We start from the raw sequence: 72089 nt of genomic DNA, 5'->3' as shown, positions 1-72089 counted from the left end.
CCTGTTTACACACATTGCTGAATGCAGAGCATCGATTGCACATTTGATGGAGAAGAAATTAAAGCTCTGGTCTCATTAGATAAACCGGTTCTGGTGAAAGACCACAGGGAGACTCTCTCCCTTTGTATGACACCGAACGGTCCCAGCAGGCGGCTCCTTCTGCACAATTGATTTCAAGCAGAGTTTTGTCTGAAAGATGCTTCTAGATTATGGCAAGAAAGCATTCTATAATCCTTCTGCCAATGCAGTTATGTTTAACAGACATGCAGCTCTTATCGCTGATTGATAACACTTAACTCAAAACATATTTCAGCTTTAGGAATGTCAATACGCCGCCTCGGAGAGAAGGTGACCCTGGCCGGCTGTTTGCTAAGTGGGAGCCATGGTTTGCTGGTGAATCCGTAAGGGTGGGCATGTGGGCAGGCTGTTATGGATTTGCTATCTTAGCCTGAAGTGTTTGCTGCTGATTATGTGATTAAATCAATAATAATTTCTGCTGGGCTCCCGTGCCGTCTCAGCCAGGCTGGGGACAGAACGATGAGCCCAGCACTTGAGCTCGAGTGCTCTGTGCTGAGAGCAATGCCAAGGTATGGCAGGTGACTTCCAACCTTCCTTAGAAAGCAAAATATTATAACAGCTCTCCAGGTAAACACGCAGCGGGTCTTTGCTGCCAGGGAGGTGGACGTGACAGGCGCCGAGAGCGGCTGGTGGAATCGATGCGGCTGATTTTCCTCTGGCTTCACCTGGAGCCGCCCAGCCCCTGCCTAGCTGCCCCCTTCCATGCTAAGTGGACACCCTTCACCCCGGCCCCGGGCGGTCACGTCTCAGCAGGCGGTTGCGATCACCCGGAGTCCCAGGTCAGCAGGAGGTGTAGGCGGGGTCACCCTGCAAGCAGAGGCCCCCCAGCCACCACAGGCTCCCCAGCACACTTATTCACACACTCATGTGCTCACACTCATTCACACACACTCCACACTTTCACAGTCACACACTCACAACCTAAGACCTATACTCTCACACACTCACACTCACAGACTGACATTCCCACACTCACACACACACCCTCACACATACGTGTTTCTTTATACTCACCTTCATAGTTTCACATTTACACATACACTCACTTTCACCTTCACACACACATTTAGTCACACTCACACTCATAGTTACACACATACACTCACACAAGTCTCACACATTAGTCATGTCACACACTCTCACACTCACACATTCACACACTCCCACATTCTCACACTGACACACACTCATACTCTCACACTAACACACTCTCATACACATACACTGTCACACACATTCATGTTCACACACCCACATAACACATTCACACAATGTCACACCGACACACTGTCACATTGACAGACTCACAAACACTCACACACAGTGACAGTGGTGGGGCAGAGCCGAGGACACACTGCCAGCATTCTGCACACACCCAGGACTTGGGGGGAGCCCCAGTGCCCGCAGAGCCGACACCCTTCCCTCTGGGACTCATTGCTGCGTGTCCCCGCATGCTCGGCCTTGCACAGCCGCTGGTGCTGCAATTCCTGCACCCGTCCGCCTGCAGGGGGAGGAGCCCCCGCCCTGGGAGGGACCCCCGCGTCTCCCCTTCCCCACTCCCAGTGTAGGGGGAGGAGCGGCTCCCCCAGCAACTGCGGCATGAAGGCAGCTCCGAGCTGGGAGCCTGGGCAGCTCTCTCCAGGGAGTCCCTGGGGCAGCCAGGGCTCTCGACAGGGGACAGCCGGTCACTCACCTCCTCCCACACGCGCAGACAGAGCCTCGCTGGTGAGTCCAGGAGAGGCAGCCGGCTGAGAGTGAAGGCGGTTGCAGGTTCCCGCCAGCCCCAGGCACGGCCCTCGCTCACGGCCACCAGCAGCAACTGCACTGCTGGGCTCCTTCCCCCAGCAAATGCCAGCTCTGGGAAGCTGTAGAGGGGCAGCCCAGGGTCATCGTCTTCAGTCTGTCTGAGGAAGGTGTCCTGAGGTTGGGGCACTGAAGGCCAATTCAGTATTTATTAAGTGCTGCAGCTGTCACTGTAATGACTAATTATCTATTGGAAATTAGGTTTTAAAGAATATTATTTGCTAGAAGAGTGGGGCCTGGGAGAGAGAAAGCTTCAGGCATTTCCAGAGCCGAGCAACGTGTCCCCGCGTGGGCAGGGATGCCTGGGGAGGAGGCACCGCAATCTGCCTTTCTGAGGTGGCCGGGCAATCACTGCTGTCCAAAGTGCAAGAGGCCTCTGGCCCCTTCACGTCCAGATGCGGGCGCACTTCCACAAGACCAAGCGGTGCGCGGCCAGCCGACAGCACCACCGCACGTGGTCAAGCGGTTGGCACGGCTGCACCCCATAACGACAGCCCCAGCGCACACCACTGGCCCTCATCTCATCTCACACCTTCTTCTACTGAGAGCAGTTGAGAGAAAGATTGCTTTGATAAGAATAAAAATAGGAAAAACTCATGGACAGCTGTGAGGTGTCACCGTCACATGCTGAACCAAACTCAAAACCCCCAATGGACCCTCAGAGCCCACCCCAACCCCAGACAGACCCTCAGAGCCAATCCTGACCCCAGATGACCTCAGAGTCGATCCTGACCCCAGATGACCTCAGAGCCCATCCCGACCCCAGATGACCTCAGAGCCCATCCCGACCCCAGATGACCTCAGAGTCCATTCCAACCCCAGATGACCTCAGAGTCCATCCCGAACCCAGATGACCTCAGAGTCCATCCCGACCCCAGACAGACCCTCAGAGCTGATCCTGACCCCAGATGACCTCAGAGCTCAACTTGACCCCAGATGACCCTCAGAACCCATCCTGACCCCAGATGACCTCAGAGCCCATCCTGACCCCAGATGACCTCAGAGCCCATCCTGACCCCAGATGACCTCAGAGCCCATCTTGAACCCAGATGACCTCAGAGCCCATCCTGACCCCAGATGACCTCAGAGTCCATCCCGACCCCAGACAGACCCTCAGAGCCCATCCTGACCCCAGATGACCTCAGAGCCCATCCTGACCCCAGATGACCGCAGAGCCCATCCTGACCCCAGATGACCTCAGAGCCCATCTTGAACCCAGATGACCTCAGAGCCCATCCTGACCCCAGATGACCTCAGAGTCCATCCCGACCCCAGACAGACCCTCAGAGCCCATCCCGACCCAAATGACCTCAGAGCCCATCCTGACCCCAGATGACTCTCAGAGCCCATCCTGACCCCAGATGACCTCAGAGTTCAACTTGACCCCAGATGACCTCAGAGTCCATCCCGACCTCAGATGACCTCAGAGCCCATCCCGACCCCAGATGACCTCAGAGCTCAACTTGACCCCAGATGACCTCAGAGCCCATCCTGACCCCAGATGACCCTCAGAGCCCATCCCAACCCCACATGACCTCAGAGCCTGTCCTGACCTGCTTCTCAGCCACTCCCTGGAAAGTGCGTCATCCATTTCTATAAAAGCTTGGCCAACTCCTAAGTAAATCAACTTGCATAAGCTAGCCTCCTGTTCCAGTAGACTTTCTGGGAGGCTTCTGATGGAAAAACTGACTCCACAGGCACTAAGCTTTTGGAAATCTATGATTTCAGTGCAGAAAACAACACGGAATCAAGCAAACAAAAGCCAGGCCCTTCTCTGGACACACACCTGGGGAACAGCACAGCTGGCGGATCAGGCGGCACGTGTGACTGACAGCAGCCCCTCCTTCTCAGAGCCCTTCACAGTGAGCGCGAGAGGGTGCACAGAGTTTTGGAAATTTTATGATAAAATCAATTGTTAGAAATGCATTGAGGCTGGGTCTGGGACATTTTTAATCCGCTCCTTAACATTTTCCATGCTTGCCACTCAAGCATTTTGACAGAGACGGGAACAAATTTGTTGTTCCAAACCAGAAAGGGCCCCGGAAAGAACCCCAGGATGGTCTTCCCCGTTGGGCCTGTTTCCTTGTCAGAAGGGAGTGAGCCTGCTGACCTCTCGGGATTTGGGGTGCAAGTGAGTGGATGTGTGAGCATGTCCAGAAAGCACCAGCTAAGTTCTGTCAACACAGTGGACCTAAAACTTTTCATCATTTGGATTCGCTGTGGTAGAATAAGAAAACTCCAATCTGAATCTCAAAACATTTTCAAAGAAAAGTTGCTCATTGTCACTGATTTTGCTGGAATTCCATCCTCTGTGCAAGTTTCCCTGCATTTCAGAACAGCTTTCTCTGCCTGCCTCACCTCTTCTGGGATGATGCTGGGCTGCGCTGTGCTTTCTCAGCACACTATTCTGTTTCTGTCCCTGTGAGGAAGTTCAAGGTATGAGGATCCAGGGCCAGACATCTAGAGCAATCGAGGAAATGGGCATAATTCTTTTTCTTAATCCAATGTAAGCTGGACTCTCCCCGCAATCCACCCTTGCTGCTGGTAAGCCAATAGTGGGTTTACTGTGTAAATGATAAGGAATGCCTTCGCTCCAAAGGGGGAGAAACATCTCTTTAAAGGCTTTGGTGTCACCTTCTCAAATGTTCCCAACGTCGCCAGAACCTTTCCCGATACCCTGTGACGTATGCAAACTCCAAGCCTGTGAGGGAAATTCAATGCCCTGAGGCTTGAGAGTGAAAGCCGGGCATCCGCTCTCATGCCTCCCTTTTGTTTACAGGAGCTTGAACTCAGCCAGGGCTGGGGATGTCAAATTACTTCCACTGTGAACTTAAGGATAACAGCTCCTCTCCGGGTTCGTATAGCCTCTAGCAGCAAAGCAGAGGGAGAGATAAGGCACAGGGTGTGAGCCCCAAAGGGACCATTTGATGTAGGTGAGTGATCCTGACAAGCCCCCCCAGAGCTGGCAGCGGGATGAAGACACTTCTTCTCCTTGAACTTTCCCTTCTGTCCATGCCTGTAACTGCGAATCCCCATGCGTACTCCACAGGGACCTGAGAGGCGGGTGCCACTCACAGCTGCCCAGGCCCTGGACCCGTCCTTGCCATCTCTCCCCGTGACCACTGCTGCTCCGAAAGAGCACCTACAAAATGAGCCAGTCTGCATACACATCTGGCACACACGAGTGCATGCACACACACACACACACTCAGCCCCATCTTTTTCTAATGTAACATTATTGAGATGTCTTCACACCGTATGATCCATCAAAAGCATACAATCGATGGTTCACAGCACCATGACATATTTACGCCTTCATCCCATGATCATTTTTAGAATATATGCATTACTCAAGAAAAAGAAATAAAAAGAAAAAAGAAAATGCCAAATATCCCATACCACTTACCCCCCATCTTTTGGCCGCTAGTCTTGCAGTCTGCCCAATTTTAAGACTTACAATAGAGGGAGGTTAACTAAGACAGTGCGGTTTTGACAGACACAGAGGGAGAGATCAGTGGAACAGATTAAAACACCCAGAAGTACATCCAGACAAACAGGGCACCCGACTTTTTGTTTTGCAATTTAGTTAGACCATCATTATCAGAGCTCAGTTCACCAACTCACGTATTCCTTCTGCCTCTTCTAGAGCACGAGACACTAAAAAGAAATATCTATGCGTGAGTCAATCTCACTCGTCACAGCTGTTTGTTAAACCCTAATTTTCTCAGCGACACCTCCTCCCTCTCCTTTGATCTTTCTCTCATGCCTCAGGGATATCTGGGAAACGACCATTTTAACTTCTTTGCGCCGGAAAGGGGTGTCAACCTTCCACGGCAGAGGAATGAACCTGGCTGGAGAGAATGGTACCTCTGGGTTTCAGGGCTTACCTGGACTCAGATCCATCTGGAGGCCTCAAGTTTCTGAAAAATAACCGAGAAAAACTTTCATAAGGAATTAGAGAGAACCCAAGGCACTCAGTAGGGTTTGTAGGAAAACTGTTGGTTGGGCCCTGGCATATTGTGTGGTAGTTTGAACTATCCGGCTAACTCTTGCGTAAGAGTAACCTCCAAAACGACCTCGTGACTCTATTTGAAATCTCTTAGTCACTGAAACCTAGCTTTGCTCCATTTCTTTTCCCCCTTTTAGTCAAGAAGCCATTCTCAATCCCACAATGCCAGGACCAGGCTCATCACTGGAAGTCCTGTCCCACGTTGCCAAGGAGATTCACACACCTGGGAGTCATGTCTCACACAGAGGGGAGGAGAGTGCGTTTATTTGCAGAGTTGGCTTAGAGACAGGCTACGTATGAGCAACAAAAGAGATTCTCTGTGGGTGACTCAGGCATAATTAGGTAAAGCAGGCTTAGCTTTGCCATTGCAGATGTAAGTTTCATAAGGACAACCTCAAAATGAGGGCTTGGTTTATTAAATTGGGAGTCCCCAGTGCCTGAGAGAATATCAGAATTCCCCAGGTGGGGAAGTTAAATATTTGTCATTTGTTTCTGACTTATTCCACTCAACATACTGTCTTATGAATACTGCCGCCACAAACACCAGTGTGCAAACATGTATTTGTGTCCCTGCTGTCAGTTCCTCCAGTATATACCTAATAACAGGGTTACAGAATCATGTCAGCCCTATACTTAACCTCCTGTGGAACCACCACGCTGCCCTCCAAAGGGGCTGCTCCACTCTGCTTCCCCACCAGCAGTGAGCAAGGACCTCTCTCTCTCTCCACATTTCCTCCAGCACTTGTAACCAGGAGCGCGCAGCCACCGGGAACCTGGGGGCCCGCTGGGCCCTCCCCCCGCCCAGAGAGCGAGACTTGGGTGCCCCTCATCTGAAGCATGGCGCAAAGCAGGGAGAGAGGCCCTGAGCCCAGAAGGGAGGCCAGTGTCTCTCCAGGCCAGCACGTGGGGAAGCCCAGTGCGCACGTGGTCAAGACTGGTACGTCCAAGTGTGCAAAGGCACCAGTGGGCACCTCTGGGGGGTGCGTCCACCCCTGCAGAGGACACGGACAGGAGTGTGTGGGCAGGGGGTACGGGGGCCGACCCTGGTGGGGCTCCCCAGGGAGCTGCAGCCAACAGCTCAGGCCCAGGGCGGCTGTGGGTAGGGAATCAGCGCCCGGATGGGCGTGGGCAGGACCCAATCCCTGGGGAGGTGGGCCGGGCGCCCGCAGGTGGGGTGAGCTCTAGGCAGGGCTTCTGCTCTCTCAGGCATCATCTGCAAGGTGGCCCCACAGCAGCTCCACAGCCGGGCTTGACCACAGCACTGGACGCTGTGCTAGCCGGGCTGCCCAGGCGTGGCCGCCCCACCGGCAAACTTGTGCAAGCCCTGGGCCTGAGCTCCGGGGACCGGGGTGCCATGGGGGGCCCCGCCCACGGTCCTCCAGCCCCAGGTTCGGTCAGGGCCCGGTGGGGGAGCCCCCTCGGGATGCCTCGCTCTGCAGAGCAGTTGCCCTTTCCTCCCGAGGACCACGAGAGACTGCCTGTGGGTGGGAGACCCTGCCACGGACAGCTGGGTCTGCACTGCCGTCCCTCCCCTCCCCATCGGGCTGTGCTGGGAGGAGCCGGGCACGCAGGCCTTCGCGGGCGGGTCGAGCAGGCCCCACAGTGCTGCCCAGAACGTGCCGTGGAGCCGAGGGCAAGAGAAGTCACGGCACATGAGGGAAAACCTGCTCGGGAAACCTGACTTCCCCTCCCATCCAGCAGGGCCCCCTGGCAGAAGCCCCCAGGCCTGGAGCCACGGCACCTCCTGCCCCAAACCCACCCCCATGCTGGCGAACCCCCCTTCCTCCGCCCTTGGGCCTCTACCCGTGCTGGCGACCCCGTCCCCCTCGAGCAGGCTGGCGTGGCAATAACTATCCTTCTCAATTCTCAGCTGCCAGATCTACGCAGCACCCAGGGATGCAGGGGCAGGCGGGCTGCAGGGGTCAGGTTCCCACAGGCATCCAGGGACACACCCCCCAGCCTCCCACCAGCTCACACTGGAGACGAGCATCTTATCCGTCTGAGTGTTAGACAAGGTACTTTCACACACACACACACACACACACACGCACATACCCAAAGGCCATCACCCAGAGGTCGGGCTAGGAACACAAAAGCAGGAGAAGGGGCCCCTGCTTGCCCGCCGCCCTCGCATGGCCGCCGTCCAGCGCGCTGACGTGTACGGGACAGAGCCCTTACCTGCAAGCACATATAAGAGCGATTGCACATGCAAGAACATGCACACACTAAAAATTGTGCTAGAATTAGAAGTACCACCTCAGTAAGTGTGTCCTCATCCCTCGTGCAATGACAAGCACAGGCTGCCCTAATTAGTCACTATCAACCACAACCTAATAAGGACTATGGATGATACCTTTACTCTCCTAAGGAATTAGAACAATTAAACCTGCCGTTAGAGACCCACACGCTCACTCTGGAAAAACTGACAAAATGTCTCTGAAGAAACAGGCAAGCACAGGAGGGCCCCTTGTGTCCATCGCTGTCCCCCAGCCTGGGCCACTTGGTAGAAAAGCACAGGGGGGGCGGGAAGCTCGCCCCCAGACCCCAAGTTCATGTGTCCACATGACCAGCAGGCATCCAGGGGCCCCGGCCACCTCTCTGACAAGGGCCACTGTGGGTGATCAGCTGCCAATGGCAAATCAATAATCAATGATCAGCTCCCCAGCTGAAGGCACCACATGGAAACAACTCCTGCAGTGCCACATGGCACCCCCTGCTTTAGATTTCCCCAGCGTGTAGATTCTGGGGTCATTTTTTAAAACGCCAGTAAATACAGCATTTGGCAATTTTATCACTCCAGGTATAATTTTTAAAATTCCATTACTGGATGTTGTTTGGTTAAGTCTCTGTCAAACTCCATTCAAATTCAAAGCAGCCAGTTCCACAATAAGAAACGGCAGCCCAGAATTAGCGATTGGAATTTTTTTTTCTTAGAATTAATTGAAACTGATGTGTTTTGAAATCATGGTGGGGGTTTTTCAAGAAAAGTGCTACGTGTTATTCAATGGGCGAGCATAAAACAGGCTGCAGTCAGCAAGAAACCGCGCCCCAGGATTAAGGCGTGGGGTGCCGGGAGCCGCGCGCCGTCGGCGCTCGGTGGTGGGTAAAGATTTAAATTATATGTATGTCAACGCACAGAGCAACTTGAAGGAAACCTGCTTTTTCTTTCTGTCATCCGGCTGTGAATTCTGAATAAAATTCTAGATCAGGGCAGCCACCCTTTTTCAAGTCTCAAAACCATCTGACCCATTGGGCGGCGCCTCCCTCACCTCCCCTCCCCAAGGCTGGCTTTCCCTGGCCTAGTAAGGTATTTTCAGCTAATAAGAACATAGTTTGGGATCAGAGTTTTACAAAAGATTCAACGCTAAGGAGTAAACATTGGGAGACTCAGTAACAATGACTTGGGGGGGGGCAGGAAGGTAAGGGCCCGCCTTTCTCGTTGGGCTGGTTGGAGCCAGTTCCTTTTTACAGAATTCATGCCAGCCGCACTCCATAAATTTTTCACAATGACCATAAAGTTCCTTTTTATCTTATTCCCAACCCTGCACCCCTTTCGGTGCCTCCAGAGTTCACTCTCTACCTGTGAAGCATATCGGGGCTGCCACATCTGCTCCTGAAATCCTCCAGGCGGGTTAACATGTCACGGCACAAGCACAGCAGCAGGAGGGGACTTGGCTCCGCAGAGGCCACGGTGTTTCCCCTGCTGCCCTGGGGAGCGGGTGGGCGGCCTGTGGCACTTTGGGTGCAGGAAGGCTGTGGACACTGCTGCCAGCCCCAGTTCAGGAGGGTTTGGTGGAGAGGAGAGTCTGTTACCAAAACGAGGGAAACTACCCTGAGAGCTGGGGTGCTGATATGGGGGGTCCCCGGAGAGACTGTGGTGCCCTGGAAGCAGATAGAAGGCCCTGGGTGGAGGCTCGGTTTCCAGCCACCAGCATCACCGAGGCACAGGCGTCGGCCAGATCTGGAGCGGCTTCCAGGCCAGGCCAAGCACCAGCACCTCCAGATCTGTCTCCCATGTTCCCAGTGGACTCAGGAAGTGGCTGCCACCTTTGGAAACCTTGTGGGGGAGGTTGAAGTAACAGCGAAGAGGAGGCAGCAGGCATTGGCTTCGCAGGGAGCACAGCAGCACCCACGGCAAGTGGGGAGTCTTGCCCCGGGCAGCACCGTCGTCCCCACGCTGGCCGCGACCGCGCTCTGTCTCCTCACCCGCCGCGAGCCCACAGCTTCTACGCGAGTGCGAGGAAGCACCGCTGGGCCTTGCTGGTCAGGGAGGGGCCCTCAAGACAAGGGGCCGTAAGCGAGGCAGAAGGACCGAGGGGAGAGCAGCAGGCCCGAGTGACCCCAACGCCGTCTCCACACGAAGCGCCCTCGGCGCCGGCACAAGCTCTGCTCCAGCACACTCACCCCCACGGTCCGCAGAGAACACCTACTTCCAGCACTAGTTATGTCTGAGCAAAATCAAATAAGCTTAAATATTTTAAACACAAATACATTTTGAACTGTCATTTTAATTTTCTGAACCTTAGCTACCTTCTTGAGTTCCCCATGGGACAGACCTTGTCTTCTGGAAAGTTCTGGAAAGTTGCAGTTGCGTGTCCCCACCCAAAGTGAGTGGCTTCCAGCACAGTGGCCCTCACAAGCAGCACAACGCATCATGAGGCAATTCCTTTCCTTTTACATTTCAAATCCCATGGGTGGAGGACACAAACTATTCACAGGAAAAGAAATACATGTGACAAGCGTACATCTTTTTAAAATTGCCTTAACTAACAATTTAAAAATACAAATTAAAGCAACAGTGAAATGCCATTTTCTCCTTCTTAATTGTCAAAGATTGTCTTAAATGATAATAATTGATAATAGTTGAGGCAGACTGAGATTTGGTGGTACAGACACTCTCACACCTGCTGATAGAGCTGTGCATTAGGTTCACCCTTTCTGGGGAGAAATTTAAAAATATATATTAAGAGCATTAAAAATGTTTAATCCTCTTAGGCTATAATCTTACTTCCAGTATTCTGTCTTGAGGGAACAATCAGAAATGCAGACAAAGATTTATAGATAAGATATGCATAATTATAACAACAGCAACTCACTGGAAACATCCTCAAGTTCAGAATAGCAGATGTTAAATTAATTAGGCTACATCTCTGTGACAGAGTCAGCAGCGTGCCATTAAATGTTTATCAATTGTCTCCTCAATAAAAAAAAAAATGCACCTATATCTGAACCGTTTGCCAATTCCTGTGGTGTAAAATTCTCCCACCACAGCCAATTTCAAGCCACCAACATGATATCATCAATTGCAGAGCTTAGGAGAGGCTCACACAATCACTCTTCCAAGGCCCTGGGAGCCAGCTCCAGCATCTCACAGGGAGAAGCACCACGCAACCATTAAAAAGCATGCTTGTGAAGAAAACGCAGTGACACGCAGAAGTGCCACTGGTGTGATGCTATACATAAAAGCAGGAGGCAACAGTGCATCCCCGTGACCCAGACTCTGCGTTGTAGTTTGCAAATTTCACACAGGCTGAGGCGCCATCACCTTAGCCTGGATGAGAAGCAGATGCAGTGGTGCATAAGGAAACAGCCCAAACTTTAACAGCAGTTGCCTCAGGAGGATGTGGCAATTCGATAGTCTTCTTTATTACATTTCTCCTTAATTTCCAACTTTTTAAAAATGTGCTTGCACTTTTTAATATGAGAAGTGATTTCAAAGAATAAAATGATTGAGGTACAGGTTGTTTTGTGTCACTGCTCCAAGAAGCTCTTCAAGCAGAGTTCAGGGCGAGGCCAGGTCTTACCTGTTAGGACCTACCCCTTGGCTCAGCCGGCCTCTTCAGAGAAAGTTCCATCGATACGTGTCCCTCTATCGAGCAACCCCTGCACGCTGCAACGGTGAGATTTCCGGTGGGCTCACTGGTGCCACAGAAGGCTTCTGACGTTTTGGAAAGAAAGAAAGAGATGGAGTTCGAACACAGGAGAAGGGTATTTTCACGTGGCTTGGGGAGTTTCTGTCTCGGTCACCTGCGACCCAGGAATAGGAGAGAAACAGCTCATGCGGAGGTACAGATGCTCCGCTCGCTTTCTGTCTGCGAGAACAAACACCGCTCAGCGCCTTGTCTTAAACAGCAGGAATTTATAGGGTCACAATGTTGAGGCTTAGAGAAATGCAAAGTCAAGGCACCAGTGATGCCACATGTTCTCCAGGAAGACTGCGGCTCTCGGGGCTGGCTGCGGGCATCCCAGCTCCATGCATGTCCACCACATGCCTGCCACGTCTTCTCCTTTCCCTCCTGAGTTTGTTGACTCAGCTTCTGGCTGCTCCTGTGGGTTCCTCTCCTTCTGACTCTCAGTCTGCTAATAAAGGGCACCAGTGTCCCAGACGGAAGCTTCACCGGTCCAGGGACCACATATTGGCTGGAGCCACATCCTGACAAGCTCTGATTCAACTGGGCAACTCCCCCCAGATGTCACCGGCCCAAGAGCCTGCCTGGCTGCCATCCGCAGTGCCATTCACCACAGACACCCGCAATTATCTACACTCAGCTTCAACTGGGCTTGAGTAAAATAATGTCACGGAAGAGAAACTTTTCATTTCCCCTAGAGCAACTAAAAATGAGCCAAAAAAAAAAAAACCTATGAATGGAGCACTTTTGTCAGAGCAGTATGAAATTTAAAATATTCTGTCCCATGCACATGTATAACTTAAGAAAATAACCACTGATTTAGACTAGGCCCAAATTGTGTTCAGAGGTAAATATGTGCAATTTAGCATTAAGGAAAAAAACCGGAAATTTGAACTGCATTCTTTTGGAGATTCAGAAGCAGGCATAGCCATAGCGTTTTTGCTGTAGATGAAGACACATCGCAGTGCAGTTTGCTCACACCCGTGTTCCTATTTGGTGGAATTTGACCACAGACAGATAAAAATTCTATTGCTTTTACTTCCTGGCTCCCTGATTCCACTAAACATTTATTGCTTCCTACACCTGTGTAACCGGAAGACAGAGGTTCACCTGAGGTTTTATTAAACAAACAGCTCAAAGTCCTCATTTTCATGTTAATATCAGTCCATCATTGCTTCTTTTGATTAATGAAAACTACGTCTCTCCCCTTAGATCCAGTTTCTTCCCAGGTTTTGTTTTATTTATTTATTTATTTTTACATGGGCAGGCACCAGGAATCGAACCCGGGTCCTCGGGCTTGGCAGGCAAGCATTCTTACCTGCTGAGCCACCGTGGCCCACCCTCTTCCCAGGTTTTGTACTCACATGTGCACACATTTATGTAGATGCGCGTTTTGGCACACACACGCATACAGAGAGAGTGAAGAAAGGAAGAAAGAGAGTCTGGGTTACTAAACTACTTCTCCTTTTCTGGATCTGCCCCATGACCCTCAGCCGCTGCTGCCAGCCAAGAGCTGTGCCACCTTCCTTTAACTACATGCATCTCTTAACCAAAATTTTACGCTTTTCCCTGCAATCATTAAAACTGTGATATCCAACATCAGGCTCATCACTTTCCCTGTCCGTCTCTGGCCCTTTAACCTGTCCCTTGTCTTGTGTTCCCCACCTCAGGAAGTCAAACGCCACCCAGCCGCAAGCCCAGCTGCCTTGACTTACGTCTTCTCCTCGAGCCCAACATCCAGCCAAGCATACTGTGATGGTGAAGTTCACAAGCCACCTTGGCTGCTCCATGGTGTCCAGCCGTTTGGTCAAGCAAGCACGGCCTGACTGCTATGGTGAGGGCCTTAAATCATCTTCACTTGCTTGCATCCATGGCTGACCACATCTACAATCAACTAAGGGGGCTGCGTTCAGCGATGGCAGACGTGGTCTCCAGTCTGCTGACAGCCTTAGGGGGAGAAGTGATGACGTCAGCAGTCAGACGGGGAGTTCCCATTTCTGCCTCAGCCAGCCAGCCTCTCCCGGGGAGTTCATCAAAACCTTCATCAGAGTTGCCACCTGCCCTATGGAATTCGGACTTGCCCATCCTTATGGTCACAGGAGCCAATTCCTATAACAAAGCCACAGTCTCTGGAGAACCTTAGCTAATAATACACCTGCCAAATCCTTTGCCATGCTTTGCCACCTGCTGCCACTGTCAGTCCTTCCCCAAGCCACCCACATGTCCCTCTGGTGCCTTCAGTAACTCTCAACGTGTCCCGCGTCCACCCTGTCTCTGCACCCAGAGCCACGGCCTGCAAAGCACACAGTGCCTGAAGGTAAGCTGCGACGTGCTCAGCACAGCCTGAGACCTGCAGGACTGGCCCTTCCCTTCCCCCCCCCCCCGGGTTACCCCCAAGAACCTTCCCTGAGACCCTCCCCCAGACCCACCCCTGGGACTGAGGTATGCCCCCCCACCCCACCTCCAGGGCCCTCCCCAGATCTCGGGAGCCCTGGATGAGGCTGCCCCTTCACCTGTGCCCCAGCCTGGCCACACCTGTGGGCCTCACAGGCAGGTGCGAGAGGAGGAAAGGTAGGTGGAAACCAGAACTAAGAGGAGGCCAAAATGGGGTGGCACTGGGCAGGGCAAGGGCTGCTTATCGTGATTGAACACGTTTGCACAATTGTCAATGGAATGGGTTCGTCATTCACAAATTCTTCACTGCTGCAGGTAATTATTCCGAAGTCTGCAAAAACTTCTGGCCTGGGGAGCTTTTAGGGGGAGAAAAATAAACAAATCTTCCAAACAGGCATCTTGCTGTGGTAGGAATGTAAGATGAACCGCTTAAGTTTCTCTGGCACACTTCCCACAGGCCATCCAAACAATATACTCCGACGATTTTGGTTGCTTCTTGTTCCTATCTCTTAACAATAATTGATTATTCTGTTACTGTTTTGGAAAATAAAAAGCTCAAAGCACTGCAGTTGCCTTCTCACAGTGCACCCCCTCCAAAGGAACAAAATATGGTGAGAAGATAGATTTGACGTTTGGGATTTCTAATGAGAAAATTCAAGGCTAGTAAAAACAAAAGGCCTAGGTCACGTAATGGAGATACATAAGAATCATTTCCCAACAAAGACAATATTTAATTTGTATTTGGTGATAAAATGCTAATTACAATGTGCAATGAACGTCGATAATAGAACATAACATTATACAGATCGCCCAAATTAAAATTAATAGCAAAATAAAATATGTAAGCTCTGTAAAAGGAGCTATACTGAAAAGTATTTTTTTGAGGGAAGTTGTAATCTCCTTAGGAAATGAGTAGTTCATGAGAACGTTTGCTATGAGAGCGAGAACGTTTGCCCTCTGCTCTGCAGACCCTGCTTCTTCTCCTGCCCCGTGTAGGCAGGAGAAGAAGCCCCTGGAGCCCCAACTCCTGGGGAAGGCTCCTGGGACCTCCTGCCTCAGTGCTTCAGTCTGCACACCCCGCTCGCTCCTGCCCTGGGGCTTTATGGTGGATCAACAAAGGAGCCAACAGGCTTAGCAGCCACTCCATCGTAACCTACACTCAGCATTAGGAATTAACAATCCCACAATGAGGAAATCCTGTCGTCTGGGCCACATGGTCACCATCAGGAAAAGCAGCCACTCCAAAGGTGAAAACTTAACATAAAAAAAGATACGCACAGAAGTAAGCTCAAGTTTCCCATTAAATTCAATATTAATATTCTCTGATACTTTATAATTTAGTTTCTTTTAGTTTCAAAACACAGAGAAAATACAACTTTTTCACCAGACTTCTAATAGATGCCCTCATGCCCTCCATCCCCCCAGTGTGCATTAGAGGTCCCTGCAAACCTTCCCCTTCGGTGTGTGGCGACCCCAGCAGACACAACTCCGGGGCCTGCTGCAGCTTTTCTGAATGATGAAATTATATGCCCAGCTTGCTCTAGCAGCACAGTTCAGACATGCGTTCAGTTATCCCGAGGCCTTGCTTTCCTACTGATGGTCAAACGCCAATTTGTCTTTCAACCAGCATGCCTCTGGAGGATTTCCAGCATCTTCAGGATGTCCCAGCCCTGCTCCCACAGTAGCCTTGCCCACCTCTGTGTTTCAGGACAGACGGCTGTCTGTCCTCCAGTGGAACATTAGCTCCTTGGAAGTAAGCGCTGTCTTGCTCCTGCTTGAAGAGCCGACATAGCGCAGTGCTTGGCCCATAGCTGGAGTTTTCTGCACGTATAGGGCAAAGGCTACAGATGGCAGCTGGGTGTTGACCTGTCAGCATGGAGACCAGTCACTCCATGGAGCCCCCAGCCTTCCAGCCCCACTTTTCCCCGCTGCTCAGCTGACTGAGGTTTAGCCTTAGGAGGGGTATGGAAAGCTGTGGGTGTGTTTTACCAGCATAAGGGATGGTGGGCAGTTTTCTGGCATTTAATGGAAAGAGTCAGGAAGGCCAGACCCTCTAGAGGGCATGCCCATCAAAATGGCAGCAGTGTCCCCTGGAGAAACACTGAAGGCTGTCCTTCAAATTCCTTCTTACCAGTTACTGGCTGGACCCCACTTGCTCCCTCACAAACGTGGCCAAAAGTTATAGACAGACAACTCACTCTTAGGTTGATAAAGAGGACTGCTACCCACCCCATCCTTCGGGTGACTGTGGCAGAGAACAAAGGTCCAGCTTACTCCTGGGGAAGGTCGGCAGTGGTGGGGACAGATGGACACACAAGACAGCGACACATGAAGGGCAAGCAATGGAGGAGAGCTCCAACGGGAGACAGCGAGCAGACGGGACTGTTAGGGACCAGAAGCAACAGCTGCCTTCAAGAGAACTTCCTCAGCATTGAAAGGAATGTGACATCCACATATCATCTTTTATATCTGGAATTAGCATCATGAACGAATGTACCAGGAATGAGCATTGCCTTTTCTCACCCAATATGAGGCCGTAGAACATCTTCTGCTCCATAAATCTGATCTGAAATAACTACTCTAAATGAGGGGAAAGTTTACCTCTTCCGAAAGTGCCTCCTGTGATTCCAGAGACCTGTGAACTATCAGACAGGGTTTATGCTGAACACACACCCTGTGCACAACAGGAAAGGGGAGTCTGCTGGGTTCCTCCACCTGGCTAGGGTGGGAACCCCAAGTCTGCATTCTAGGAAGAAACCCCATGCCCCTTTCTTCATGCCCCTGACATTCCCCCTGGAAGACCTTCATGGCCACACCTCAAGGGGGGGGGGGGGAGAGGGTCTCCTTGGAGGCAGCACAGCCTATGCCACCTCCTTCCAGTGGGGTAGGGTGGTTTCAAGGCTTAGGAAATCAAAGACCTTTCAGTCCAGGTTTCTTCTTCTTTTCCTAATACAACGCCCTCAAAAGCTTAGGCTTCTGACCTACCTGCTTCTCGTCACTTCCACGGCCCAGTAAGCACAGACAGGAGTTCCTACCTACACGTAACTCCCTGGCCTGACGGAACCCCTCGTGGTCCCATTCTGGCCATGCAAGTTCCCTCCCTTTGCCCCCCTCATCCCCTCCCTTCGTCCCACCTCCCTCTGCCCTCCCCTCCCTTCCTCTCTTCTCCTTCAGGCTACCTCGAGGCCATCCAAAACTGTAAGCTGGAAGGCTACTCAGTTATTCTGGTATTTGTACAGGACAGAATCATTTTGTTCAACTGAGAAGTCTTTGTAATTTACAATATTTTTCTTTCTTATTTCTTACCTTTTAGGATCCAGAAGCATCCAGTTCTTTCTAATCTATTAATGTCTTGATTTTTAAACTCTTTTTATTTCTTCTGTTTCAGCCTGAAACCCACCAGCCACTGCCCACACTGATCCCCTAGTGACACCCGCCCTGCAGCCAGCTCTGCCTCCAAATGACCGCAGGTGACATTCCAGAGGCTGCACCAGTGCTGAACGCGCACCGCCAGCCTCTGGCCTACAACGCCAATTTCCCACCGTCCACCAACAGACTGCTAAGACCATGCCATGATTTTAGGTTTCATTACACCAGCATCCCACTCTCAAGGTCATAGCAAATAAATCTCAAAATGTCAGTGACCAACCAAATAAGTATTTCCATCTCATTCACCCAGTGGTCCGATGTGGCTAATTCCACTGGCCACACACACACGCCTTCCCACGGTCACTCTGGACTCAGGCTCCTCCATCTCATAGCTTAACCCTCCTCTGGCTCAGAGCTGCCTGCGTCCAGCCATGGATCAGTAGAGAAGCCATCAACTTCTCAACCACTTTGGCCTGGAAATGACGCCCTAAACTTTCATGCCCACTCCATTGGCACACATTCCTTACTTGGCTCGGCCTAAATGCGAGGGGGCCACATAACACACCCCAAAACACAGCTCTATGCTCTGGAAGAAGGAACACAAATGTTTGGAGCATAACTTTCTAGCCATCTCTGCAAATGGTAGTCTGAAAAAGATCCAGAAGAACCACTCCACGCCGTTCTCAAACTTCTCTATGCACAGGAATGAACACAGGGACTGAATAAAAACAGAGCCCAGAAGGTCTGGGTACGGTCCCCTAAGGTGTGCTGGGGGTGCTCTGAAAGCCACAGCAATAGGAAGTCTAGAGGAGAACAAGGAAACCATGATAAACTTCACATGGTGGGACGAGGGCTCCCCCAGGCTTGAACTGCTTTGGTCCATAGACCCACCAGTGTCCAGCACCGTGTGACCTTGAGCAAGAATTCTTTCCGGCTCACCCAGTCTGCAAGTCTGAAGACAATGTTAACATTCTCACTGGTAAAATCAAAACAGCACACACAGCAGACGAAGTAATCAAACCCCCTGCTCAAACTTCGGTCAACACTGTCTAAGAAAATGCATCTTCATAAAAACAGCTTCTGCTCGGGGTAGAACACTTTACCTACAAATTTCAAAGTACATCCGATATTTCCAAGGCACGTAATAGACACCTACTAAACAGCTGCCCTGTGCTAAACCTAAGGCTAGGAAGAGGGACGGAGGGGAGCCTGGCCTTGTGAAACCAAGGCTGCAGGCAAGACAGCACGTGGAGAAATGAATTACAACAGGACAAGTACCGCACTGCAAGAGAAGCGCAAATAAAGCATTTTAGGAGACCAACAAGTACCTAAGTTTGCTAAGTGGTTTAAAAAATGGGGGAAAATGGCACATTCACTTATTCAATGATGATCAGCACCAAAGTGTGAGTTAACAGCTTCATGCAAAATACACCGAGCAGTGTACAATGTCCACTGCCTACAACAGCCAGCGGGAGCAGCAGATTCTTATGTCTTCATTATTTCCAAGCAGTGTAGGATGAAAATAGGAACATGGCGCCTAAAATTACAAAATAACAAAGGAATTGGTTATAGCAACCTCCACCCATGAGCAACTTATTATCTCTGGAAATTTGCAGCTCTGGACCCCTCACAGGCTCTCCTCTGTGCCTCAGTAGGTCATCTGTTAAAGTTACGAACGCCTCGCTTATGCAAAGACATTGGTGAGGTGAGAAATATGGTTCCTTCAGGAAAGTGCTAGATGTGTAGATTCTTTCTTTCTGCCCCCTCCCTTAGTCCTTCAGACCCATCTGTCAGATGCAGAGCTGCCTGTGGACAGCATTCTCCGGACACTGTCTCTGAAGTACAGGCACAGCATTTCCACTAAGCTTTTCTTTACATAAACTGCAATTACCCAGTCCCCTAATACAAGGAGTGCTGAAAAATACAGATAGGGACTTCCATGCAAGTGGAATGGCAGCAGAGGTAACTGCCAGTGGCCTGAAGGACCAGTCTTCTAGAAAGTCTATTCATCCAAGCAGCAGAAAAAAAATAGGGTAGAAAATTTTCATTTATGCTGACAGACAGATTTTCACAGGTCGAGAGGCCTTTGAAGCATGACAGGAGTATAAGGCAATTCTAGTTTGCTAACTGCCAGAATGCAATATACCAGAAATGAAATGACTTTTAAAAAGGGGAATTTAATGAGTTGCTAGTTTACAGTTCTAAGGCCGAGAAAATGTCCCAATTAAAGCAAGTTTATAGAAATGTCCAATCAAAGGCATCCAGGGAAAGATACCTTGGTTCAAGAAGGCCAGTCAAGTTCAGGGTTTCTCTGTCAAGTGGGAAGGCACATGGCAAACACAGTCAGGGCTTCTCTCTCATCTAGAAGGGCACATGGCGAACACGGCGTCATCTGCTAGCTTTCTGTCCTGGCTTCCTGTTTCATGAAGCTCCCTGGGAGGCGTTTTCCTTCTTCATCTCCAAAGGTCGCTGGCTTGGGGGCTCTCGTGGCTATGACGCTTTTCTCTGGCTCTCTCTGAATCGCTCTCATTCTCCAAAATGTTTCCTCTTTTATAGGACTCCAGAAACTAATCAGGACCCACCCAAACGGGTGGAGACATGTCATCACCTAATCCAGCTTAACAACCACCCTTGATTAAATCACATCTCCAGAGAGATGATCTGATTACAGTTTCAAACATACAGTATTGAATAGGGATTATTCTACCTTTATGAAATGGAATTGAGATTAAAACATGGCTTTTCTAGGGGACATACATTCTTTCAAACCAGCACAAAGGCTAAGGTCACCAACGAGTACCAGTATCTGGCGGGCAGAAATTTCTCATTTTTTAAAAAAATGTCCTCAATTCTTTTCCCCCAAGCCTTCAGTCAAAAAAGTTTCATTTCCGGATGGGCCATGGTGGCTCATCAGGCAGAGTTCTTGCCTGCCATGCCAGAGACCTGGGTTCGATTCCCAATACCTGCCTATGCAAAAAAAAAAAAAAAAGTATCATTTCAGCCTGTTCCTCTTAAGTCAAAATACAAGTGAGCAGAAACCAGATGATTTATAAGGTATTTTGGAATATTAAACAGTTAACTCTTCTCTGCATCTGCCATAGGTTGTGTTTCCTGGGAGGGTGCATTAACCAGCGTCCCTGAGAACAGCCCCTGTGAGGAGAGGGAGTTGGGCTGGACAGCAGATGCACAACTCTAAGGAGGCCAGACAGAGACCTGGTGGACATGGGAGGTGAGGCCAGCAGCCCTGTCCATCTCAGCCTGTCGGCTGCCCCCAGGGAAGGGGCTCAGCGGTGAGGCCCCAGCGGGGGCCGAGCCGGTTCCCAAGGGGAACTTGGATGGACACAGTGTGTCCATAGAACCTCCGCCTCCTGGCCAAGCTCTGTGGGGTGTTGGGAGATGTGTCTCATCTCTGCTAGAGTTACCATTTCAACGCAGCTACCCAGCAAGGCAGCGCAGCTCTCGGCTGGGCACGGAAGACCTGTGGGGTGCCCTTTCCTCCTCAGAGTCCACGACGGAGCACCCGATTGGTTAAAACTTCCCTGCAAATTGTTTTCAGTCAAATTAATGGGGAATGAAAGTACAAAACTTTATCTTCTTCTTTTAATGTGATATTTTATGTACAAAATTACGTTATAATAAAAATTCTCTGTGCTCTATAAAACAACTGATTTAAAGCTTAGAAGGAAATATCTTGATTTCTTGGCTAACGCCAGCTGCTAAAGGGCAGTAAAACATTTATATGCCTAAGAAAACAAATCAGAATCACTCAATCTTGCAAAAATATTCTTTTATCCATTTGTCATTTCTTTAGGAAGAATGAAGAGTAAAGACATAGGGTGCCTGTAAAGATGTTTTTCCAAGGCTTTTTACTTTCAAATCATTTCTGAGTTAGAAGCTTCCATTGATATTTTTTGCTTTTTCTGCATTTTTACCAGTCTATTTCAATATATGGATTCATACTGCTATTCTATGGGATTATTTCAAGGAAATTGGATTAATACCTAGTTTTAAAATCACTGTGAGATACTGTTATACATGTAGAACTGTCTTAAAACAGTCCACTTAAGAGGACACTAGCTTACCATAACATTGTTAAGCAGCAAAGGAACATCACAAAAAATGTCATGAATGCAATGAGCATGACACTAAACATATGACTAGCTCTAGAATAAATCCCAGCATGAAAATTAGTTAAAACGGACACGAAGGATTGTAGGAAGATGGTGGAGCAGGAAGCTCCAGCAATCAGTCTGTCCGCTAAAGTGACTATGGATGCAGCAGAGCTGTCTGAATCAGCTGTCTTGAAATTGCGGAGTCTAGTGGAACCCAGTACAGCTTCCAGAAAAGAGCAGGAGGAGAAGGCTGGTACACTGAGGTAAATGCTGTATGTTTCACCCCACCCCCTGCAGCAAGAACCATTGCCCTCCCCAGCCTCACGAAGGACAGTAGTGGGGATGGCAGCTCAGGCTCCTGTGCAGCCTTCTGCTATCAGGTTAAGACATAAAGACCTGGTCCTCCAAAATCCAGAGGTGTGTGGTCTGATTGCCTACCACTGCCTTTGACCAACTGCTTCACATCACTGGGGGCCAGATTTGAGATGGCCACTGTAGCAACCCACCCTGGGCTAAGGCAGTAACCTTCCTCAAAACTAGGGAGAACAGTTCATGGGCTGCATTACCTGGGCAAGTATGGATCAAGGACACACAGCTTCAGAAGTCATAAAAGAAGCTCCTGGCACCCTTGCTGGCCCCTCCCCACTTGCCCACATTGCAGGGTGGAGCCAGCATGTGCTCCCATTGTGGGTTCCTGGCCCTGTTCCAGAGGGAGCAGAGTGGCCCTTGTGTGCACACTGAGTGCATGTGTGGTGGGGCCAGTCTATCAGGTCGAAGTCTGAAGGCCTGAACCAGGAATGTGCCTGGTTTGTCCTGAGGGCAGGGACGTCCCTTGCAGACAGCCCAGACAGTGGGAGAAACAAGTAAGCTAGAACAGCCTGGGGCAAAGGACCACCTGCATGAAGTCATGAAAGAGAGCACCCAGGAGGAGCGAAAGTCCACTTCAAAGGCAGAAGAGAGGATGCCAACCCAAACTCCTATGAACTATAAATAGGGGACCGCCTAAGGCTCCAAGGAAAGGAAGCTGACTCCACATCTCCAGGCAGGTCATGGGACAGAGAGGGCACAGCCCCTCTATCTGTCTCAACTGATCTTGATTAAGGAGATAAAGGAAAACACATAGAAAGAACTAAAGGATATGAGGAAAACAATGAAAGAACAATATAGGAATATCTTTAAAAGTCTAGATAGGAACCACACAAAAATACTGGAGTTGAAAAATACAATAACTGAAATGAAAAATTCCCTAGAGGGTTTCAACAGCAGATTGAAGGTGGCAGAAGAAATAATCATGATGTCAAAGACAAGACTGAGGAACAGAAAGAAGTACCCCCAAAAAGATGGTGGGATGGAGGAGTATAGGAACAATCTGTGCTATTAAAGTTAACTTGCTATCAAGAATAACATTGACTATTTTCAATTTAAGATGGTAAATGTAAGCCCCATTGAAATCACAAAGAAAACATCTAGAAAATAAATAGAGAAGGAAATGAGAAGGGGCACAAAATAGAAGAACACAAAAAAATTTTACTAAGAAAACAGGCATTAACAGGAGAATTGAGGGGCAAAAAAATGGTATAGAATTACAATGATTAAATAGCAAAATGGAAGAAAAAAATCCTTCATTATCAGTAGTTACTTTAAATATAAATGGATTAAACTCTTGGGTCAAACAGTAGAGATTGGCAGAATGGAGAAGAAAGTGCAACTTAACTAGAAGCTGTTTATAAGAGACTCACCTTAAATTAAAAGACATAAATAGGTTGAAAATGAAGGGATGGAAAAATATATACCATGAAAATAGTAGCCAAAAGAGACCTGAAGTAGCTATTCAATACTGGATAAAATAGATTTTAAGTCAAAAATTGTTACCAGGAACAAAGAAGATCACTATACACTGATAAAGGAGTTGATTCAACAAGAAGACATAAAATTATAAACATACGTGCACCTAACAGCAGAGACCCAAAATATATGAAGCAAATATTTACAAATTTGAAGGGAGAAATAGATGGCTCTACATTAACAACAGGAGATTTCAATATACCCCTTTCAATAATGGAAAGACATATAAACAGCAGATCTGTAAGGAAACAGAAGACTTGAAGATATTTTACCACACAGACATGAGGTTACACTGGAAGTTCTAGCCAGAGCCATTAGGCAAAAGAAAGACATAGAAAGCAACAAAATTGGAAAGCAAGAAGTTAACGTTTCCCTGTTTCCTAGGGCAGAAAATCCTTAAAAACATCCAAACAAGACTATAAGATATAAACGAATTCAGCAGTGATGGGTTACAAGTCACCATGCACAAATCAGTGGTGTTTCTGTATGCCAGTGAGAGGCGATGTGAAGAAGAAATCAAGCAAAAATTCCATTTGCAAGAGCAATTAAAAGAATCAAATACCTAGTAATAAATCTGACCTAGGCTGTAAAGGACTTGTATGTAGAAAACCAGAATAAATTACAAGAAGAAATTGAAGAAGTTTAAATAAATGGAAGGATATTCCCTGTTCACAGACTGCAAGTCTATATATTGTTAAGATGTCAATTCTACCCAAAGCAATTCACAGATTCAACACAATCCCAATAAAAGTTCCAACATGCTTCTTTGCAAAAATGGAAAATCCAGTCATCAAATTTATGTGGAAAGGTAAGGGGCTCTAAACAGCCTATGCCATATTGAAAAAAAAGAATGAAGTTGGAGGACTCACATTTCCCAGTCTTAAGACTTATTATAATCAAACCAGCCTGGTACTGGCACAAGGATAGACATACAGACCAATGGAATTGAATTAAGACTTCAGAAATCAGCCCTCATATATATGGTTAACTGATTTTTGACAAGGGTGTCAAGTCCACCCAATGGGGAAAGAATGGTCTCTTCAACAAATGATACCAGGAAACCTGGAACTCCATTTTCAAAAAATGGAAGACCCCTACCTCATACCATATACAAAATGGAACAAAGACTTAAATGTAAGAACTAGAATTCTAAAAATTCATAGAAGAAAACATAAGGAAGCATCATCAGGACCTTCTGTCAGGCAAAGGTTTCATAGACTTTACACCAAAGGCAAAGCAACAAAATAAAAAGTAGATAAATTGGTCCAAATCAAAATTAAAAACTTCTCTGCATCTAAGTAATTTAGCACGAAAGTAAACTGATAACCTGTACAATGGGAGAATATATTTGGAAACCACATGTCCAATATGGGTTTATTATCCAGAATGTATAAAGAAATCTTACAGCTCAACAACAGAATAATACAATTCAAAACTGAGCAATAGACTTGGATAGTTCTCCAGAGAAGACATACAAATGGCTGAGAAAAAAAAAAGCACATGAAAAGAAGCTCAACATCATTAGCTATTAGTGAAATGTAAATAAAAAGTACAATGAGATACTATTTCACAACGCTAAAACGGCTTTTATTTTAAAGAAGGAAAATAAGTGTTGGAGAGGATGTGGAGAAACTGGAACACTCATTCATTGCTGGTGGAAATGAAAAATGGTGCAGCTGCTGTGGAAGACAGTTTGGCAGTTCCTTGGAAAGTTAAGTATAGAATTATCATGGCCCAGCAATTCCATTTCTCAGTATTAACTCAGAAGAATTGAAAGCAGGGATTTGACTCAGAAGAATTGAATTAACTCAGAAGAATTGAAAGCAGGGAGCCACTGCAGACTGGAGGGTAAGGAAATTTTTGCACACCAAGGTTCATAGTGACATTATCTGCAATTGCCAGAAAATGGAAGCAGCCTAAGTGCCCATCAACCAATGGATAAACAAGATGTGGTACATTCATACAATGGAACATTATTCAGCCATAGAAAGGATTGAAGTTCTGCTACATGCGACAACATGGGTGAAACTTGAAGACAGCATGTTGGAGTGAAATAAGCCATGCACAAAAGAACAAATATTACATGATCTCACTGACATGAAATAATTAGTATAAGCAAATTAGTAGAGTCAAAAACTAGTGTATAGGTCACCAGAAGCCGAGGTGGGTGTAGGGAGTGGGAAGTTAATGCCTCATTGGCTCAGAGTTTCTATTTGGGGTGACGGAAGGGTTTGGACATGGATGGTGGTGACAGGACATCATTATGAACGTACTTAATGCCCTGAATTACATCACCAATGATAGGACATATTGAAACCATGAACCTCTGACATGATGCCCTGAGAGCATGCTACATCTCTTTGGCTTCACTACCAGAAACGCATGCCTTCATCCTAATCAGGAGGAAAATACACAGATTGAAGAACAGTCTACAAACTAACTTGCCAGTACCCTTTATCAGTACCGAGGGCATGCATCAAGGAAAGATCGAGGAGCCACTGCAGACTGGAGGGTAAGGAGGCCTCAGCATGCATGGGGTTCCTGGAACAAAAAGGGACTTGAGTGGGAAGGCTGGTGGCATCTCAGTGAAGTCCATAGGTTGGTTAGCAGCACAATACCAATGTAAGTTTCTTGGTGCGGTCATTGTGCATGGGTGTGCTTTGTGCATGGGTGTGCAGTGTGCATGGGTGTGCTTTGTGTATGGGTGTGCAGTGTGCATGGGTGTGCTTTGTGTATGGGTGTGCAGTGTGCATGGGTGTGCTTTGTGCATGGGTGTGCTTTGTGTATGGGTGTGCAGTGTGCATGGGTGTGCTTTGCGCATGGGTGTGCATGGGTGTGCAGTGTGCATGGGTGTGCAGTGTGTCAGTCTCAGGAGAAGCCTACATGATGCACCTGTGGAAAGTCTGTACAATTTTCGCAGCTATTCTGTAAGTACAAAATTATTTCAAAATAAAAGTTTCTTAACTAGGCAAAAACTCCATACTGCTTTCTTTAGTGTCTTCAATGCAATTCCAGGCCACAAACCTCACACTGCTTTATCCTGGAAGAAAAGTAGGTTGAAACTGACCTGTAGAGAAGGGGAACCTGCTGTGAGGACACTCCAGTAGTCTCAGATTCCTGCAGTGACTACCAGATTGCTCTTTGAGGGAATGAAAGCCATCCTGCCTGCTAAAGTGATAGCCGGCGCATTGGGCCCTCCGTTCTTCACCCCAACAACAGGTCTTCTCCTGGTACCACCATTAAATGCTTCTAAAAACTATTAGATGGCTGCCATTCATGCCAGTGAACAAGGACTAAAAATAAAAACTAACGGAGACACACGTCCAGGAGGAAAGCAGAAGCTTTTCTCACCTTCCCCACCAAGACCCTTTGGCTACAGCTCCCATGCCACTAGCTGCATATTCAGCAAATGTCAGACCAGAAGTCTTGTCATTTAGAAAGAAGGGGAGAAAAATTAAATACAGCCACATCAGCACACCACACCTGTTCAGAAGTATTTGGAGACTTGAAAGCTGCCTTGATAGTAAGGGCTTTTATTTTGGCCATTAAGAAAGGTTAAAAAATGATCCCTTCCTAACTGGACCATGTGGGGAAAATGTCTTGAATTGGATAAGTAAAGAATGATAACCATGTAAAGAAAATTGGTTATGAAGATGGGACCAAAATATTATCATCATTGAAGTTCTCAAATCTTCCAGCACCTCTACAGCTTCACACACAAACCTGTCCACACTGCCCTCCCACCACCCTGCAGCACTAACACCTGCCCAGCCACATATCTCCCAGGGGTCCCTGCTCCCTGCAGAGCTAACACCTACCCGGCCATGTGACTCCCAAGGGGTCCCTGCACCCAGCTCCCTGCAGAGCTAACCCCTGCCCATCTGTGTGGCCCCTGGGGGTCCCTGCACTCTGCTCCCCACACAGGACGGCCATTCACCCAGAAGTGGGTCATCTTTCTACCACAGGCCACAAGGATCCTGGGAGTGACACTCAAAAATATCATTTCCAAAATATTTCAAATTTTATCCAGGAAAAAGATGACAGTGACCAGCCCCGCCCCACCCATTCCGAGGTACATTGGTACTCTGCCAGAAGTGCACTAGGGGGTTGACAGGCCCTAAAAATGTTCACAGGTACATTTCTATTGAACACCGTTAAAAGGAGGCAAAATGTCTCAAATCCAGCTGTTTTCTTATGCATTAAAATGAAGGGATAAACGACACTTTTAGGGTAGAATGCCCTCCACCAGGTGTCCATCCAGCTAAAAGGAAAGCCCACTTCCAGGAAGCTGGGTCCATGGTGGTTTGTTTAGTGTGCTATGCTTCAGACACCTGGCATTATATTGTGGTAAAAGAGAATTCTGAAACTGAGCCTTCTCTTTCTCTTTTCCTCATTGTTATAGCTTGTTGTTTCTCTCTATGACAATAGCTTTCTGGTCACTCTCTTTTCCCTAATGCATATAACTATATGTGGTAGTTGGGTGTCAACTTGGCCAGGTGAAGATGCCTAGTTATACTGCTGTGGACACGAGCCTATGGCACATGAACCTCAACTGTTTCTGATTACATCTGCAGTTGGTTAGGAGGCGTGCCTGCTGCAATGAATGATGTTTTATTTAATTGACTGGTACTTAAATGAGAGAGTGCAACATAGCACAGCCCAAGCAGCTCAGTATACCTCATCTCAGCACTCGCAGCTCAGCCCAGGCCTTTGGAGATGCAGAAAGGAATCACCCCGGAGTAAGTTGTTGGAACCCAGGGGCCTGGAGAGGCCAGCTGAGATCATCCTGTGCCTTCCCACGTAAGAAAGAACCTCAGTTGAAAGTTAGCTGCCTTTCCTCTGAAGAACTAATGAAATAAATCTCCTTTTATTAAAAACCAGTCCGTCTCTGGTGTGTTGCATTCTGGCAGCTAGCAAACTAGAGCACTATGAATAAAGTCATCCTTGCATGTTTTAAAATTAAAAAAAAGAGAATCCTGAGGGCAGTGCCAGGGCAGCTCAGTGGCAGAATTCTCCCCTGCCACATGGGAGACACAGGTTCAATTCCCGACCCACACACCTCCCAAAAAAAGACAAATAAATAAGATAAAATAAAAGAGAATCCTGAAATATTTACATGAATGTGATGTGACACTTAGCAGCCACTTCAACGACTTTCATCTTGGACTAAACCTGACGTTTCTAGGTGGCCAGTTCCTGCCTGGACCTCGGGCCCCTGGGGTCACAGGCGAATGACACCATTTATAACGTGATAGACGTGCAACTGCAAGCTATAAGGACACATGAAAAATTCATGTTTTACAGCAGGATTTTATTGTTTGTAGCATATTAGTTGTGTGAAGATAACATTACATTTATTGATAAATTTCAGAAAAGTTTCTTCTCTCCAAAAAATAATTTTCGTAATGATAAATAAGCACAGCACAATGATTGTGGCAAATTCCTTAATTCTACCGCAGATTTTTTGCCTTAACCCTTGATGTGGTCTCAATACTAGACCTCGGTGGGTGTGAGGTGGTTAAGTAATGGAACTCTCATCTGCCATGCGGGAGACCCAGGTTCGATTCCCAGCCCATGCACTTTCCCCAAAACAAACAAACAAAAATTCAGCAAATGGTGCTGCAAACATGGGATACTCACATGGAAAAAGAATGAAATGTGACCCCACCATACAGCGTACAAAAACAAAACTAGAACATGCCACCAAACCGTTCCACAAGCTGAGTGAGAACCTCTTCAAAGGAGATGGAAACTGACAGCTTCACCGAAGAGCAGCTTGGACTCAATGTGTGGACACAGGCAAGGGGACGTTCCCTTCTCAATGTCTGCGTGGATCTCTAATTAGTGCTATAAGAGTTAGACACATACATAACAAAATAGACCCCATAACATTTAAGTTAATGTGGGGTAGATTACAGTACGGGAGATAGCAGCACTCCTGAAAATGAGTTACACAGCTGTGAGATTCAGTAAACAATGGGAGAATTACAAAGCAGCAAGTGTTCATGGGCCACATGGGACCTCAGCTGACTCTTCTGACAGTAGAAAGGTGCATTTATTGAGCATTTATTGTGCGATGACCCTAATGTGCTTGGGCCCTCAATGTGGCTGCCACTATCCCAGTTCCCAGGGGAGGGAATCGAAACTTAGTGGGGTTGGATGTCGGTGCCTTGCTCAAAGCCCCATGGGGTACAGAAGGGAACTCGGTTCAACTGTCCCCCACAGCATATGTCCCTTTCCCTACACATGTCAGCTTCCCTCTACATGTCAGCAAGGGCTCAAGTCCTGAAGGTTCCTCTGATGGGTGAAACCTTGTCCTGGGCACTTTAGGGTAAAGAAGCATATAAACCTCACTTACAGTCTTCCCTTCTGTGATGGTGAAGTTCCCGTGTCCACGTGGCTGGGTGATGGGGTCCACCTGCCTGGCCAAGCAAGCGCTGGCCTGATTGTGATGGTGAGGGTCTATCATAGATTTATATTGTCAGTAAGTTGATTGCATCCAGGGCTGATCAATCTACAACCAACTAAGTAGATTACATTCAACAATGACAGATGTTCCGTCCAACCAGTGGAAGGCTTTCAAAGGAGAAGCGATTACTTCAGCAGACAGAAGAGAGAATTTCCATCGCTGGCCGGCCAGCTTCTCCCGGGGAATTCATGGAGGACCTTCACTGGAGTACCCAGCTGTTGGCCTTCCCTTTGGAACTTAGACTTGCCCATCCCCATGGTCATATGAGACAATTCTTATAATAAATCTCCTAATATTTACACACACACATCCTGTAGGTTCTGTTTCTCTGGAGAACCCTGGCAAATGTCCCATCCAGACCTAGACCACATCTGATGCTGGCCATCTTATCAAAGGGCATCAGATCCATCTAGTAATCTACGCTTCTCCCTCATCCACCACCACCCTTACTTCCAGCTACCTGCACTATCTGTCCCTGGACCATCACAGGCCTCTCAACTGCCTCTCTACCTGCACCATCTGTCCCTGGACCATCACAGGCCTCTCAACTGCCTCTCTACCTGCACCATCTGTCCCTGCACCATCACAGGCCTCTCAACTGCCTCTCTACCTGCACCATCTGTCCCTGCACCATCACAGGCTTCTCAACTGCCTCTCTCATCTACTACCACCCCTTCAACTCATACCTCGCTAGAGGGACCTTTCAATTTAACTCATTCCCCCCACCCCAGCCCACACACACTTTAAACATTTCAGTGACTTCTCAAATCCTGAACCAAGGCTCCCCTACTTGGTCAAGCCTCTCCCCACCTCTGGAAGAAGGTTATATGACTTCCCCACATCCAGTTCCCTGGAGAACACCATTTTCTGACCTAGCCTTTGGCAAGGGCCATCTGACCGGTTAGGTCATTCAAGTATTCAATGGGAGTGATGTGTGCTGCCTCCAGGACAAAGCCAGCATTGTAGATGCAGACCCACCACCATCTGTGGTGGGGTCCAGAGGACAGGACCCTCTGTCAGCCTAGATTGCTGAGTTACTGCTCAGAGGTCTCTTCTATGGGACACTTTGTAAGAAAAAGAAAGCAACCTTTGAAGTGTTAAGCAACTAAGGTCTGAATTTGTTTGTTACCACAGCATACCTTTACACATCCTAACTAACACCCCAACTCTCCAAACTCCTTAGGACTTCCCGTTCCCACTTTGTAGCTCAAGACGCATCAACCAGCTTTTACCTCTAAGCCCTCATCTTCCTTCCCCCACCCAGGTCTGTGCTCATGCTACTCTCTCCCACTCTCCCTAATTAACCCCAACTCCTCTTTCCAGTTTCAGCCCCATAACTACTTCTGCAGTGAACTCCACCCAACAAGCCTCTCATTCACCCTCCTACGTCTATGCATGACTTGGGATGAGTTGGCTGTTCTTTCCCATCACACCAGGCTATCCACACCACCCACTTTTGTTCACTACTCTAACCTCTGCATCTAGCACATTGCCCTGAATTGTGTATGCACTCAGTAATGGATTAGAATTTTGCACTGGTGCCAGATTTTAGTTCTCTTTCCAAAAAAAAAACTTTTCATGGAATCCATAACCAAATATTTGGCCCCAGGATGCAAAGAATCAGGTGCTCAGCCACAGACTGACCTCTCCCGGTATCACACACACCACAGCAGGCCAGAGAAAACTTGATCTTCTGTGGAGAGCTAGTGTTGGTTATGGGGCATCACCTCACAACACTACCTGGGCAGGTACCCAAGGCCTTAGGGCCCATCACATGATGGGCAGGTGGACCATGTACGCGGTGGGTCTCAGGGCACTTCTTGACTCAGGCCCACCCTTGAGCACCTAGTGACTTCGTACTGTCCACCTGCAACCCCTTTGATGAGAGCCACTGTGACCCCTTGGTACTCAGGAGGTAGCAAGGCCCAAGCAGAACGGCACAGAGGGGCTTCTGGTATACCAGTTCTGACTCTGGGCCTTGCTATTTTCTCACTGGATGGCCTTGAGCCAGTCCATAAGGGACTGTTCTGAACTTCATGTGCCTTTCCTGTGAAACAAGAGGACAGTTAAAGCTCCCTCACAAGATGACCTGAGAGGTTAGAGGATACATATAAGGTGTCTAGTACACAGAAGGTTTTTAATAGATGGCATCTTGATGCTCCTCCACCAGAACGCCAGGGTTGGTCAATGGCTGGCCACAATGTAATCCATAATTTACTCTTCTGAGGCAATATTTACTTCATAAAGAACTACTGGGCAGAAATATCTTGGCCTGCCTTCCTGTGGTCGGAGCCCATGGCACAGAAGACCACCTGGAGATGCAGCTTAGCTAAGGTGTGGCAACTGAAGGAGGGGGTTCTTAATCTGGATTCCTGGAGGACTTGTAAGGAGGACCCCGAAGTCACTGATGCCAGAAGGGAGACGACATTGCCATGTGACAGAAGGCACATACGCAAGGGAAGGAGCTCAAAGGACTGCCGTCAGCTAGCATCAGACGCAGGAGAGCTCCAGCAGGAAGCAAGCCTTGCCAGTGCCTTGATTTGGACTTCTCCTAGCCCGCAAAGCATGAGCCAGTAGATTCCCATTGTTTAAGCCACCACATTGTGCGGCTTCTGACATGGCACCTGGCAGACCCGGACACTCTATGGGGTGGTGAAGGGGACTGGACGGGGCAGGGGCTCACTGCCCCGTGATGCAGCCGCCACAGAGGCTCAGGGGGCCACCACCCCACAGACCAGAGGCCAGGACAGCAGTGCTGGTTTGGGACTGTTTTGTACCCCAGAAAAGCCACGTTCTCTTAACAGTAGTATGGGATCTTTTGATTAGGTTGTCTCTGTGGAGATGTGACCCCACCCATTCGAAGTGTGTCTTAAGTAGCTTACTGCAATCTTACAGCAGCTCATGGAGAAAGATCTCAGAGCTAACACAGAAAGCAGATGCCTAGACACAGATATTTGCAGATGCAGACAGAAATACTCCAGGTCCTAGGTAAGGACTCACAGAAATAGCCAGAACCTAAAGAGAACTGACACCGTGAGCAGAGAAATGAAACCAAGACGCAGACGTTTGGAGGTGTTAAGCTAAGAGATGAAACCCAGAGTTTGTCCTGGAGGAGCTAAGTGAGGGCCTACAGATCTTAGAGTGAAAGCCACTGGGTTCAGAAGCTAAAGGCAACAGAACCGGGAGCAAGGTCAGGCAGAAACCAGCCACACGCCTTCCCAGGTGACAGAGGAAGGCACACCATTCCTCTGAGAAGGTATTCTCTTATTGATGCCTTAATTTGGAAATTTTCATGGTCTTCTAACTATAAGCATATAACTTAATAAATGCCCTTTACAAAAGCCAATCTGTGTCTGGTATATTGCATTCTGGCCGCTTTAGCAAACTGAAACAACTGCCCTCCAGAGTTTTCCAAAATCAAGGCAAGTGTCATGGCTTTGCGCCTCCTACAAATGCCCCCCCCCAACCAGGTGTGGCTTCCGGGGCTGCCCCCACCGCTTCCTTCCTCCAAGGGCAGCAAGAGGGAGTTGCAATGTACAGGAAGTCACTGCAGCCCGCAGCTGGGGGTGAGGGCTGGGGTCTTGGCAGAAGGGGCCCCTAGGGGGTGGCAGGTCGCTACCCCTTTACCTGTAGCCAACTCGTTCCCGCGTCGTGAAGGCTCTGATGAAGGACAGACTTTGCACACAGATCCTATGGAGACTCGGGGAGTCCCAGGGGGACAATTTTCCTCGCTTGTCTCTACAGCAGATCATCACGCTGTCCAAGTTCCTCATCATTTGAGCAGATGGTCCACCACTGCCACAGGGACGTATCAGTAGGTTCATCTGGCTGCCTGCTTTTGTTTCGCGAACTGGAAATTCCTGAGAACTATCAGGTGGTAATTTCACCTAACCTAATGACAAACATAAATCAAAGTGATTTTAGGGAAAATAAAAAACGAAGTTCATGTTAGGAGAGGGCAGGAATGGACTGAGGTGTAGGACGGCCTAAGGAGGTGTCATGGTTAGGGACAGGTGTCAACTTGGCCAAGTTGTGGTACCTGTTCATCTGATTGGGCAAGCGCTGGCCTGTCTGTTGCAATGAGGACATTTCATAGGATTAGGTCACGATCACGTCAGCTACATCCCCACAGCTGATTCCATTTGTAATCAGCCAAAGGGGAGTGTCTTCTGCAATTAGTGATGCTAAATGCAATCATGGGAAGCCTTTTAAGGAGGACTCAGAGGAGACAGGTTCCATTCCTGCTTTGGCTGGTGAGCCTCTCCTGTGGAGTTCGTCCAGGCCATCCATTGGAATCATCGGCTTCGCTGCCTGCCCTGTGGATTTTGGACTCTGCGTTCCTATGGTCATGTGAGACACTTTCATAAATTTTATATTTGCAAGTGTTCCCTGTTGGTTCTGTTTCTCTAGAGAACCCTAACTAATACATCTTGGTACCGGGAGTGGTTCTTAAGGAACAGAATCTTAAAAATGGGTTTTTATGAATGGTTTTCTACTCTGACTGGGCTCAGAGACACTAAGGACTCTGATTCCCGTAATCAGAATGACACTCCCAATCCATGGACTGAGTTGGCAAAGGAGATAGTCAAAATATCATCATTTGATTCTCCTAATGCTTCGCTTGTACGAAGCCAGACTCTGGGGGATAATGTTTTTGACACCTTTACAGAGTTTTGTAGGAATAAGAGTTATAGAGATGTTGGTTGGTTGTTGTTAGATACACTGTCTACATTAAAGGGTGAAAGGGATGGGCTTAAGGCTTCAAACAAGAAGCTTAAGTGCCGTCTGAAAGATGTAGAGGTTTCTATGAGTATCCTGAAGGAAAATTTTATTTCCTGTAGCCGTAGACTTGAGATCTCTGAAAATCAGACTCAGAATCTTATTGTTAGAGTAGCAACTTTACAACGTAAACTGAAATCTCAGTCTTGCATGGTGTCTGCCATTAAAATGAGGGCATTGATTGGAAAGGAGTGGGACCCTGAAAAATGGGATGGTGACATATGGATTGATAATGATGTTGGGGGTGAGGTTGAAACCCTAGACCATGCTGAGCCTTCTTTAGATAACCCTGTAATAGTCTGCCCTGAGGACATAGCCGCCCCACCTCCAGCTTGCCTTGAGGAATTGGCCACCCAACCTCCTCCTGAAAGGATTAGCCCTAGAGTTATTAATCCTGTTTCACCAGATGAAACTGCAAATGAAAGCCCTGAAGCAAATGGCTTGGAAGATATTTCTAATTCTTTTCATGACCCACCCCCACCACCCCTCATTTCTTCTAGACCTATAACTAGACTAAAGTCCCAACAGGCCCCTAAAGGTGAGGTACAAAGTATCACACATGAGGAGGTACGTTATACTCCAAAAGAACTGTGTGAGTTTTCCAATTTATATAGACAGAAATCAGGGGAATATGTGTGGCAATGGATCTTAAGAGTGTGGGATAATGGTGGGAGGAATATAAGGCTGGATCAGGCTGAATTTATTGATATGGGCCTACTAAGCAGAGATTCTGCATTCAATGTTATAGCTAGAGCAGTTAGAAAAGGTGTTAACAGCTTGTTTGGGTGGTTGGTTGAAACATGGATCAAAAGGTGGCCAACATTACCTGAGGTTGAAATGCCAGAACTGCCCTGGTATAATGTAGATGAGGGAATCCAGAGGCTTAGAGAGATTGGGATGTTAGAGTGGATTTATCATGCAAAGCCTGCTCTTACACCCCAGGAATGTCCAGAGGATGCACCTTTTACCAGAACAGTGAGAAATAAATTTGTGAGACTAGCACCATCATCCCTCAAGAGCTCTGTGGTTGCACTTCTCTGTAGGTCAGATATTACTGTAGGAACTGCTGTCACTGAGCTGGAATCCTTAAACACAATGGGGATGACAGGATCCCGAGTTGGCAGAAGCCAGGTGGCAGCACTTAATCACCAAAGACAGGGTAGACGTGGGTATTATAATAGACAACAAACTCAAAGGAGGCATCAAAATTATATGACACGCAGAGATTTGTGGCATTGGCTAGTAAATCATGGGGTGCCTAGAAATACAATAGAAGGGCAGCCTACTAAATTCTTGTTGGAGCTGTATAAACAAAAGAGTTCTAGGTCAAGGGAACAGAAGTCTAACCTGAATTACAAAAACACAGAGTCACGGCCCCTTAACCAATTTCCAGACTTGAAACAGTTTACAGACCCTGAGCCCCTTGAATGAAGGGGAGGCCAGGTCCCTATGGGGAAGAAACCTGTTACACTGCCACAAATTTATACTGTTAACCTTCCTCTAAGTCTTCCCCAAGGAGACCGACGGCCTTTTACCAGGGTAACTGTGCATTGGGGAAAAGGAAATGATCAGATATTTCGGGGATTATTAGACACTGGTTCAGAAGTGACATTAATTCCAGGGGACCCAAAACGTCACTCTGGACCACCAGTCAGAGTGGGGGCTTATGGAGGCCAGGTGAACAGTGGAGTTTTAGCTCAGAGCTGTCTCACAGTGGGCCCAGTGGGCCCCCGGACCCATCCTGTAGTTATTTCCCCAGTTCCAGAATGTATAATTGGCATAGACATACTGAGCAACTGGCAGAATCCCCACGTTGGTTCTCTAACTCGTGCAGTGAGGGCTATTATGGTGGGAAAGGCCAAGTGGAAGCCACTAGAACTGCCCCTACAAAGCAAAATAGTAAATCAAAAGCAATACCATATTCCTGGAGGGATTGCAGAGATTACTGCCACTCTTAAGGACTTGAAAGATGCAGGGGTGGTGATTCCCACCACATCCCCATTCAACTCTCCTATTTGGCCTGTGCAGAAAACAGATGGGTCTTGGAGAATGACAGTGGATTATCATAAACTCAACCAGGTGGTAACTCCAATTGCAGCTGCTGTTCCAGATGTAGTATCATTGCTTGAGCAAATCAATACATCCCCTGGTACCTGGTATGCAGCTATTGATCTGGCAAATGCTTTTTTCTCAATAGCTATTAGTAAGGACCACCAGAAACAGTTTGCTTTCAGCTGGCAAGGTCAGCAATATACTTTCACTGTCCTACCTCAGGGGTATATCAACTCTCCAGCCCTATGTGATAATCTTGTTCGCAGAGAACTTGATCGCTTCTCCCTCCCACAAGACATCACACTGGTCCATTTTATTGATGATATCATGTTGATTGGACCTAGTGAGCAAGAAGTAGCAACTACTCTAGATTTACTGGTAAGGCATTTGCATGTCAGAGGATGGGAGATAAATCCAACAAAAATACAGGGGCCTTCCACCTCAGTAAAATTTCTAGGTGTCCAGTGGTGTGGGGCATGTCGAGATATCCCTTCTAAGGTGAAGGATAAATTGCTGCATCTGGCCCCTCCCACAACCAAAAAAGAGGCACAACGCCTAGTGGGTCTTTTTGGATTTTGGCGACAACATATTCCTCATTTGGGTGTGCTACTCCGGCCCATTTATCGAGTGACCAGAAAAGCTGCTAATTTTGAGTGGGGACTTGAACAAGAGGAGGCTCTGCGACAGGTCCAGGCTGCTGTGCAAGCTGCTCTGCCACTTGGGCCATATGATCCAGCAGATCCAATGGTGCTGGAAGTGTCAGTGGCAAATAGAGATGCTGTCTGGAGCCTTTGGCAGGCCCCTATAGGAGAATCACAACGCAGACCCTTAGGATTTTGGAGCAAAGCCTTACCATCTGCTGCAGATAACTACTCTCCTTTTGAGAAACAGCTTTTGGCCTGCTACTGGGCCTTAGTAGAGACTGAACGCTTAACCATGGGCCACCAAGTTACCATGAGACCTGAGTTGCCTATCATGAGTTGGGTGTTGTCTGACCCACCAAGCCATAAAGTTGGGCGTGCACAGCAGCACTCTATTGTAAAGTGGAAATGGTATATACGAGATAGAGCCAGAGCAGGTCCTGAAGGCACAAGTAAGTTACATGAAGAAGTGGCACAAATGCCCATGGTTTCCACTCCTGCTGCCACATTACCTTCTCTTTCCCAGACCAGAGCTATGGCCTCTTGGGGAGTTCCTTACAGTGAATTGACTGAGGAAGAGAAAACTCAGGCCTGGTTTACAGATGGTTCAGCATAATATGCAGGTACCACCCGAAAGTGGACAGCTGCAGCATTACAACCCCTTTCTGGGGTGTCCTTGAAGGACAGTAGTGAGGGGAAATCCTCCCAGTGGGCAGAACTTCGAGCAGTGCACCTGGTTGTTCATTTTGCTTGGAAGGAAAACTGGCCAGAGGTGCGTTTGTATACTGACTCATGGGCTGTTGCTAATGGTTTGGCTGGATGGTCAGGGACTTGGAAAGACCATAATTGGAAAATTGGTGACAAAGAGGTCTGGGGAAGAAGTATGTGGATAGACCTTTCTGAGTGGGCTAAAAACATGAAGATATTTGTGTCCCATGTGAATGCACACCAGAGGGTGACTTCAGCAGAGGAAGATTTTAATAATCAAGTGGATAAGATGACCCGTTCTATGGATACCAGTCAGCCTCTTTCCCCTGCAACTCCTGTTATTGCCCAATGGGCTCATGAACAAAGTGGTCATGGTGGTAGGGATGGAGGTTATGCATGGGCTCAGCAACATGGACTTCCACTCACCAAGGCTGACCTGGCTACAGCCACTGCTGAGTGCCCAATTTGCCAACAGCAGAGACCCACACTCAGCCCCCGATATGGCACCATTCCCCGAGGTGACCAGCCAGCTACATGGTGGCAGGTTGATTACATTGGACCACTCCCTTCATGGAAGGGGCAGCGATTTGTTCTAACTGGAATAGACACATACTCTGGATATGGGTTTGCTTTCCCTGCACGCAATGCTTCTGCCAAAACTACTATCCGTGGGCTTACAGAATGCCTTATCCATCGTCATGGTATTCCACACAGCATTGCTTCGGATCAAGGAACACACTTCACAGCAAATGAAGTGCGGGAATGGGCACATGCTCATGGAATTCTCTGGTCTTACCATGTTCCCCATCATCCAGAAGCTGCTGGATTGATAGAACGGTGGAATGGCCTTTTGAAAATTCAATTACGGTGCCAACTAGGTGGCAAAAACTTGAAAGGCTGGGGTAATGTTCTCCAGGAAGCTGTGTATGCTCTGAATCAGCGTCCGCTGTATGGTGCTGTTTCTCCCATAGCCAGGATCCATGGGTCCAGGAACCAAGGGGTGGAAATGGGTGTGGTGCCACTCACTATTACTCCTAGTGATCCACTAGGAAAATTTTTGCTTCCTGTCCCTGCTACCCTGAGTTCTGCTGGTCTACAGGTTTTAGTTCCAAAACGGGGTGTGCTTTCTCCAGGAGAAACAACAGTGATACCACTGAACTGGAAGTTAAGATTGCCACCTGGCCACTTTGGGCTACTTATGCCTCTGGATCAACACACCAAGAAGGGGATTACATTATTGTCTGGGGTAATTGACCCTGACTATCAGAAGGAAGTAGGACTGCAACTACATAATGGAGGTAAAGAAGAGTTTTCTTGGAATATAGGAGATCCCCTGGGGCGTCTATTAGTACTACCATGCCCTGTGATTAAAATCAATGGAAAACTGCAACAACACAATCCAGGCAGGACCACTAATGGCTCTGAGACTTCAGGAATGAAGGTTTGGGTCACCCCACCAGGCAAAGAACCACGGCCAGCTGAAGTGCTTGCTGAGGAGAAAGGGAACATGGAATGGGTAGTGGAAGAAGGTAGTGATAAATATGAACTTCGACCACGTGATCAGTTACAGAAACGAGGACTGTAATGCTGTTTTGTTTGTGTTATACTATTTAAGTTGTAAGATATCAAGTTTAAGAATGAATGTTGCCCAAGGATTTGCACGCTATTCTGGAGAGATTTAATGTGTTTCCAGTTATATGCAGGACAGTTGAGTATTGTCAAAAAAAAAAAAATGTGCGCTTATTTGTTTTCATTTGGAAATTAAGTATGGTCTAAGGTGATATATATATATATATATATGTGCCAAGTTGACAAGGGATGGACTGTCATGGTTAGGGACAGGTGTCAACTTGGCCAAGTTGTGGTACCTGTTCATCTGATTGGGCAAGTGCTGGCCTGTCTGTTGCAATGAGGACATTTCATAGGATTAGGTCATGATCACGTCAGCTACATCCACAGCTGATTCCATTTGTAATCAGCCAAAGGGGAGTGTCTTCTGCAATTAGTGATGCTAAATCCAATCATGGGAAGCCGTTTAAGGAGGACTCAGAGGAGACAGGTTGCATTCCTGCTTTGGCTGGTGAGCCTCTCCTGTGGAGTTCATCCAGGCCATCCATCGGAGTCATCGGCTACGCAGCCTGCCCTGTGGATTTTGGACTCTGCGTTCCTACGGTCACGTGAGACGCTTTCATAAATTTTATATTTGCAAGTGTTCCCTGTTGGTTCTGTTTCTCTAGAGAACCCTAACTAATACAGGAGGAAACACATGAAACGTTCAGATTAGTCAGGATAAGTCAGGCTGTTGCCACGGTAACAAACTTGCCTGCTCTCCATGGTTCCTTCTCACCCTCTGAGGAACACAAAGTCAGGAGGCCCTCTGTGGTACACTTGGCTTCTCCGGTAATCACCAGTGGGTGGGGGGAGAAAAGGCAGATACCAGGGGGCTTGCCAGCCCCTACACATCCCACCAGGAAGGGACAGGGCCTTCTCATAGTCATGGGCCAGACCTGCTCGCATGGCCCCAGCTGAGCTGCAGGGCGCTCGAAAGGGGGAGTAGATGGGATATTTGGTGGATAGCAAAGCGTGTCTCTGATCTGCAGTTCCTAGTAAATCCTGGATGTCTGGCCCTTTACACTTGGTAGAAGAAAACCAATGAGACGAGACTGCCTACAAATTCATTCATTCTATACTATCATAGATTTCATTTACTTGAATAATCTCTCTGTCACACACACAATGATTTCCTTCCGGTTCCTTTGACTATACCTAAGACAGCAAACCAAGAAGAGATTCTCTGACCATCAGCAAGAAAGCCAGAAAACAGAAAGAAGGAGAGAGGGAGAGAGAGAGAGAGGAAGAAAGAGAGGAGGAAAGAGAGTCCGATTCCAAGGTGATGGCTTAGTGAGGTGTGGAATTTAGTCTGTCCTCCAAAGAAGCTAGTAAATAGCCAGGAACAGCATAGAACAGCTCCCGGGGCCATGTCAGTGACCAGACACACAGCGTACACCAGTCTGGACGAGCTGGACCAGCTGCAACCCCACCCAGAACCGTGAGTTCCCCAAGCTGTGGAAGTGGGCACCCCTCCTCCACAGGCTGGTTCTCGGAGGGGAAAGAGACTTTATTAGCAGCAGGTGGAATTAATAAATTAATTAATTAAATTGTGAAATTAATTAACAAATTCTGACTACTGAAAATAGGCCCCCAACTCAGATAAACCTCAAATAAGTGCTAAAGGTACTAGCAGATTTTGCCCCAGCACAGAGGGGACAGGGCTGACAGAAACAAAAACAAAAACAGAGGGTTTTGGGATCTGACAGCACAAAATAATTGTAAAGGGCTGGATCCTAAAAATGGGGGGTGGCACATAGAACCTGGAGACACATAGAACAATGTACCAACTTAAGCTCTTGATTAACAAATTCGAGGAACACAGGTCTTGCTCTGAAAAGGGTTTTTTTTTTTTTCTTTTTTTCACAATTACAAGGGTTCTCCAGCACCAATTGCCCAAGGCAAGGGCAGAATGAAGCTTGTCTGAGCATCAAAGAGGCTGGTCAGGTGAAAGGAATTAATTCCCTGGAGGCTATACCTTCCTCAGGAGAGGGGTGGGACCCAGCTCAGGTGGAATCCCTCCCTCAAGGAATTCAGACCCCAGAGTCTGGAAAACTGAAGCAATTATAACCAGGCTACAACCTCTCCTCTGTTTCAACCACATCCCAGCAGGGAGGGTCTACTGAAGTTAAAGGTACCACATCGCTTTATGCTGGTGGGACCCACAGGCAGACAAGTGCCACATACTGGGCAGGATAAGAAAAACACAGAGTCCAGAGGCTTCACAGGAAAGTCTGTCAATCTGCTCGGTCTCACCTTCAGGGAAACCTGATGCAGGTGACTCTTTCCTCTTGAGAGGAGGCCAGTCTGATCTGGGAAAATCTGACTGAGGTCTATAATACCGAAGTAGACCCTATTAAGGAGAAAAAAAAAACAAGAACTGAAAAATTCTGATCCATTAAACAAAACCCATGCTAGAGGTCTAGAATAAGCTGAATTGAATGTCAAAGAACGTGTAGAGAACAAAGCCATCCAGCAAGAAAATCCTAGGTAAAAAAAGTGAAAACAATCTCCAGAATAAACTAATTAAGAAAATTATATCTTAGATGCCAGCAAAAAATGATGAGTCATACTAGGAAAATTAAAGATAAGGCCCAGTCAAAGGAACAAACTAACAATTCAAATGAGGTACAGGAGTTGAAACAACTAATTCAGGATGTTTGAACAGACATGGAAAATCTCATCAAAAATCAAAATAAAATGAGTGGAGGGAGGATATAAAGAAGGCAATGGGCAGATGAAAAGAAGAAATGGAAAGTCTGAAAACAACAATCACAGAACTTATGGGAAGGAAAGGCACAGTAGAAGAGTTGAAAAAAAACAATGTAAACCTACAACGTTAAATTTCAAGAGGAATAAAAAAAGATTAGTGACCTAGAGGATGGGACATCTGAAATCTGACAAGCAAAAGAAAACATAGGGAAAAATGGAAAAATATGAGCAGGGACTCAGGAAATTGAATGACAACATGAAGTGCACAGATACACATGTTGTGGGTATCCCAGAAGGAGAAGAGAAGGGAAAAGGAGGAGAAAGACTAATGGAGGGAATATCACTGAAAATTTCCCAACTCTTATGAAAGACTTAAAATTACAGATCCAAGAAGTGCAGCATACACCAAACAGAATAGATCCAAATAGACATACTCTAAGACATTTACTAATCAGAATGTCAGATGTCAAAGAGAAAGAGAGAATTTTGAAAGCATCAAAAGAAAATCAATCCATCACATACAAGGGAAGCCCAATAAAACTATGTGTAGATTTTTTAGCAGAAACCATGGAGGTGAGAAGACTGTGGTATAATATATTTAAGATTCTAAAAGAAAAAAACTGCCAATGAAGAAATTCTATATCCAGCAAAATTGTCCTTCAAAACTCAGGGGAAAATTAAAACATATTCAGACAAAAAAATCACTGGGAGAATTTGTGACCAAGAGACTGGCTCCACAAGAAATGCTAAAGTGAGCACAAGAGGCAGATAGGAAAAGACAGGAGAGAGCGGTATGGAGAAGAGTGTAGAAATGAAGACTATCAGTAAAGGTAAAAAGAGAAAAAAAATTAGATATGACATATAAAATCCAAAGGCAAAATGGTAGAAGAAAGTACTGCCCTTACAGTAAAAACACTACATGTTAATGGATTATATTCCTCAATAAAAAGACATAGACTGGCAGAATGGATTAAAAAAACAGTACCCATCTATATGCTGTCTACAGGAGGTGCATTTTATACCCAAGGACAAACATAGGTTTAAAGTGAAAGGTTGGGGAAAGATAATTTCATGCAAACAACAATCAGAAAAGAGCAGGAGTAGCTATACTAATATCTGACAAATTAGACTTCAAATGTAAAACTATTAAAAGAGATAAAGAAGGACACTGTGTTCAACAAGAAGACATAACAATCATAAATATTTATGCACTGAGCCAGAGTACTCCAAAACTCATGAGGAAAATACTGAAACCACTGAAAAGAGAAATAGACACCTCTACCATAATAGCTGGAGAATTCAATTCCCCACTCTTATCAATGGATAGAACATCTAGACAGAGGATCAATAAAGAAACAGAGAATTTGAATAATATAATAAACAAACTAGAATTAACAGACATTTATAGAACATCACACCCCACAACATCAGGATATACCTTTTTCTCAAGTGCTCATGGATCATTCTCAAGGATAGACCATATACTGGGTCACAAAGCAAGTCTCAATAAATTTAAAACAATTGAAATAATACAAACACTTTCTCAGATCATAAAGGAATGAAATTGGAAATTAATAATAGGCAGAGGGCCAGAAAATTCACAAATATATGGAGCCTCAACAATACACTGTTAAACAACCAGTGGTTCAAGGAAGAAATTACAAAAGAAATCAGTAAATAACTCAAGGCAAATGAAAACGAAAACACAAAATATCAAAATTTATGGGATGAAGCAAAGGCAGTGCTAAGAGGGAAATTTATTTCTTTAAATGCCTTTATACCAAAAAAAGAAGAAAGGGCAAAAATTGAGAAACTAACTGTTCACTTGGAAGAACTGGAGAAAGAACAGCAAACTAACCCCAAAGCAAGGAAAAGGAAAGAAATAACTAAGATTAGAGCAGAAATAAATGAAGTTGAGAACATGAAAACAATTGAGAAAATCAACAAAACCAGAAGTTGGTTCTTTGAGAAAATCAATAAAATTGATGGACCTTTAGCATGGTTTACAAAGAAAGAGAGGATGCAAGTAAATAAAATCAGAAATGGGAGAGGAGACATAACCACTGACCCTGCAGAAATAAAGGAGGTAATGAGAGGATACTATGAACAACTTTATGCTAATAAACAAAACAATGTAGATGAAATGGACAGCTTCCTAGAAAGGCATGAACAACCAACATTGACTCAAGAAGAAATAAATGACCCCAACAAACCAATCACAAGTAAAGAAATTGAATCAGTCATTAAGAAGCTCCCAAAAAAGAAAAGTCTAGGACCAGATGGCTTCACATGCAAATTCTACCAAGCATTCAAGAAAGAATTAGAACTAATCCTGATCAAACTCTTCAAAAAGATTGGAGAAGGAAGGCTACCTAACTCATTCTATGAAGCCAACATCACTCTCATACCAAAGCCAAAGATACTACAAGAAAAGAAAATTACAGACCAATCTCTCTAATCAATATAGATGAAAAAATCCTCAACAAAATTCTTGGAAATCAAATCCAGCAACACATTAAAAGAATTCTGCACCATGACCAAGTGGAATACATTCCAGGTATGCAAGGATGGTTCAACTTAACAAAATCAATTAATGTAATATATAATATCAACAAATCAAAGCAGAAAAGCCACATGATCATCTTGATTGATGCAGAAATGGCATTTGACAAAATTCAACATCCTTTCTTGATGAAAACACTTCAAAGGATAGGAATAGAAAGGAACTTCCTCAACATGATAAAGGGAATATATGAAAAACCCACAGCTAACATCATCCTTAATGGGAAAAGACTGAAAGCTTTCCCCCTAAGATTAGGAACAGGACAAGGATAGCCACTGCCACCACTGTTATTCAACATTGTGTTGGAAGTTCTAGCCAGAGCAATTAGACAAGAAAAAGAAATAAAAGGCATCAAAATTGGAAAGGAAGAAGTAAAACTCTCACTATTTGCAGATAATATGATACTATATGTTGAAAACCCTGAAAAATCCACAGCAAAACTACTAGAGCTAATCAACGAGTACAGCAAAGTGGCAGGTTACAAGGTCAACTCTCAATAGTCTGTAGTGTTTCTACAATACACTAGTAATGAGCAATCTGAGGGTGAAATCAAAAAAATATTCCTTTACAATTGCAACCAAAAGAATAAAATATTTAGGAGTAAATTTAACTAAGGATACAAAAGACCTATACAAAGAAAACTACAAGAAATTGCTAAAATAAATCACAGAAGACATAAATAAATGGAAGGGCATACCATGTTCATGGATTAGAAAACTAAATATAGTTTAGTTGGTAGGCAGACAATGGTGGTGCAGTGGCAGAGTTCTCACCTGCCATGTCAGAGACCCGCCTTCAATTCCTGGTGCTGGCCCATGCCAAAAAATTAAAATGGCAATAACTAAATACAGTTCAGACATCAATTCTACCTAAATTGATTTATACATTCAATGCAATACTAATTAAAATTTTAAAAGCTTACTTTGCAGAAATAGAAAAACTAATAACCAAATTTATCCGGAAGGGCAAGGTGCCCAGAATAGCTAAAAATATGTTGAAAATGAAAAATGAAGTTGGAGGTCTCACATTACCTGACTTTAAGGCATATTTCAAAGGTACAGTGGTCAAAACAGCATAGCACTGGCATAAAGATAGATATACCAACCAATGGAATCAAACAGAGTGTTCAGATATAGACCCTCTCATCTATGGACAATTGATCTTTGGTAAGGCAGTCAAGCCAACTCACCTGGGGCAGAACAGTCCCTTCAATAAATGGTGCTTGGAAAACTGGGTATCCACCTGCCAAAGAATGAAAGACAATCCACATCTCACACTTCATACAAAAATTAGCTCAAAATGGATCAAAGATCTGAACATTAGAGCTAAGACCATAATATTTTTAGAAGAAAATGTAAGGAAATATCTTGTAAAATTTGTAATAGGAGGCAGTTTCCTAAATCTTACACCCAAAGCATGAGCATTGAAGAAAGAAATAGATAAATGGGAACGCCTCAAAATTAAATACTTTTGTGCATCAAAGAACTTTGTCAAGAAGGTAAAGAGGCAGCCTATACATGAAGAGACAATATTTGGAAACGATATATCAGATAAGGGTCTAGTATTCAGAATATATAAAGAGATTATTCAACTCAACAACAAAAAGACAGACAACCCAATTACAAAATGGGCAAAAGACATGAACAGATTCTTCTCAGAAGAGGAAATACAAATGGCCAAAAGGCACATGACAAGATGTTCAACTTCCCTGGCTATTAGGGAAATGAAAATCAAAACCACAATGAGATGTCATCTCATACCCACCAAAATGGCCATTATCAATAAAACAGAAAATGATAAGTGCTGGAGAGGATGTGGAGAAAGAGACACACTTATCCATTGTTGATGGGAATGTCAAATGGTACAACTGCTGTGGAAAGCAGTTTGGTGTTTCCTCAGGAAGCTAAGTATAGAATTGCCATATGATCCAGCAATACCATTGCTAGGTATCTATTCAGAGGACATGAAGGCAAGGACACAAATGGACATTTGCACACCAGTATTTATAGCAGCATTATTTACAACTGCCAAGAGATGGAAACAGCCCAAATGTCCATCAACAGACAAGTGGCTAAACAAGCTGTGGTTTATACATACGATGGAATGTTATGTAACTGTAAGACAGAATAAAATCATGAAGCATGTAACAACATGGATGGACTTTGAGGACATTTTGCTGAGTGAGATTAGCCAGAAACAAAAGGACAAATACTGTGTGGTCTCACTGATATGAACTGACATTAATGAGTGAACTTAGAGAATTTCATTTAAGAACAGAGGTCACAGGAGATAGAAACAGGGTAGATATTGGGTAATTAGAGCTGAAGGGAAACAAATTGTGCAACAGGACTGATTGGAAAAATTCAGAAATGGAGAGCACAATACTACCTAACTGTAATACAATAATGTTAGTACACTGAATGAAGCTGAATGTGAGAAGGATAAAGGGAGGAGGCCTGGGGGCACATACGAAACCCAAAGGAAAGATAGACGATAAAGACTGATATGATATAATCTAGGAATGCCTAGAGTGTACAATGATAGTGACTAAATGTACAAATTAAAAAATGTTTTGCATGAGGAAGAACAAAGGAATGTCACTATTGCAGGGCGTTGAAAATAGATGGTCATTCATATTTTAAAACTTCAACTTATGTGTGAGATAAGCAAGAAATGTTTATTTGATACAAAATTTATATTTTGACTAGTGCATTTCCTAATTTAACCTATATGGACAGTTTAATTGAATACCATAAATACATGGAACCTTGAATAGGGCATGAGATTTTGTAGGTCTGCCCAGGTTAGTATGATGCCCCAATAAATCCCAGAGTGATTTGAACAGTGAATAAAGAAGCACTTGCAAAGTCCTTTTGGGGGAATGGCAAGAAAGAGGGAAAATTCATCTTCCCATTTGGAGAATTCCTGATATTCTTTCAAGCAGTGGGGACAAACAAATCAATAGGCTGAGCCCTCAAACTTGGGGTTTGTTCCTATGAAATTTATCCTCGCAAAGTACAGACCAAGCCTACTTAAAATTAGGCCTAAGAGTCACCCCCAGAGAACTGCTTTTGTTGCTCAGATGTGGCCTCTCTCTCTCTCAGCCAACATGACAAGCAAACTCACTGCCCTCCCCCTCTCTATGTGAGACCTGACTCCCAGGGGTGTGGGCCTTCCTGGCAACATGGCACAGAAATCCTAGAATGAGCTGAGACTCAGCATCAAGGGATTGAGAAAACCTTCTCGACCAAAAGGGGGAAGAGAGAAATGAGACAAAATAAAATGTCAGTGCCTGAGAGACTTCAGAGTTGAGAGGTTATCCTGGAGGTTATTCTTACACATTATATAGATAACCTCTTTTCAGTTTGTAGTGTATTTGAGTGGCTAAAAGGAAGTGCCTGAAACTGCAGAGATGTTCACCAGTAGCCTGTTTCTTGAAGATGATCGTATAACAATATAACGATTACAACGTTACTGTGTGATTGTGAAAACCTTGTGTCTGATATTTCCTTTATCTAGGGTATGGACAGATAAATAAAAAATAAGAATAAAAAGATAAACAAATAATAGAAGGAACAAAGGTTAAAATATACTGGGTAGATGCAAATACTAGTGGACCATGAGAGGGAGGGGTAAGGGGTATGGAATATATGAGTTTTTTTCTTTTTTCTTCTTATTTCTTTTTCTGGAGAGATGCAAATGTTCTAAAAAATGATCATGGTGATGAATATACAACTATGTGATGATATTGTGAGCCATTGATTGTACACCATGTATGGAATGTTTGTATATTAAGAACATTTGTGTTTGTATGTTATTTTGTCAATAAAAATATTTAAAAAAAAGAAAGAAAGAGGGAAGGAGGGAGGAGAGAGGAAGAGAGAGAAAGAAGGAGGGACAAGGGGGAGGGGGAGGGGAGAGAGGGAGGGTGGTTGGTGTGCAACCAACCAGCAGACCCAGTACAATACAGCAAAACCCCATACGTCTCTTTGATGAAGGGAAACCTACACTTTTTATTTTCACAAATTAGTAACCATATTGCCCGTGGGAAATGGCCCCGGCTGACCACTGAGTGAACAACACGTTTCAGTTTTGTTCCGAACGCTCCGGAAAGGCCTGCCAACGCGCCCGCCGCCGCGTGTTGTGATGAGACGACAGCAGTGGCAGGCAGGGCGTTATCTCCCTGAAACACGTGTCGTGGGGATTCACTAACTCATTCAACAGGTGCTCGCTGAGCTCTTTGTCTCCGACGGAGGCTGTTCAAGACCCTGGGCCACAGGAGTGGACAACCCAAACGTGGTCGCTGCTCTTGCCGCGAAGGACAATAAGGACGCCAACCGGTGGCTGCACAGGGGAAGGGGAGCAGAGCCGTCACCAAGGAGCCAGGTGGGCGAGCGGCGCGGGTCCCGGACAGGTGGGGACGGCAGTGGCGCCCTGCAGCTGGCTTGTCCCTGGGAGGCCCTTTGGGAGAGGGAAGGGCCGGGGAGGCGGCCGGCCACATGGGAGCTCAGAGCCCAGGTCCTCCTCCCTCCCCCGCGGCCGCTCAGGAAGGCGCTGCACCCGGGGCCCTGCCCACTCCCCGGACCATCTCGGGCGGCATCCGGAGGAGCCTGGCAGCGCCCACGTGGGTCAGCCTCAGCGCCCAGCCCGAGTGGCTCCTCGGAACCCACCTTTGGTCAGCCTCTCGGGTCCGGAGTGCCCCAGGCTGTGGTTCTGAGACGGCTCGGCCAGGCCAGGCGGGAGGGACGGTGTCAAGGCCAGTAGGCGGCTGGGCCCGAGCCCCCGACCCACGCGTGGGACACCACTCCCGGGCTTCTGTCCGGCGGGCTGCCTGTCCCTCCTCACCTCCTGCCATTGCCTCCACGGCTGCTGCCTCTTTCCCGTCGCCTCCTGGGCATGCGCCATGCCGCACCCCACCCCCGGAGAGCTCCTAAAGCTCCAAGGAGGGGGCCTGGCCCAGCAGGGGGTCGCCACGCTCCAGTGTGAAATGCAGACTCAAGCAAAGGCCTGGAACCGAAGGACAGAAAGGCCACCGAGCGTCAGGACGCGGTCTTGGAAGAGGCAAGGAGAGAGAAGGGGAGCTGGGAGGACATCCCAGCCCGACCTGCACAGGAGGCCCCACCTGGGGCAGGTTCCCAGCGAGTACACCTGGGCCGACTCACCTGGAGACGGTCACCAGCAGGCCATGGCTTCCTTGAGACATGCCGGCCCCTCTCACACCACAGAGCTGGAAGCAGGACTGAATGGCCACCTTCCCAGGCTGCCCTGCTCCTCCAAGGTGCCAGGCAGGCTGCCACCCCTCTCCCAACACACTGGGCAGCACAGGGCCTTCACTCAAGTAGTGGTAATGCAACGGCAGCTAAAGCACCCACAAACTCAATCCACACGGGTCAAGTCCCGGTTGACCCTGAGTGGATTTCGGGGCCAAGTCTGGGCCTGGCACCCCTGGCCAGGTACACTGACCTGCCCCTGGAGCTGTGTGACGCCTGGACATTGGCATCCTCAGGGGCTTTTGTCACGGGCTCACCTGGCTCCCTCGTGCCCACAGCAAAGACAGGGCACGTCCACCCTTCCGCATGCTCTGATGCTTACCTGGTGCATCCAAACCTGGCCCATCGCCGGAGATGCCTGGAGGGTGTGGAGGGCAGAGGGCGCCCTGCTGCGTGGGCTCTGCCCCCAGGGACCCCGGGACCCTGAGGCTTCCCCTGTGAGGATCCGCAGGGTACAGCCTGTGGGTGGGGGCTGCCTCGTCGGGGGAGCAGTCCACCAACACGCCGGTCCCAGCTGGAACTGGACACCACACAGGACAGCAGAGGAGGCAGAAGTCTGGGGGTTAGAAGCGCACGTCCCCTCAGCTGCTGAAGGGAAGGGCACGCGCCCGCTGGCCACCAGCTCCACGGCATTCACGCAGCCCAGACTCAGACATCTCCAGACAAGGCACCGCCCCCTCCAGGGAGGCCTCCCAGCTGCTGCTCATTTCTAATGCTGTCAATTAGACGCCCCAAGGACACAAACTACAAGGGGATTATTCCGAAGACCTGCTGAGCCCGACCTTTGAAGAAAGGCTTTCCCAGTGCTGGACAACCTCCGACTAGCTCCGTGGGATTTTGACTCCTGGGCTGCTGTTTAAAACCCCCTAGGTTCTTGTGGTCAGCCAGCTTCCTAGTGAACATGGCCACACGTTGGAGGGGACAGGGCTGAAGCGCATGTTGGAGCAGCCATCCGAGGACAGCGGGAGGCATTTGGTCCTGGATCCACCAGCATCACGCCTCCAACACGGGCCCCCAAGCTCACCCTCCACACAGAAGTGCCTGGGCGCCGGAGACCCCTGAGACCTTCATTCGCTGAGTTTCACTGCAAAAAACATGTGCAAAAGGCCTGAGGTGTCCCCAAAGGCCTGTGCTCTAACAGCCACAGCCCATTGAATAGGTGCTTTTCACCCAGTGACAGGTGGTAGCTGCGAGGACTCAGCCCCCCAGGCACCCAGAGCTGTGTCTCCCCATCGCAGGACTTCAAAGTCCCAGACTTAGGAGGAAATAGGTAGCTGCAGTGTCACTCTCTGCACGCCCGCACACGCACACACACAAACACACAGACACTGTCCTAACTTGCCCCTAGCTGAATTGGTGAATTTGCTACCTTTATTTTAGGAGGCTTATTATGTTTCTTTCTCTGATCACTTGAAGTTTGGTAAATGATACAGTACAATTTATTATTTATACAGTGTCCTTCATACAGAGTATTGCAAAACGTTTGCAGTAAGAAGAGAGACCAGCAGAAAGCTCTGCCGAGTTGGCCCGTTCTCTCTGGCAGACAAATGGGGGGAAGGGAGGCAACGATGGACCCGGGAGGCAGGGCTCTTTCCCTGCACCCCATTTCCATCTGAGCCCTCCTGTCCGTCAACCCACCCGAGACACAGCTGTCGGAGCTCATGGGATCGGAGAATGGACGGACGGTCACCTCGGAGGACGCAGGGCCTTTGGTATTTGGCCAAGCGTTGCTTGACTACAATATACTCCACTCAGACTGCATCCGGGGGCACACATGGACAGAAACATGACGTCCAGGCTGCACTAGCACCGCTCACCGCTGGGGGCCTTCGGTTTTGCGGCTGCTGTGCTGCTGATTCTTAGAGGCAGCCCAGATTAATTTTACTGCAGTTGAAAATCATGCAAATATAGTTTCAGAGGAGGCATTTAATTCTTTATGGCCCTTTGCACACAACACAAATAGCACCTCCAGTGCTCAGCCCCGCCAAGTGCTCTCAGCGCTCTCCCACCATACAGTACATCACGATGTTAATTTTCCACATTACTTTATTCCTTCTCCAGACCACATTTTACAGCAGAGAAAACAAACTGCTTGTAATTACACTGCATGCCAGGACAAATTAAGTAAACACGCATTTTTAATGCTTTGGGCTGTAAGGTACAAAACAAAGGACTTCGGTTAAGGTCAATATTAGAGTTATGCAATCGCCCAGGGATACAAAAGACAAACCTTTTGATTGAATGTGGGTAAAATGGAAATGGTTCCATTTAGTGCAGTGGGACTAGAGTCTCAAAAAGTAATATACTGTCAATGAGGCCAGGACATTTTTCCCATGCTATATTCCTTTTCTTGGAGATTAATGCTAATGCCGATAATAAAAAATAATAACAAACCAACAGAAAAATCCATGGTGTCATTAGCAGGGAGATAAGTCAACTGAAAGTAAACCTGCTGTCTCCTGCACCTGCTTCGTGAACTTACTTCTCAACAACAATGTACAGTCAATAGACCCTACAGATCTTAGCAGTTCTAGGTTTCTTAATTCTCAACCGCAAGGTTTGAGTTGACAATCACGCGAAACATTCAGAATTGAGCAAATGTAGACTCTTGAGAGAGGATCCAGGGAGCCACTGCAATAAAAACGGGCATTGGGAGGGGTCCAGCAAGGCTCCCTGAGACCAGCACTAAGTGCTTCTCCTCCCACAGGACCCTGGCAGCACTGAGAGAGGGTCGGCATTGCAGGGGCAGTATGGAGGGAACCCCACGGACGCGCTCAGATCTTTGCCAACACAGGTGCTTCCACTTTTCTCCTAGAAAGCAGAAATGATGCTTGACTGCACCTACTTTCTGAGCTCCCTGAATATACTCAGCCAGTGTGTGCATGCGTACCACGCCTGCGGCACCCAACCGGTGTGTGCATGTGTTGCCTGCAGCACCCAGCTGGTGTGTGCATGCATACCACACCTGTGGGACCCAGCCGGTGTGTGCATGTGCACCATGCCTGAGGTACTCAGTCAGTGTGTGCATGTGCACCACGCCTGCAGCACTCAGCCGGTGTGGGCGTGCATACCCCGCCTGCAGCACCCAGCTGGTGTTTGCGTATGTCACCTGTGGCACCCAGCTGGTGTGTTCATGTGTTGCCTGCAGCATTCAGCCAGTGTGTGTGTGCACTGTGCCTGCAGCATTCAGCCAGTGTGTGCACGTGTCACCTGCCGCACTCAGCCAGTGCATGTGCCACCTGCGGCACTCAGCCGGTGTGTGCGTGTGCACTGCGCCTGTGGCACTCAGCCGGTGTGTGTGTGTGTCACCTGCAGTACTCACCCAGTGTGTGTGTGTCCACTGCGCCTGTGGCACTCAGCCAGTGTGTGTGTGTCACCTGCAGTACTCAGCTTGTGTGTGTGTGTGCACCGCACCTACGGCACTCAGCCAGTGTTTGCGTGTGTCACCTGCAGCACTCAGCTGGTGTGTGTGTGCCACCTGCAGCACTAAGCCAGTGTGTGTGTATGTGTGTGCATCGCACCTACGGCACTCAGCCAATGTGTGCGTGTGTCACCTGCAGCACTCAGCCAGTGTGCGCATGTGTCACCTGCGGTACTCAGCCGGTGTGTGCGTGTGCACTGCACCTGCAGCACTCAGCCAGTGTGAGCGTGTGTCGCCTGCAGCACTTAGCCAGTGTGTCCGTGCGTACCACACCTGCGGGACCCAGCCAGTGTGTGTGTGTGCACCGCACCTGCAGCCTTCCCTGCAGAGGCACCGCCTCCTGAACTTGGATGAACCCCACTTTTGAGACAGAAGGAGCAAAATCCCAGAGGGGTGGGGCCGAGGGCTACCCTCTGAGGTCCAGCCTGACCCTCCCACCCTCCCTCTTAACAGGACACCAGGAAAAGCCTGCAAAGAGCCCCGCTTTCCATGTAATTCCTCTATACACATCCAGGACCTGCAGTTTCCCTCTATTTCTCATACCATGAGGGAGAGAGATTTTAAGTACCTTTATTTTATAATCACCTTTAAATTCAGCAGAACACCCAAAGTGTTTCTCAGCTAATTTCCTAATGCCAGGATTTGCAGGTATTTTGTAATCCCATAATTGGCAACTAACTGTGTTTTTGCAAACCAACAGCCCTACTGCCTCTCTCCCAGCAGTTACCAGATGGGTGGCCTGGCCCTAGCTGGGCTGCCCCTGTATTTGGTTTCCCACAGCAAAGATTGAGGTGTCTGCCCTTCAGTAATGAGCACAAAGCTGGGCATGAGTGCGATGAGCCAGTGCTATTACCAGTTTATTGTTAACCATTTAAATAAGGCTCTTTCTCTTACTTGAATAGGGACCGAGATTTTAATCCCATTTTTTCCTAGAGAAAAATGCACATGCACACACCAGCTGGGTCCCACAGGTGTGGTATGCATGCACACACCAGCTGGGTGCTGCAGGCAACACATGCACACACCGGTTGGGTGCCGCAGGCGTGGTACGCATGCACACACTGGCTGAGTATATTCAGGGAGCTCAGAAAGTAGGTGCAGTCAAGCATCATTTCTGCTTTCTAGGAGAAAAGTGGAAGCACCTGTGTTGGCAAAGATCTGAGCGCGTCCGTGGGGTTCCCTCCATACTGCCCCTGCAATGCCGACCCTCTCTCAGTGCTGCCAGGGCAATAAAGACCTAAAATAAAAAATTCAAAAATCTCTTCATTGCTATCTCTCAAATCTGCAAACTCCAACAGGAAAACTAAAGAACAAGGTTTTGGGAATTTTCCCGTGGTAAGAGCTCAGTATTGCACCAGGATTTGAAGATGTCTTACTCAACTGAAAATTCTCTCATCATCCCCACCATTTTTGCATCATGAGAATGTGATGGTGAAAAAGTGATCGTTCAGGGAAGGTAAACCCCCTTCAAGCAGCTCCAGTCAGTGACCCAGAGGGCATAAATCGACTTCCCTCGGAGGGGCTTACACTGCTCTACAAAAGGGGCTGGGCAGCTCCGTGGTGCCGGCACAGAATACCACGCCAGCACCCATACAGGTAAACACACCGGCACCCACGCCAGCACCCACTCCAACAACCACACGGCATCCACTCTGGCAACCACGCGGCACCTGTTCCGGCACCCACTCCAGCAACCACACGACACCCACTCTGGCACCCACCCTGGCACCCACTCCAGCACCCACTCCAGCACCCACTCTGGCAACCACACGGCACCCACTCTGGCACCCACTCCGGCAACCACACGACACCTACTCCAGCACCCACTCCAGCACCCGCTCCGGCACCCACTCCAGCAACCACACGACACCCACTCTGGCACCCACCCTGGCACCCACTCCAGCACCCACTCCAGCACCCACTCTGGCAACCACACGGCACCCACTCTGGCACCCACTCCGGCAACCACACGACACCTACTCCAGCACCCACTCCAGCACCCGCTCCGGCACCCACTCCAGCAACCACACGACACCCACTCTGGCACCCACCCTGGCACCCACTCCAGCACCCACTCCAGCACCCACTCTGGCAACCACACGGCACCCACTCTGGCACCCACTCCGGCAACCACACGACACCTACTCCAGCACCCACTCCAGCACCCACTTCGGCACCCACTCGGGCAACCAAGCGGCACCCTCTCCGGCAACCACACGACACCCACTCTAGCACCCACTCCGGCAACCACATGACACCCACTCCAGCACCCACTCCGGCACCCACTCCGGCACCCACTCGGGCAACCAAGCGGCACCCACTCTGGCACCCACCCCGGCACCCACCCCGGCACCCACTCCAGCACCCACTCCAGCACCCACTCTGGCAACCACACAGCACCCACTCTGGCAACCACACGACACCCACTCTAGCACCCACTCCGGCAACCACACGACACCCACTCTAGCACCCACTCCGGTACCCACTCTGGCACGCAGGTACCCAAGCCAGCACCTGCAAGTTCTGGGCCCACCCCACGCCCCCAGCATCTGAAATGCAACACACCCTCCCAGCTCTGTCACCGGCCCCCGCACCTGTGGGGCTTGTGTTGTCATTTATAAGGTGCCTCCTTTCTCAGCAGCTTGTCAGCAGACTTCAGTCCCTTAAACTCTCGCTCTGAGACACAATTCTCTCGTTAATAAACAGGAGCATAGAGCCTGATGCTCTACAGCTCATTCAAGCCAACCCAAGAGCACACACATACACACACGTACATGCACGCATGCACATCTGCACACTCAGGCATGTGTACACACATATAAGCACAGACACATGTGTACACATGCACACGGGCACACATGTTCACACGCACAAACGCACGTGCACACCCACCAGAAATGAGTCTGACATTTCTGAGCATGGTCCTGAGAGGTTGTGCTTGTGTAAGGATGATTTAGGTACAATCTCAATGTTAAACAGTGACAGAAGCGCTCCAGACAGTTCTACCTCAAACTTATGTCTACTTTTTATTACTCCACAGAACCGGCTGGGAAATCAAGGGGTATGCTAGCACGTGCACACATGTACACATGTACAAAACACGTGCACACCCACCCGTGCTGCACCAGCACTTCAGGGCCCTTGCGTCGACTTTGCGGCAGATACCTGTGGGAAGGAATCAGGAAAGGCCGGAGTGCTGAGTGCGTGAGTGGGCCGCGGGGACCCCGCAGGGCTGGACGAGGAGGTCCCCCCAGTTCTGCCACCCACACCGACGTCATCGCAGCCTGTCCTCGGATTCGCGGGAGATAAAGAATCACTGAGGTCTGAAGTCACTCTTGGTTTGCTCACTTAAAAAGTTATCCTGAAAAAAAAAAGTTATCCTGGCATTGACAAAAATTATTTAACTCTAGCGTTGTTTCAGAAATTCACTAATAAAAGAACTTCCCAAAAATTCGCAGTAAAGGAACATGGTCTGACAGCGGCGTCTGCCGTGGGAGGGACCTGGGGCCGCTGACCTCACCGGGGGAGCTGCAGGGCCCCACGCCAGCCCCCTCGTAAACCTAGCAAGGAGGCAAAAATAAGAGATTCTTGGACATGGGACAATAGGCTCAAAAGATCACTGACACAGTAGGACAAAATTCTAGACTGAATTCAAGGAGGCAACTCTGATCAAAGTCCATCACCAAGAAAAAGAAAAGGGTTACGGATGCCGGCTCCCCCCATTCGGAGAAACAGACGCAATTAATCTCACGAGGAAAACGGTAGGCGCCCAGGCCGGCTCTGACCCCTGGGCTGTGTCCGCTGTCCGGGCCGCAGCGGCGGCAAAACAGGGGCAGGAAGGGCGACCGCGTCGCCAGGTGTCCTGCCCCCCCCTGGGCCCTCCAGAGCAGCTGTGGGCGACGCTGTCCCTCCTCGCGGCCACACAGACGACCCTGCCTTCTCCCACGGCCACCCCCGGCACCTCACGCTTCTCCGTGACCCCCAGCCCAGCCCTCAACCCTGACCAGCTCAGCCCTTCCACTCCGGGGACCCGCGGCCCCAGCACGGGGGCAGCTCGTCCCCGGCCCCACGTGCCAGCTGGGTGACCCCTGCCCTGGGCGGCAGCCTTCGCGCCCCGCTCCCCTTTGGACACGCAGCGCCGCGCCAGCAGGGCTCCGGCCCCAGGACCAGGCGCCGTGGCGCGCCCCTACACGTGTGCGAGGTAGGCCAGCGCAGCTCAGCCGGCCACGGGCTCCACGGACGGGGCGAGTCCTCTGTGTTTTCAGCCTGACGCGTCCGTAAACCTGCAGCTGTGTGGTTTAAAACCTCAAAATCTGATACCGTAAACAAATATTTACATTAAGATCTTGAACTAAAGATACTTACTACATACCTTCTGAAATGTGCATCTGCTATTTTAAAAAGGAAAAGAAAACTTTTATTACTTACAAAAGAAAAAGAAGTAGGCTCACTGAGCAAATATGAAATTTGAGTAAGTCGTTCACCTGTGATTTACCCGCATCCTCCCGGAAGGTCAAGTGCACGGTGTGTAGCACATGCACAAGCAGTGCAATGGCCCAGGAAGCTCCCCCACGTGCACGGAGGGGCCCCTGCCAGGAGCACAGGAGGGGCCCAGGGGAGAGAGACATGGGGGACCTGAAGACAGAAACGTGGGGGCCAGAAGACAGAGGCCTCATGCAGTGGCCTCTGACGTGCTCCCTCTACCCCTGGTCTCGTGTCTTGTTCTCCCCGCATTTTGATTAAACACTGGTTTGGTCCATCGATGGGTGTCGAGCGCAGGCTAGAAGCGCCCTTGCTGCGAGAGCAAGGAGGAAGGTGCGGCTGGGGTGAGCCGCGCTGGCCTCTGGGTGGGCAGGTGCAAAGGGCCCCGGCTGTGTCCCTGAGGCTCCCCAAGTGTCCCCAGCTGCCGGCGCCCCGTCTGTGTTGGGCCACTGCGGAGGGCATCCTGCCCCTGGGTTGTCACAGCACACACTGCCCTTACCTGCCGGACAGAATAAACGTGGTTTCCAAGTTCACCTCCAAAAAGGTGGCGTGCCCAGCCCCACCTGAATGAGAAACGACAAAGGGGCCCACCCTCGCCTGGGTGTGCAGCAAGGCTGCGCCCCTCCAGGCCTCAGTTTTCCCACCAGCCACGGCGGGCTGACATTACTCGCATAAACACCTGCCTAGTAGTTGTGCCGACGACCCAAATGGGTGACAAACGCCAGGGGCTGGCACGGCGCCGCAGAGGTGAGCGGCTGCTGGTGTAGCCGACAGCAGCTCCACATCGAGCTGAAGGCTGTGAGTGCCGTGGGCCAACAGAGGGGAGCGCCATTCCTGGACGCCGGACCCCGCTCTCCGCTGTGGCCCAGTGGCTACTCCCGTGACGGCCGCTGCAAGGGACCCTTCTCCACGCGGACAGCTATTCGTGGTTTCAAATGCCTGATAAGGGGCATCCTTACGTGACGTCTGGATTCCCACCACTGCAAAGTGAGGCTCAGCCCCAAATCCAAGGGCATCGTTTAAAAATCGATGTCTCACTTCATCAGCCTTTGGAAAGCGAAGAAGTTTTCAAAGTCAAAGTACACTGTGGCGCAAATGTTAGCAACAGAATACATCTGCAGAAACTGCTCGGTGCACGCTCAACCATCGATTTGTGCAGCCCACTGCTTGTTCATACCATATAGTAGATCTAAATAATAAATATCACCAGGGGTCATATTTCAACGTCATTGATCCACCATCTTGGAAATGCAAAAAGCACTACATTTAAAAACCCAGAGCCTTTGGCCTTAAGATGGTATCAGTGACATGAAATTAAAAGTTTAAATTGTAGCACTTGCTTTGCAGTTGCGGTATTCCTAACTGTCTGAGCAGGCATGCCCTGTTTTTAAAAATTCAAAGATTCCCGAGGGCTTGTAAAACCCCAGGGGAGAGGATCCCCGCCTGGGTGAACACCTACCCCGTGTGGGGAGGGGCTGTGCCCCCACCTGAGTGTCGACGCCCCTCTCTTACCACTGATTTAGGAGGTTCTCAGTAGACGCCTCGCTTCCATCCATCCGCAGTGCCGTTCCCACTGCGAGCTATCACCGCCCAAGGACCTCTAAAAGACAAGGAATTCAATTTTTAAAAATCTAGTTAACATATCAAAGAGCAGTAAATGTGCAAATTGCTGTCCTAGGCTTCCTTTATTGCTTTTCCATTTCAGGATGTCCTGCCTGTCGCCACCCCGCCATCCCAGCCACTCACCAGGAAGGAAAGCAAACGTGCCTCAGATGTTTACCTTCAGTAAAAGCCACTTCAAAGTGTGCTTGTGGGACGCTCCCCGCCCAGCACACCCTTAAAATCTACTGTGGGACTGAGGGGCCTCCCCAGATTTAACGCACCAGCAGCACAGCGCCTGTTCGCAGCCCCAGCTCAGGGTGGCCTGGCGGGCAAGGCTGGACAGCTGGACAAGGTGTCGGCGGCAGTCCAGCCCTTCTTTCTATTCCTCCCCCCAGGCTCCTGTCCCGACAGCCCCCTTCATGTTTCCGCTGAGGCATTCCACAGCCCTGACTTCATCTTTCTGGAGAAGATGATTCCTATAAAGATTACTTGGCTCTCCTTTGAATATCAAGTTGCCCAAACAGCTTTGATGAGCATCCCTAATTAAGTATAGAATGTAAATACATTCAAATGTTACCTCCCGGAACACATTAGGGAATCACCAGGCCAGATGAACCGGCAGCTCGGGGGCAGCCAGAAGGGGCAGACCCACCCCCAGAGGAACAGATTTAAACAGTAACTGGTGCTCAGCTCTCCTCACTCTGCCCACTTCCTGGGGCCTGGAGGGGACGCGCTTTCAGGGTGATTCTGGGGGGGTAACACGGACATGGTGGCGTTTCTCCCTAACATCCTTCTGCATCGCCGATAAAGAGACCGAGGTTCAGAGATGCTAAGAATCTAGCCAGGCCACTCAGCAGAACGCCGCTTCAGCCAACTTCTGAGCTCCGAATCACGTGCTCTCTCCCTCCCCTCTCGTGTCTCTCTCGGTGCATGGCAATTTGGGAAGTGATGCCAAGTCTGAAAAGTTTAGAAGACAATTTCATTTCATATGTTTCTTGTCTCTGAAAGGACAGTGCCCCCAAAATGTTTCTGCACAGCCATAGTAGCACATCTCCACAACAGGAAAGAAAACGTTTCTAATGGAGTGGGTCACTTTAAAAGTCACATTGTTTCCTGCAGTGACAGCACACAGCTGTAACAATGCAGAAGGACTGGTGGAGAAGGGAGACGCCTTCCACTTTCAATAGCTGCCGAGAGCGCTGCAGGACAGGTCAGCTGAAGGGCAGGGTCTCAGGAAGAAGCCAAAAGCGGCATCGGTCTGGACGCTCCCACCAAGGGGAGGACAGGAAGAGCAGGTGGGGGCCGCAGATGCAGGCAGACCCGGGGAGGGGTCCCCTCGGCCACTCGCCTTCAGGGATGGCAGAACACCTCGTCCGAGGTCTAAGTTCTTACTCTCACCACGTGGGAGGGAAAACTCCACGTGCCCTGGAGAACCGAGGCTTCCCCCAAACCTCCCTGAAGACATGTGGCCACCCCGAACCCCCAGGTCTCTCTGCCCTGCGCGCTGCTGTGGCCGGGCCACCCTCCCCCGCCTCTGCAGCACTGAAGCCACTTGGCAGGCACCCGTCTAAGGGCTCCCACGTATCAGCTCCTCCAGGCCTCACAGTCACACCCGACGGACACACTATCATGGTCCCCATTTCACACATGGGAAACTGAGGCACGGGCAGGCCAAAGAGCTAGCTCTAGAGTCGCTCCCTCTAATGGCCAGGACCTGATCACGGAGATGCTAGCGGCAGGGGGGCCGCACCTCTTGGGGCGACGGCCACGAGCAGAAGCCCCACGAGAGGGCCACGCGCTGCCCGGCTCCCAGCGTCAGTGCCCACAGGCCCTTTCAGAGACCAAACATTGTCCGTTTGCCTCTAAACCGAGCCGGAGAGCTTCTAGGGCTGCCTGTGAGACGGACCCTGTCGGCCTCCTCTCTTTGCTCTGACTTTGGTCTTTTTGTCCCATGCTGCACGTCTTCCACTCCGAGACTGACTTTGTACCTCAATCTCACGTTTTGTGCCCCCGAAGTCAGCCTGCTGTCCTGGCGCTGGCCACATCTCCGAGAAGGGCCCCCCGTCTCTGCCTGGGGCTGGGGTCCTAGCCCCCCAGTGCGGACCCCACCACTCGCGCAGTCTGGCCTCTTGACACGCCATTCATTCCCCTGCTCAGCACACTCACCCTGAGCACACTGGGCACCAACAGGCAATGGCGAGCAAGACGTGCAATTCATTTCACACGCCACTGCACCAAAACCACAGAGGCAAGCGTGTTCCCCTTGATTATATCACGCTCTCAAGGGTGTGAAAACAGAAAAGAGGGGTTGACTCTCCACCTCTATGTATATTATAGACAACTTTTAAAAGTAGTTCCATTACATTGCATCTGACTGATATACTCCTTAAGGAAAGAGATGTGGTAGGATTTCATAGCTGGACTAGAATTAAGGTTCTACTATAATCACCACTTGAAGAGTTATTGTATCAATTACATATATATTTAATCCTGTTATTCAGTGGAGAGTAGTTGCTTTTCTTTAAGGGAAAAGCTTTTAGGAGGAAAGTATATGATAAATGCAGTCTTCTATTTCTCCCTAAATAGACTTTAAGACGATAAAATTATACATATCCTGAAGATTTATCACAGCAGTAGTATTACCAAGGATTAAATAACAATTGCAAGCTCAGTAAAGGTTTATATGAATGCTGACATGTACATAGAGTCATATGTGTTGGTCTCTACGCTCCATAACAGATTCATTTTGCAGTCCCAAATGATTAGACAAGGTTAATAAATAAACCATAACTTCCACGATTTAAAGTCCTTGGAAAAGATAGAGTTTTCCATGGTCTAAAGACAGACAGCCAATGAGCACAAGATGCTTGGCAAGAAGTAGGCTAATCCATATTCGTGCACTCTGCGCAATTATTTATTAGATACATTTGTTGAAAACGAAAGTTGTGTTGTAATAATTGAATGTCAAAGTATTTGTCAGAAAGATCAGCTTTTAATTGAATCTCAAATTTAATTAAAAAGACAGAAAAATACTTATCACACTCTTAATGAAATAAGGAAAGTTCTGTGCATTCAGCTGAGAAGAAATCAGCATTTAAAGAATCTTTAGGAAAATGCAGCTACCCATGCCTGAAGGCTCCTTAACTGCTAGTTCTAGATTTTACAATTAAAGGGAGAAAATTCTTTGACAAATGGTCACTCTGAAAGTTTGTGTGCTTCAGGTCAGAAGTCAGATAAGATGGAGCTGAGGTGACTCCAGCTGCCATGTGAGGGCTGCGTGGTACTTCCTGCTAGGTCTGGGACTGGGCCTCTGTTTTCAACAACCTGCTTTGACAGATGGGCCCTCGAGGGTTGTCTACACCAGCACAAGACTGCTCACAGCAGACCTAACAGCACACTTGCAATTCCAAGCCACTTCCCGAGAAGCTGCCATCCAAGGCCTCTATTCACAGAAACCCACGCTGTTATCTCGATACTCTCTCCACTTCTTTTTTGTGCTTATTGTTCAGTATCATGCATCCATTGCTGTCTTGAGTGGAAGACAGTGGGTGTGCTAAGGTAGCTAGGCAGAGACAACGCGGGAAGCTTCCAGCCCCATGGTCCAGCAGGGTCAGCTTGCTGGGGGCTGTGGGAAAGTGGCAGAGTGGGAATCCCTAGGTATCAGTCCCTCCACCTAAACAACCATGGAACTTGCAGGAACTGTCTGAACTGACTGTTTTGAAATTGGAATCTAGTGGAAACCTGTGCTGCATCCAGGGAAGAGCTGGAGGAGGAGGTTGGTAAACTTCTGTAACTATGAACAAATCTCACCCTCCATGCAGTGGGTACCATCCCCAATCCCCACCACAGGGCAGACAGCAGCGGGGACTGCCGCCCAGGTCAGGGTGAGCCACAAGGACTTGGTCCTCGAAAACATGGGGGTGTGATCTGATCTCTGGTCACAGCATTTGATTAGCTACTTCAGACCCTGGGGACCAGCTCTGAGGGCAAATATTGTCCCCATGACCCTCAGGCAAAAGCAGCAGAAGAGTCATGAGAGGCAGCACCTCTATTTTCTCTTTTTATTCCCCACTTGGCAGCAAAAACAGTTTGAAAAGTTACAGATCGATAGCTCCAGCCATCAATAACAACAACAAATACCTAGCTATCCCAGAGAAGTGGGAGAACTAGGTTTCCAGAGTTGTAACATCATAATATCAGAATGTCCACTTATCAACAAAAAATTCTTAAACACTCAAAGACCCCGGAAAGTGTGACCTATTCACTGGGGAACTATCCCTGAGCAAGCTCATACATTAGGACAATCAAAGACTTTAAATCAACTTCTTTAGCCTATTAAACATAGCTTATTAAACATAGCCTATTAAACATAGCCTATTAAACATAGGCTAAAGAAATCCATATACAAAGAACTAAAGGAAATAAGGAAAATGTTTGAACAAAATAAAGAGATGGAAATTATAACAAGGAACCAAACAAAAACTTCAGAGCTGAAGTACAGTAATTGAAATGAAAAAAATCGTTAGATGGATTCAACAGAAGATTTGAATAGACAGAAGGAAGGATCTGCAAACCTGAAAAGAAGACAATAGAAACTATCCAGTGTGAGGAGCAGAAAGAAAAATATAATAAAGAAAAATGAACAGAGCCTGGGGGACATGTGGGGTACCATCAGGCATACCAACACATGCATCACTGGATTCCCAAAAAAGACAGAAGAGGGAGAAAGAGTATTGAAAGAAATAATGACTGAAAACTTCCCAAATCTGATGAAAAACATAAATATACGCATTAAAGAAGCTCAAGGAACTCTATGCAGGATAGACTCTAAAAGACCTAAACTAAAAAACATTATAGCAAAATTGTCAAAATCCAAAGATGGAGGATTTTGCAAGCAGCAAGAGAGATATGACTTCAGGGGATCCCCCAGTAAGAGTAACAGCAGATTTCTTATCTGAGACCATGCAGGCTAGATGGCACTGGTATATTTAAAATCCTTAAAGAAAAACTGCCAGCCAATAATTCTATATCCAGCAAAATTATTTTTCAAAATTGAAAGGAGAAATTAAGGCATTTATAGACAAACAAAAGCTGGAAGAGTTCATTACCTGAAGACCTACCCTACAAGAAATGCTAAAGGAAGTCCCTCAGGCAGAAATGAAAGGACACTGGACAGTAATCTGAGGCCATAAGAGAAATGGTAGCTGTGACGGTTAGGTGAGGGCAGCTGCTTGGCCAGGTTTTGGTGCCTAGTTGTGTGGTCAAGCAAGCACTGACCTAATTGCTATTGTCCACAAGAACATTTCACAGACTTAAGTCATCAGCAAGTCGACTGGACCTAGGTGTGATGACATCTACAACCAACTGAGGATATTGCCTTCAGCAATGAGAGATGTCTCATCCAACGGTAGAAGACTTGAAAAGGAGAAGAGATGATTTCAGCAGTCAGAACAGAAAATTTCCATCTTTACGTCGACCAGCCAGCTGCTCCTGGGGAATTCATCGAAAATCTTCATCAGAATTCCCAGCTTACAGCCTGCCCTATGGAATTTAGACTTACTTGTTCCCACAGTCATGTAAACCAACTCCTATATAAAAAAATCTCCATACACATACACACACACAAACAGAAACACACACAGGACTTGAGCAGATATTTTCACACTCATGTTCATTGTACATTAGTCACAACAGTCCAAAGGTGGAAGCAATCCAGATGTCCATTCTCAGATGACTAGCTAAGCAAAATGTGGTCTCTGTGCAATGGAATAGTATTCAGCTGCAAAAAATGACATGCTGGTACATGCTACAGCATAGATGGACCCTGCAGTCATCATTTTAAGTGAAAAAAGCCAGACATAAAAGGGCAAATATTGGAGATTTCTCTCATATGAACTACTTAGAAGAAGCAACTTCATAGAGACAGAAAGCAGAATAGTGGATATCCAGGGTGTCGGGAGGGGGGAATGGGATGTCATTTCTTAATGAGTATGAGTTTGGCTCTGGGATGAAAGAAATAGTCTGGAAATAAATAATGGTGAAAGTTAGACAAGATTGTCAACGTACTTAATATCAAAGAACTGTCCACTTAAAATGGTTAAAATGATTTTTATTTATTTTATTTCAACACAATTAAAAACAAAGAAATTATTAAATGCAAACTGGGGGTGGTACGAGGTGGTGCAGTGGCAGAGTTCTCACCTGCCATGCCGGAGACCCGGTTCAATTCCCAGTGCCTGCCCATGCAAAAAAAAAGTTAAAAGCAAACTGGCCCGTAGGGTCTCCCATGCAAAAAAAAAAGTTAAAAGCAAACTGGCCCGTAGGGTCTCAATGGAGCTCATAAAATAATTCAGCTGGAAACCATGGGGTGAGCCCAGGTTGTCGGCAAGGCCCCTCCGTCCCTGAAAGCAGCCGTGGAAGCCCCACTGCCCAGGGAGCCTCGGCCAGCCCGGGAGGAAAGTGGCCGGTGGCCCGGGACACTCAGGTCCTCCTGGGAGGGCAGGCGCTGTGCGGAGGGCTGGGCAGAGGCCCGGGGGACCGCCCATCCTTCAGGACAGAGCTCGGGGCCTCCCAGTGAACTGGGAAAATCCCGGAAGCCCACTCGCTGGACCCGCTCCATCCCGCCCCACCCCAGTCCGTGGAGAGACAAGACGGTGGACACCCCGGGATTGACCGGAAAATGGGGCTTATCCAGGGGGGCCCCCACTGCCCCCAGGACAAGTCCTGACCCACACCCCAGGTGCAGCCCCGGGCGAGCGGAGGGACGGGCGGAGGCAGCGGCGGCGCTGGGACGCAGACCCCTGGCCCAGGCCGGTCCCACAGAGTGTGAAGACCCCAGACTCCCACTGGGGAAGGCAGTCCTAGAGCTCCAGTTCCAGAAATTCCAGGGACCGCAAGGAGAGGTCCTAAAAGAACTTCACACGAAGGTGTCCGTAAACAGTAGGACATCAAAGGGGCTTTCTGTACGAGAGCCACTATTGTGTGAGCCCAGGAGGGTGGCAAAAGTCATTCAGACCACGCTGAAGGGCGGGTGCTCCTGTTCCAGGGGGGCTTTCAGCGGCTGGGGGAGCTCCGTGGGCCTGGGGGGAGAAGCCCTGCGGCCACAAGCAGAGGTCCAGGCTCGGTGTGCGCCGGGCTGCGCTGGACACGGGGAAGGACAGATCCAGTCAGGGTTCCTTTCCTGGGCTGATCAGTCAGAAGGCAGCTACAGCTGTGGTGCGCGTGTGCAGCTTTTGTCACTATTCAATATGCCAGTGTTTCCCCACGTGCAGCAGTGACTCGGGGCTCAGGATGATCCTTTCCCAGACTCAACCTCAGGAGATGCGGGCAGGATTTCTTAATTCCCAGGACCAGGAGACATGTCGTGATTGGATCCTTTGCTCTGTAGCGCAGTCCCTACCTGACACCCCTAAACACACTGGGGTCCCCACCTGACATCCCTAAACACATCGGGGTCCCTACCTGACACCCCTAAACACACTGGGGTCCCCACCTGATGCCCCAAAGCACATACCCTTCCCGTGGCCTGGGCAAAGAGGTGGGTGGCGGTGCTAAGCCTGGCTCAGCGCAAACACGGCAGAACCTGCAGCCTGCAAGCGCTGACTGGTGGGGCCGCCCCCACCCCACCCCCGGGACTCGGCCTGCCTGACTGCTGGGCCGCTGGGACTGCCCTGCACACCTAGGCTACCACAGCCAGTCACAGGCCGGAGGGGCAGCAGGGCTACAGACCGGACGGAGGCTGTGAGGGACCACCCCTGGGAGACAGTGCCATCAGGGCGGGGGGGTCCGCTGTGGAAGAGGCGGCCCGGGGTCTCCCCCGCCTCATCGGGTGGCCGCATGGAGCACCGTGGGCGCCTGGAAGCGAGGGGCCGCGCTGGGTTCCCGGGGCACGCGCCAGCCCCCCACCCCCACCCCCACCCCCACCCCCCCTCACCGTTTGCCCGCTGCCTGAGCTCAGGGCGATGTGCTCAGAAGAGCTCGCGTGGGCACCTCCTGGGCTGCCACGGGAACCCGGCAGCGCGGCCTCAGGAGGACTGTGCCCTGGAAATCAACCCCCGGAACCGGCGGCTGCAAACTCCACCTTAGGTTTAGGAAAGAAACGTTCAATTCCGGCATGCGGCGGGTAACGCGGGAACAGCCTGGAAACCGCTGAAGGCGTGGTGGGATCCCAGGTGCTGGGGCCACCTGCGGCCCCTCCTGAGGCAGCCCGGGAGCCCGACAAGGAGACCCCACCCTGTGCAAGGGGCCGTTTCCCACTAGTGAAAGGATGCCACAAAACACACCGGGCAACGTCCACTGCAGGCTTCCACCCAAGGCTGCGAGGCCATGCAGACCCCGGCGCCCCCCTCTGCTGCCCTGACTGTCCACCCTGGCACCCAGGGCCTTGGCTGTGGCTGGTCCCCTAAGCCCTGGGGCCTCCCACGTCCAGGGGCATCGGGTGGACTGGCCGCGTCCATTTGGCCACAAAGGGGCCTGGGCCAGAGCCTCAGCACCTGTGCAGACAGCAGCCTGGGAGCCCAGCCACGTGGGGGCAGCCGTGGGGGAGGGGGGACGAGTGGTGGGTGGGTGACCCCAGGACACCTTCGGAGCATCGCAGTACTTTGAGAAAGGCAGGGTATGCAGACTCGCCTCTGCTAAAAGAAGTTGGTTCCCACCTGGCTTGGATGTTCTCGGGTGCCAGGCTTGCTGGGTACCCCGCTTTCCACATTTGGAATTCTCCGGGTGACAGTTTGTGCTGGGTCCCACCCCCCACCTTCCTCGTCTCCCGTGCCCCCACGGCAGATTCCTGTCTGGAGTTGGGGTGCACTCCTCTGCCTGCTGGCGGCGAGCGCCTGCGTCCATGTCGTGGGGGCTGCAAAAGGGACCTGCAGCAGCTGGGCGGCGCCGAGCCCCTCCCAGCCTCTCCCTGCACTGCGGGGCCTCGGCAGCCGATGACAAGAAAACGTATGGACGGAAGGGACTCACCTCGCACCACTCGGCCGTAATTACAACTTTGCCGCCGACGTCCCCATCTGACAGGCTCCATCTTGTCTGCCCCTCTGTGCGGTGGCGTTTATTTACAATCTCAGTAACATCACCAAGTGAATGAAGCGCCCCGATGCCAGGATCAGTGATTGATATATTGTAGGATGTTAGCAGGGGGCAAATATTGAGAGGCAGAGACTGGAATAAGGAACAATTATGTAAATTCTGCAGAAAACTTTACAGGCGGTCTTGGCAGGCGGGCGGCAGCGTCCGGGATTGAGTCTGAGGTGGAGGGGGCGAGGGCGGGAGGCTGCAGCGTGGCCCAGAGCCATGGCCGGGGCCAAACGCCTTCCTGAGCCCTCAGGCACCGCGCCCTGCTCATCGCCCAGCCACTGAGAGCTCTGCAATGTGTTCACCCAAGGTCCCCCGTCACCAAAACCTAGGAAAATGGAAGTAGAAACCAGACATGCAGACCTGGCAGGCCGAGAACCCGGTAACGCTACAGGGACCTCTGCCCCCATCCCTGCCTCCCTGGCACACTGAGCCACTGGTAGCAGGTGCAGCGAGCCACGGCTTGCAGCCTTGACCTTGGGAAGGAGCCTCAGCTGCCCCGGGACAGGCTGTCCACTTCCCAAAGAAAAGCATCTGAAAGTGCCTCAAAACAGAAAGGGAGAAATCCACCAACGTGCAAAAAGTCGGTTTCTATTTGCCAGAGCCTATCGCATCACCTGTAACTCTCCAGAGTCCTGTGCAGGGAAACTGTTTGGGGGGGGGGGGCGGGTGCTTACCTTGTGGCAAGTGTGATTACAATGTATCCAGTGGGCAAGCATATGTGAAATGTATCAAGTGGCTTGACAACATCCCAAAAGCAGGCATGAAAATGCAAAACCCCACAGGTAAGAGGCCCCAAAGGAAATACACCAAATCCGTGCGGGTTAGCCTGTCTAGGTGGTTAGCTCTGCCCCTTTGTGCAGCAGACACGCATGTAGGAGTCAGAGAAACGCCACGTAAACATTCCTGCTGCATGTGTCCTTGTAAGGGGGCCTCTCCCTCCGTGCAGAGGGCCTTCTCCTCCCCCTGAGTAAACCTCTGGGGTTTCAGCTCACTCATCAAGGCTGGCTGTGGGGAGAGAATGGGCTGAGAAGCTGGGAGTGGAGAAGGAAGGAACTGAGAAGAGTGGCCTCTCAGTGAAGTGGGCCCCTCGGCAGCGGCGTGAATAACCCACCTGCCCAGCTTCTTCCCATCAGGGCTTTGGGAGAGGAACCCCCAAAAGAGCAAGTGTCAGCGCCTCCTTCCAATCAGGGGGGCTCCCGGGCAACCCTGCTGCCTGGCCCAGGACGCCTGTTGATGGATCCCCAGGCATCCAGAATTGGGATGGGGTGGGGGGTGCCGTCTCTGACTCTGCAAATCTTGGTCAGATTTAGGAGCTGACTGATGATGAAATATAGCTGGAGTGGTTCCTTGCAAAGCAGTAAAGATTTTCTGATGCCACAGTTGCATTCTTAGGGGAAATGGATGCTAATTGCTGTCTAGACATTTTATTACTCGAGGGAAGCCCTGGCCATTGACCACCCGTCCTTTTGCACATCAACCTTCAGGGCAGCCCCAAGGGTTTGCTTCTGAGGAAGACGATCCCGGTGGGCTCAGAGGGGATGACAGGGACAGCACCCCACATGCTGAGGGGGAAGGCGCAGGGCAAGTTGCCACAGGATGGCAGGAATCTGTTTTATGGGGCATATACTTACCTGACTTGTAAAATGCAAACTAACCTACTCTAAGTTTGAACAGATTCCACTAAGTCTGCACGTCTTCTCAGCCTATGTACTTTTGTCTCCTCATTATTCTTGTTTATAATCATTTTGTTTTAATTACCTTCAACTAGTACCCAAAATGCCATGCCGCTTTGGAATGTGACACACCAAACAGTTAAAAGTAATGAAGAGAGACATCAGCTCCCAGCACACAGGATGGTTTTGCAGAAAGGATGCCTCGAAGCGTGCTCAGCGCCCGCCCCACGCGTGGACAGTTAAGCAGGAATCTGGGGACAGGAAGCCGCAGGCGCATTTCCCTCCTTCCTGAGCGTTCCCGCACCTGCCCCCCTCCCCAGCCCTCCCATGTGCAGAGTCACAGAGCAGACCAATTCCGGACAAAGAGGACTGTAAACCCACAGAAACGATCTGGCTAATAAATGATTTTGGATTTAAAAAGGCAAGAGGACAAGACAAGCGAAAAAAGGCAAGTGAGAAAAAAAAAGCTGCTGAAATTCAGAAATCGGATGCTTCTGCCCACGTTTCTTTTCTCATCTGAATGTCACCTGCAAACGCAGAGGTGGGGAGGCCGGAAGGGAGAAGGGCAAGCAGGCGTGAGGGGAAGAGCCCTTCTGCAGAAGCGACCCCCGGCTCCCCAGAGCTGGGCCCCTGGCAGCTCCCTGTCTGCCCGGCCCCTCCCCCGGCACTTTAAACCCCAGTGGCAGCAAAGACTGATGGGGAAACAGGAGAAAAATTAAAAAGCAAACTGGAAGATTGTTCTTTGACAATTTAAAGGAAGCCTGTGCAGGTATGTGAGCCTGGGGTGGTCCCGCAAACAGTGACCCTTCTGCAGTCCCCTGACCCACCCCAAAAGGAAACTACAGAGGGAAGGGGTGAACAACGCTGTCCCTTCAGTCTCTGCAGCCAGCAATGAGCGCAGACTTCCAGTCTTGCTCTCGGCCTCTGCTGGCCGCCTGGGACCCAGCCTCGGCATGCCCAGCCCCAATGCCCCCAGCCCCAGTGTGCCCAGCCTCAGTGTGCCCAGCCTCAGTGTGCCCAGCCCCAATGCGCCCAGCCTCAGTGTGCCCAGACCCAGTGTGCCCAGACCCAGTGTGCCCAGCCTCAGTGTGCCCAGACCCAGTGTGCCCAGCCCCAGTGTGCCCAGCCTCAGTGTGCCCAGCCTCAGTGTGCCCAGACCCAGTGTGCCCAGACCCAGTGTGCCCAGCCTCAGTGCACCCAGCCTCAGTGTGCCCAGCCCCAATGCGCCCAGCCTCAGTGTGCCCAGACCCAGTGTGCCCAGACCCAGTGTGCCCAGCCTCAGTGTGCCCAGACCCAGTGTGCCCAGCCCCAATGCGCCCAGCCTCAGTGTGCCCAGCCTCAGTGTGCCCAGACCCAGTGTGCCCAGACCCAGTGTGCCCAGCCCCAGTGTGCCCAGCCTCAGTGTGCCCAGCTTCAGTGTGCCCACCGTGCCCCTTATGAGCCACACAAGCAGCTCTCAGAAAGGCCCACCCTGGGACTGGTTGTGGGATGGCACCAGAATTCCATTTTATC

General features: G+C 49.0%; 1 long non-coding RNA gene across 1 annotated transcript; it reads left to right on the top strand.

Moving 5' to 3' along the window:
• Window positions 1-40480: 40480 nt before the first annotated feature.
• On the top strand, window positions 40481-57148 carry LOC143662490 (uncharacterized). The gene is made up of 3 exons (XR_013165346.1): window positions 40481-40568; window positions 49276-49437; window positions 56783-57148. It is a non-coding gene; the product is annotated as an uncharacterized LOC143662490 (long non-coding RNA).
• Window positions 57149-72089: the final 14941 nt, after the last annotated feature.

The sequence above is a fragment of the Tamandua tetradactyla genome, chromosome 18 (assembly GCF_023851605.1).
Source record: "Tamandua tetradactyla isolate mTamTet1 chromosome 18, mTamTet1.pri, whole genome shotgun sequence".
Lineage (NCBI taxonomy): Eukaryota > Metazoa > Chordata > Mammalia > Pilosa > Myrmecophagidae > Tamandua > Tamandua tetradactyla.
This window is presented reverse-complemented; position numbering and strand designations above follow the sequence as displayed.